This window comes from Balaenoptera ricei, chromosome 8 (genome assembly GCF_028023285.1).
Source record: "Balaenoptera ricei isolate mBalRic1 chromosome 8, mBalRic1.hap2, whole genome shotgun sequence".
NCBI lineage: Eukaryota > Metazoa > Chordata > Mammalia > Artiodactyla > Balaenopteridae > Balaenoptera > Balaenoptera ricei.
Window position 1 is genome coordinate 31,186,866 of NC_082646.1, and position 72,089 is coordinate 31,258,954.

Sequence of the window (72,089 nt, forward strand, 5' to 3'; positions counted from 1 at the left end):
AAAAACAAATGCAACATTGTAAAACAACTATACCCCTATTAAAAAAAAAAAAAAAGCTGGTCTAGCATGACCTTGGCTGAGACAACTGGGCTTTCCTCTACTCGATGTCTCTTATTCTCTAGTAAACTAGGCCAGGCTTATTCACATGGAGTTTCAGGTGTCCAAGAGGGTGAAGTGCACAATGCTTCTGAAGATCTGTGCTCAGAACTACACAATGTCCCTCTACTGTATCATGTTGGCCAAAACCAAGTTACAAGGTCAGTCTGTAGTCAGAGCAAAGGGCATGGATACAAGTAGGCCAATGATTGTGGCCATCAATAAAATCAGTATTGTATTATGCATTTTTTATAAGCATAGAAAAAGATTCACAAAGATGCAAGCTAAATATATAATTGCATTATATATGTGTTGTATGTTTGTAATGTGAAATTAAAGAAGCTGGATGATCTTACTCTGTTTCACAAAATTTTCTATTGTTTCATTTTCATGGAAAACATCTATGTATTATTTTAAGAAATCTTTAAGAGTTCCTTGTGCATTTAACAGATAAAAATATACACATGAATCTCATGGATAAACAATACCCAGAATTGACAAAGTAGCAGATGAGGAGAGAAATAAAGAGATCATTTATCTGGGGTTTTAAAACTGTTTGGCAGTTCTCAGTCAATTTCTCGCTCCCCTTCCCCCAAGGCTTCTAAGTTCACACTTCATTTCCGGGGTTGAGGAGACATCAGTCAAGTGAGGCACCCCTACTATTTAGTGGCTAAGGGGTGGCACAGAGACAAATAAGGGTCAATTTGACTTATTAACTGTGTTAAAAATAGTCTGGAAAACAACATAGAAACTTACGTTTGTGACCCTGTGTGTGTGTGTGTGTGTGTGTGTGTGTGTGTGTATGTATTTCATTCTGGTGACTTTGTTACAGTAAGGAGAAAAGTCAGTATTCACTTCCTGTGTTCTAAAAGAGAGAAGCTACATATCAGAGGAGGAGTCAAATTCTATCCTGTCAAAGAATGAGAGAATTTGAGAAGCTGCAGTTTCCCTTTTAGGTAATGCTGGTCCACTGAGAGCAAAGAAAGAAAGCTGCTTTCATTTTCACCGCTTTTCCTGCCCAGGGAGCTGGAGCAGCAATGGCTGGTGAGTCGCTCCAGGTTTTCTGTTGTTTATGGTTATGTTTTGTGGGGAGAAACAGCTCAGGAGGAAGGAACGGGTGAGAGGAGAAGGAGCAATGAAGGGGGCACACACGAGACACAACTATTTTACTCTGAGACTGTAAGGGATGGAAGCTTGGGGCACAGTAATGAGTATGCTAACAAAGTGTTTTAGACAATACATTACAACTTCTTGGAAAAACGGAAAATTTAGAAAATCTGGACCTATGTTCTTAAAACTTTCTTGTTGATTTTAGGCTTTTCTTTGGACTTCTGGACTTGACCCAGAGCTCTCACCCAAGTGTTACCTTGTCACAGTGAAAGGCCATGCAGTAAAAATGCAGAGTAACTTGAGTTTCCTACATATTTCTGCTCTCTGTGTGAATTTTAGTTTATAACAGTGAGCAAACCAGATACAGTTTGTGCTCTCAATCTCTGCACAGAGAGTCACCCTGTCAGCCCTGCCCATGGAAACAAAAATGCATTCTTTTACAGGTGTAATATGTTTTACTGCTATACATATTGAATATAATGTGTTTTTAAATTAGGTATTGATAAAAATGACAGGAAGTGAAGGCATCATGGGTGATACAAAGACTAAACTGAGTCAGTCAACTCTCACTGACTTACACTGAAGTTGCTTCACTTCTCTGGACCTCAGTTTCCCCATCCAAAAAAAAAAAAAATTAGAGAATTGAACATCCATAAGTATTAGTCTAAGTGTGGTCCTCAGGCTAGCAGCTTTGGCACCACCTCAGAAATTGTTAGAAATGTAAATTCATGGGCTCCACCCTGATCTATCAAAAAAGAATTTCTGGGAATGGAATACAAAAAGCTCTGCTTATCAAGCTTTTTCAGGAGATTATTTAAAATCGAGAACCACTGGCCTAGAATCAGATATCTAAGCTCCTCTCCGTGTCTAAAATACTATCATTCTCACAGAGAAAAGACCACCAAAAGAAGATCCGGTCAACATGGTGAAGTTAATGGCCAGGAACGTGCTTGATGGCATTTTTGATGATTTGATGGAAAATAAAGTGTTAACTAGGGGTGAGTTACAAAGATTAGGGGAAGAAGTGGACCACATTGTGAACAGGACTGGAGACCTGGTTGATGATCTCACTGAGAAAACGCAAATGGCAGGCAAAATATTTAAGGACCGTTTCTTCAACCCCAAGAAACAACTGAGTTTAAGTGAGTATCTCAGTAAAGGGCTAGTAACTTGTTCTTTATCTACTATCCTTATGCAGTTTTTGTCTTCTTATTTCTTTTTGCAAGTGGATAATATACTATTCATATTTCTAGCACCTTCTTTGCCTATCTTATTTAATGCCACAAAATGCCCTGATCTACCCAGTCCCTGTTCCATCATCCCCAGTCTGACACAGATTAAGTGTTGAGTAAATATTTGTTAAAGGAATAAATGGTGTTGGTGCTGTATTAAATTAAATGATAGTCTTTAACTAATCTGTGCTACTCTGGCCATACACTGTGGCCTTTAGAGTCATTCCCAGATATAGAATGATCAGTAGAACAAAATCCACCATCTTCTTCTTAGCTGTGGATTACCCAAGTAACAAATCTCTGAGAACCTGTATTTCTCCTTGCTAAAGGAAGACATAGGGAAATTGAAAGTTTGAGGAACATAGATGTGTCCTTCTCTCTAGAGCATGTGTTGGCACACTTTTTTTTTAATGAGCCAGAGAGTAAATATTTCAAGCTTTTCGGACCATATGGTTTCTATAATAATTACTCACATCTGCTGTTGTAGTATAGAATCAGCGATAGAAAGTAAGTACAAAATAAGTGTGGATGTGTTCCAATAAAACTTTATTTACAAAAACAAGTGTCAGGCTGAATTTGGACAGTGGGCCATAGTTTGCTGACCCCTAGTTCAGAGTAAAATTATACATGAGTATATCCTCAATTCTTGGAACACCCTCTGGGACTATTTTGTTATTGTTGAAAGACTAACTTTTGTACAACAATGTATTTTTCTTCCTCATAATGAAAAGTGCTATTTCAGAAAACCTTGATTAATGAATTTGAATATTCCTTGAATTACAGAAGAGGAAAATAATGAGTTCTTCTTTGTTTCAGAGAAAATCTGCCTCCTCTTTCACTTGGCACAAAGTTACAGTTTTCTAAAACAAACCTGGAACTTAGAGAATGGGGCAAATCTCCATGCTTCATAGAGTAGTCAGTCCCATGCTGAGCATAGTCATTTCCTAGTCAGTGCAAGGGAAAGAGTTTGAAGTGTATAGGTTCTATAAACTTAGTTCTGCTAACAAATTTTATTTTACTATTAGTTCAGGATCTCATCTGGAAAATGAGAATGATGAATCTGAGAGCACTGAGTCATCTTCTTCTTTGACAGGTAACTACCTCCAAATCACACATCCCAAGTGAATACTCTTAGACCCCTAGTGCTGTTAGAAGGTATTTCCTTAAAAACCTAGAAATTCTATGTTCTCAGTCAGTTCTCATCTTTGGAAATAACCTTCAGAATAGAACATTGATCCTTAAATTTTTTCATTCCACCTCAGAATCTGAAGATGAAAGTGAAAAAAGTAGAGATGAGGAAAGAGTTGAATCAGCCCAGGCATTGGCTCTCCCTCCAACAGGTAACTGCCCCAAACCCAGTGGCTCATGGGAACCCTCATTCATTACTTGGGGTAAGGCAGCTGTACAACGTCCCTACATTATAGTGGAAAGACCACTGAACTGAGGCTCAGAAAGTCTGGCTTATTTCTCTCCTCTGCACCTAACAAAGTCCCTTAAAGGTAAGGTTAGCATTTACATCCCTGATATTCAATTCTCCTAAGAATGTAGAAGTTGAAAGTGAAGATTATGAAACTGAGAAGAATGCTAGATTGTCCCAGGTATCTGTTCTAACTATGATAGGTAATATCATGGACACATAATGACATTATTAAAGCAAAGACAGATAAAGAAACTCCTTATGGTGTAGTGGAAAGAGAACTGAAGTAAAACCCAAGAAATCTGTAAGACTGAGCCCATCACTGTCTCTGATTAACCATATTTGCTGGTATAACCAACATTTCTGAGACTCACATTTTTAAACGGAGTTGATAACATCTCTGAAAGGATTCATAAAACATCAAAGATATAGGCAACTACCTACTGCACAAAACAGAATAAGGATGTGATTAAGAAAAACACATTAAAAAAAACAGCATGAGTCACACATACTATGTGGTCACCAAAGAATCTGATGAATTATTGGGCCACATTAAAGAACCATAGCATCCAGAAAAAGGGTAATGATAGTATTGTCTTCTGAGTACTATATTTTCAAAAGTACAGAAAAACTTACAAAAGGAATAAAAACTTTGTCATCTTTATTCATTGTTATATCCATTCATACATTATATATTCATATACTAATTGAAAATCTACAGTATGCTATTTTAATTACTGTGTTTATAGCAGTGAGCAAGATAAAGTTACTGCTTTCATACAGTGTAGTGAGGGCAGATATATAGTAAACTCCCAAAAAATAAACAGTATAATTTCAGGGGATGTACACAAGAAAGAGGATTAGGCCATAGAAAGCGATATTGTTGTTGAGGGGAGGGGTACACATGAGTCAGGGTGAACAGTTATGAGAACTCTTTTGAGATTATATTTCAGTATATAACTGAACAATAGGGAGGGAATTGTGCCAAAATTTAAGGCAAAAACATTCCATGGAAAGAGGAAACAAGAACAAGGGCTGTGAGTCAGGAATGGTCTTGTCATGTAAAAGGGTAATAGAGAAGGCTGGTCTGGCTGGGGAGTAGGAAATGAGGGGGATATGGGTGCAGGAGCTGTCAGACAGACTGGGATGGCCATAGCATGTGGGGCCTCTGAGAGAATGCAAAACAATTCGGATTTTATTTGCAATACAAAGCCTTTGGAAGTTTTTGAGCAGAGGAGTGATAAACATAGAATAGAAAATTTACTTGTAAGCTATTTAAGTGTTTCAGTTAAGAGATAATAGCTTTTAGGCCTGGGTTACAGTAATAGAGATGATAACAAGTGGTTATATTTGGGATCTGTTTTGGAGATAGAGTCAACAGAAACTACAGATGGATTGGATATGGGCTAATGAAAGAGACAAAGGATTTGTAGAGACATGAATAGAACTAGAGGCTGTCATACAGAGTGAAGTAAGTCAGAAAGAGAAAAGCAAATATGGTATATTAACGCATATATGTGGAATCTAGAAAAATGGTACAGATGAACCTGTTTGCAAAGCAGAAATAAGACACAGATGTAGAGAAAAAATGTATGGACACCAAGTGGGGAAAGAGGGAGGTGGGATGAATTGGGAAATTGGGATTGACATATATACACTAATCTGTATGTATTTTATACTAATATGTATAAAGTAGATAACTAATGAAAACCTGCTGTATAGCATAGGGAACTCTACTCAATGCTCTGTGGTGACCTAAATGGGAAGGAAATCCAAAAAAGAGGAGATATATATATATACATATAGCTGATTCACTTCACTGTACAGCAGAAACCAGCACAACATTGTAAAGCAACTATACCCCAATTAAAACAATAGAAAAAACAAATGATTCTAAGTTTTGGGCTCAGCAACTGGGTGAAAGATATCAATTCCTGAGAGAGAGAAAACTTGTGGTTGAGAGAAAACTTGGGAGAAACCTATCTGTAGAAGAAGATGGTATCAGAAGTTCTTCTTTGTAAGTTTAGTTTAAAACATGTTACATCCAAGAGAAAATGTTGAATAAACAGGTGATGTACAACTGAGGAATTCACAGAGATGTTGGTACCACCTAGAAGAGGCCACCTAGGGAGAGATGTTGATAGAGAATAACAGAGACTCTAATATAGAATAATCCCACTTTTGGAGTTTGGCAGATGAGGAAAATTTAGCAATGAACACAGACAGATTTCGAAAGAGTAGCTGGAAAATGCAGGATCACAGAAGCCTAGAGAGCATTTTTCAAGAAAGATGTGTTCAACCATGCTAAATGCTAAGCAAGCAACAAATAGTCAGTGGTAACCTTGATAACAGGTATTTTGCTTAAGTTGTGAGGATAATAGCCATTTTATGCATACAAGAAAAAAAAATCAGAGTTGAAAACATGAAAATAGTGAAAATAGACAATGCCTTTAACGACTGTGCTGAGAAGTGGAGCAGAGAAATGGGACAATAGATGGAGGGGAAACAGAGTCAAGGAAATGTGTTTTTAAAAGATAAATTAAGATTCTAATATGCCAACGGGGATAGCATAGAAGGGAGAGAGGTAGAAATTGATGCTATAGAAGATATGGCTGAATAAATGCTTGAGTAAACTTCCTGTGTGTGAGAGGGAAAGGGACTCATAAGGAGTGGTATCACGCTTAGATCAGAGGAAGAACATATCTTTCTTTTTAGTAGGAGGGAAAGAACAGAAGGTGGGTAGAGATATAGGTAATTTGATGAACTTGTTGATTAAAAGGATGTAATTGTTCCTTTTTTTGATGCAATAATGTTATTTATTTATTTTAAAATATATATCTATTATTTTTCAAATTCTTTTCTTATTTATGTTGTTAAATAATACTGAGCAGAGTTCCCTGTGCTATACAGTAGGTCCTTGTTGGTTATCCATTTTAAATATAGCAGTGTGTACATGTCAGTCCCAAACTCCTAACTATCCCTCTCCCCCACCCTTCCCCCAGTAACCAAAATATTTTTCTATTATTTATTTATTTATTTATTTATTTATTTATTCTTACTTTTCTTATTGGAGTATAGTTGATTTAAAATGTTGTGTTAGTTTTACTGTCAGAAACTAACAAAGTGAGTCAGTTATACATACACATATACCCACTCTTTTTTAGTTTCTATTCCCATATAAGTCATTACAGACTATTGAGTACAGTTCCCTGTGCTATACAGTAGGTTCTTATTAGTTATCTAGTCTATATATAGTAGTGTGTACATGTCAATCCCAAACTCTCAATTTATCACTCCCCACTCCTTTCTACCCTGGTAACCACAAGTTTGTTTTCTACATCTGTGACTCAAGTTCTGCTTTGTAAATAGGTTCATTTGTACCATTTCTTTAGATTCCACATATAAGCAATATCATATGATATTTGTCTTTCTCTGTCTGACTTATTTCACTCAGTATAACAATCTCTAGGTCCATCCATGTTGCTCAAAATGGCATTAATTCATTATTTTTTATGTGTGAGTAAAACAGTGCAACAATGAACACTGGGGTGCATGTATCCTTTCCAGTTATGGTTTTCTCCAGATATATGCCCAGGAGTGGGATTGCTGGATCATATGGTAGCTCTCTTTTCAGTTTTTTAAGGAATCTCCAGACTGTTCTCCATAGTGGCTGTACCAATTTACATTCCCGCCAAGCATGTAGGAGGGTTCCTTTTTCTCCACAATCTCTCTAGCATTTATTGTTTGTAGATTCTTTAATGATGGCCATTCTAACTGGTGTGAGGTGATACCTCATTATAGTTTTGATTTGCATTTCTCTAATAATTAGTGATGTTGACCATCTTTTCATGTATCTCTTGGCCATCTGTATGTCTTCTTGGGAGAAATATCTATTTAGATTTTCTGCCCATTTTTTTATTGTGTTTTTTTGTTTTTTGATATTGAGCTGCATGATCTGTTTGTATATTTTGGAGATAATCCCTTGTCAGTTGCTTCATTTGCAAATATTTTCTCCCATTCTGTGGGTTTTCTTTTCCTTCTGTTGATGGTTTCCTTTGATATACAAAAGATTTTAAATTTTATTAGATCCCATTTGTTTATTTTTGTTTTTATCTTCATTACTCTAGGAGGTGGATCAAAAAATATCTTGCTGCAATTTATGTCAGAAACTGTTCTGCCTATGTTTTCCTCTAAGAGTTTTATAGTGTCTGGTGTTACATTTAGGTCTTTAATCCATTTTGAGTGTATTTTTGTGTATGGTGTTAGAGAATGTTCTAATTTCTTTCTTTTACATGTAGCTGTCCAGTTTTTGAAGCACCACTTATTGAAGAGACTGTCTTTTCTCCATTGTATATTCTTGCCTCCTTTGTCATAGATTAGGTGACCATAGATGCCTGGGTTTACCTCTGGACTTTCTATACTCATCCATTGATCTATATTTCTGTTTTTGTGCCAGTAACATACTGTTTTGTTGACTGTAGCTTTGTAGTATTATCTGAAGTCAGGCACCTGATTCCTCCTGCTCGTTTTTTTTTTTTTCTCAAGATTGCCTTGGCTATTCGGAATCTTTCATGTTTCCCTACCAACTGTAAATTTTTTTGTTCTAATTCTGTGAAAAATGCTATTGGTAATTTGATAGGGATTACATCGAATCAGTGGATTACTTTGGGTAGTACAGTCATTTTCACAACAGTGATTCTTTCAATCTAAGAACATGGTATATCTCTCCATCTGTTTGTGTCATCTTTGATTTCTTTCATCAGTATCTTATAGTTTTCTGAGTACAGTTCTCTTGTTTCCTTAAGTATGTTTATTCTTAGGTATTTTATTATTTTTGATTCAATGGTAAATGGGATAGTTTCCTTAATTTCCTTTTCTGATCTTTCGTTGTTAGTGTATAGGAATGCAAGTGATTTCTGTGTATTAATTTTGTATCCTGAAACTTTACCAAATTCATTGATGAGCTCTAGTAGTTTTCTGGTAGTATCTTTAGGATTTTCTATGTATAGTATCATGTCATTTGCAAACAGTGACAGTTTTACTTCCTCTTTTCCAATTTGGATTCCTTTTATTCCTTTTTCTTTTCTGATTGCTGTGGCTAGGACTTCCAAAAATATGTTGAATAGTAATGGCAAGAGTGGACATCCTTGTCTTGTTCTTGATCTTAAAGGAAATGCTTTCAGTTTTTTACCATTGAGAATGATGTTTGCTGTGGGTTTCTGGTATACGGCCTTTATTATGTTGAGTTAGGTTCCCTCTATGCCCACTTTCTGGAGAGTTTTTATCATAAGTGGGTGTTGAATATTGTCAAAAGCTTTTCCTGCATCTATTGAGATGATCTTATGGTTTTTATTCTTCAGTTTGTTAATGTGGTGTATCACATTGATTGATTTACATATGTTGAAGACTCCTTGCATCCCTGCGATAAATTCCACTCGAACATGGTGTATGATTCTTTTAATGTGTTGTTGGATTCAGTTTGCTAGTGTTTCTTTGGGGATTTTTGCATCTATGTTCATGAGTGATATTGGCCTATAATTTTCTTTTTTTGTGATATGTTTGGCTGGTTTTGGAATCACGATGATGGTGGCCTTGGAGAATGAGCTTGAGAATGTTCCTTCCTCTGTGATATTTTTTGGAATAGTTTAAAGAGGATAGGTGTTAACTCTTCTCTAAATGTTTGATACAATTCACCTGTGAAGCCATCTAGTCCTGGACATTTGTTTGTTGGAAGTTCTTTAATCACAGTTTCAATTTCAATACTTGTGATTGGTCTGTTCATATTTTCTATTTTTTTCTGGTTCAGTCTTGTATCTTTCTAAGAATTTGCCCATTTCTTCGAGGCTATCCGTTTATTGGTATAAGGTTGCTTTGAGTAGTCTCATATGATCCTTTGTATTTCTCTGGTGTCCATTGTAACTTCTTTTTCATTTCTACTTTTATTGATTTGAGTTCTCTCCATTTTTTTCTTGATGAGTCAGGCTAAAAGTCTATCAGTTTTGTTAAAAATTGAAACAGATTTTAGTTTCATTGATCTTTGCTATTGTATTCTTCATCTCTATTTCATTTATTTCTGCTCTGATATTTATGATTTATTTCCTACTAACTTTAGGTTTCGTTTGTTCTTCTTTCTCTAGTTGCTTTCGGCGTAGGGTTGAGTTGTTTACTTAAGATTTTTCTTGTTTCCACAGGTAAGATTGTATTGCTATAATTTTCTCTCTTAAAACTGCTTTTCTGTGTCCAATAGGTTTTGGATCATCATTTTTGTTGTTGTTGTCATTTGCCTCTAGTTATTTTTTAATTCCCTCTTTGATTTCTTCAGTGATTCATTGGTTGTTTAGTAACATACTGTTTAGGCTCTATGTGTTTGGGTTTTTTACAGTTTTTTTTTAATGTAATTGATTTCTGTTGTGTTCAGAAAAGATGCTTGATATGATTTCAATTTTCTTAAATTTACTGAGGCTTGATTTGTGGGCCAAGATGTGATCTATCGTGGGGAATGCTCCATGTGCACTTGAGACAAAAGTGTATTCTGCTGCTTTCAGATGGAATTACCTATAGATATCAGTTAAGTTTATCTGGTCTAATGTGTCATTTAAGTCTGTGTTTCCTTACTAATTTTCTGTCTGGAAGATCTGTCCTTTGGTATAACTGGGGTATTAAAGTCACCCACTATTATTGTATTACTGTCATTTTCCCCTTTCATGGCTGTTAGCATTTACCTTACATACTGAAGTGCTCCTCTGTTGGGTGCATATATATTTGCAATTGTTATAATTTCTTCATGGATTGATCCCTTTATCATTATGTAGTGTCCTCTTTGTATTTTGTAAGAGTCTTTATTTTAAAGTCTATTTTGTCTGATATACATATTGCTACCCCAACTTTTTTTTTAATTTCCATTTGCGTGGAATGCCTTTTTCCATACCCTTACTTTCAATCTGTACGTGTCACTAGGTGTGAAGTGGAGTGTCTTGTAGACAGTGTGTATATATATATACACTGGGTCTTGTTATATGGGTCTCTTATATGGGTCTTGTTTTTATATTCATTCAGCCAGTCTATGTCTTTCAGATGGAACATTTAATCCATTTACATTTAAGGTAATTATTGATATATATGTTCCTATTGCCATTTTCTTAATTGTTTTGGGTTTGTTTTTGTAGGTCTTTTTTTTTTCCTTCCTCTTATGTTCTCTTCTCTTGTGGTTTGATGACCATCTTTAGTGTTGTGTTTGTGTTGATTTTTCTTTTTTATGTGTATATCTATTGTAGTTTTGAAGTTTGTTGTTCCCTTGAGGTTTTGATTTAGTAGTCTATATATGTACAAGATTGTTCTAAGTTGCTGGTCTCTTTCTTGCCCAGAGAAGTTCCTTTAGCATCTGTTTTAAAGCTCCCTTCATAGTGCTGAATTCTTTTAGCTTTTGCTTGTCTGTAAAGCTTTTGATTTCTCCAATGAATCTGAATGAGGGACCCACTGGTTAGAATATTCTTGGTTGTAGGTTTTTCCCTTTCATTGATTGAAATATATCATGTCACTCCTTTCTGGCCTGCAGAGTTTCTGCTGAAAAATCAGCTGATAACCTTATGGAGATTCCCTTGTATATTATTTGTTGCTTTTAATATTTTTTGTTTGTCTTTAATTTTTATCAGTTTGATTAATATATGTCTTGCTGTGTTCCTCCTTGGGTTTATCCTGTATGGGATTCTCTGCACTTCCTGGACTTCGGTGAGTGTTTCCTTTCTCATGTTAGGGAAGTTTTCGTCTATAATCTCTTCAAATATTTTCTCAGACCCTTTCTCTTTTTCTTCTCCTTTGAGACCCCTATAATGCAAATGTTGGTGAATTTAATATTGTCCCAGAGGTCTCTGAGACTGTCCTCATTTCTTTTCATTCTGTTTTCTTTATTCTGTTCTTGGCAGTGATTTCCACCACTCTGTCTTCCAGCTCACTTATTCATTCTTCTGCCTAAGTTATTCCGCTCTTTGTTCCTTCTAACGTATTTTTCATTTCATGTATTGTATTGTTCATCTCTGTTCTTTAAATCTACTAGTTCTTTGTTAAATATTTCTTGTATCTTCTCAATCTATGCCTCAACTCTTTTTCTGAGATTTTGGATCATCTTTACTATCATTACTCTGAATTCTTTTTCAGGTAGATTGCCTATCTTCTTTTCATTTAGTTGTTCTTGTGGGGTTTTATCTTGTTTCTTTATCTGGGACATACTTCTCTGTCATCTCATTTAGTCTAACTTTCTGTGTTTACAGTCTCCTTTCTACAAGCTGCAGGATCTTAGTTCCTCTTGTTTCTGGAGTCTGCTCCCTAGTGGGTGAGGTTGGTCCAGGGGCTTGTGTAGGCCTCCTTGTGGAAGGGACTGGTGCCTGCCCTCTCACAGATGGACCTGTGTCTTGTCCCTCTGATGGGCAGGGCCATGTCTAAGGGTGTGTTTTGAGGCAGTTGTGAGTTCAGTACAACTTTAGGCAGCGTGTCTTCTGATGGGTGGGGCTGTGTTCCTACCTTGGTTGTTGTTTGGCATGAGACTTTCCAGCTCTGGGCCTAAAGTTTGTTGGATGGGACCAGGTCTTGCTGCTGAAATGTGGACCTCTGGGAGTTCGCACTCCATTCAATATTCCCTGGGGCTTCTGCTACCAGTTTCCTTGCCCTCACAGTGAAGGATAGTTGACATCTGCCTTCCCAGGAGACCCTCTAAGACCCCTAGGTAGTTGTAGCCTGCATTCCTATGGAGGTACTGCTTTCTGTGTCTCTCCAAGAGTGGAGTCTCTTTTTCCCCCAGTGCTGTGGAGCTCTTGCACTCAAGCCTGCTGGCTTTCAAGACTAAAATGTTCTGGGGCTTCTTCCACCCAATGCCAGACCCTCAGACTGTATTGGAGGGCTATTTTATGTGGAACCTCTCTGTGTAACCTGCATGGGTTTAATATTTTTTGGTGCAAGGGCTGTTTTTAGTATAGATGTCTGCCATCTCTTTCCTCACTGTATAATGGCTGTTATTCCCTTTATAGGAGTTGTGACTTATGTTGTAGTGTCCAGAGCCTGCAATGGATATTGAGCAGGGTCTCCCCTTTGCCCTGTGATTGTTACTTCCTTGCCAGAGGTGGGGTCTGCTCCCTAGTTGTTGGAAGAGAGGGCCCCAGATCTGTTTCTTAGCTGTGTTTCTGATCTGTGGTTTGAGGTAGGCAGGACTGCAGTACTCCTACTGGGAAGGAAGCCACTGAGTATTCCTCCTCTGGAGCTGTTCACCTATGGGTGTGCTCTGTTGTGTCACCTTTCACCTATTGTGAGAGCTCTCAGGTTACACTTTTGATGGCACTGCTTTCAGCCCCACCTTAACTGTGGGTATGCCAGCAACTGGCCTTGGTATCTCTCAGAAGATTTTTTCACCAGACCTCCAGCATAGATCCACTGAATTCAGGTCCCAGGATTGCAAGTAGTCATGGATCTGGACCTACTGTGGGTGCTATGGAGGCAGCTCTGACTCTAGCCTGGCCCAACCCCTATGTATATGTGCCCACAAAGTCTACAGATGCTAAAGCTAGGTCCGTCTTGACTGTGGGAGCACTTGTTGCCCATTCAGACATTCTGTAGGTGCTGAGATTACAAGGCTGGTCACGGGGGTGTCAATTGAATCTTCACACAGCTGTGAGGAGAGATTTGAGTTTTTCTTCCTTAGTTGCATGTTCCCTGGGGCTCAGCTGTGGTTTCAGCCCCACCTCTGCATGTGGGCCACCCACAGAGGTCTGCTCCTGAGTCTTCCCTGGAGCACACGAGTCTGCCCCGGTGGGGAGGGAGCTTGGATGCAGCACTGAGGCCAGGGTCACAAGAGACCTGGTGGTGATGGGCATGCAGTAAGCCAGTGGTCCTGGGCATGAGGGAGCTGGCCTGGGGAGGCAGCAGCCAACATGTGGGGAGAAAGGCTGCAATGGCTTCTCCACCCCTTAAGTGTCACTTAATCTTGGCGCTTTGCTTCTACGGTAGTCCAGGTTTCCTCCACAAGCATTCCTGGTTGTGGATTTCCTCACTCCTGTCCCCTCAAGCAGCCAACAGCAGTCCTTTCCCCGGGTTTGCTCTCCAAACCCCATGTTCCAACACCCAGGCCCTGTGTGCACCAGTGGACACGCATCTCAGGCAGGGGCATGCAGGGCTGTGGCACAGACTGTCTGTGTAGGTCTCACTCTGTCCTGCCCGCCACAGACCAGTTGCTGCACTCTCTTCCAACAGCCTCAGAAGCTCCCCTTTTGTCGCAACTGATCTTCCCACAGGTGAGTGTGCTTCCTTGGATGCAGGAACCTCTCCTCTCCTTCAGCTACCCCACCCAGAGGTGCCGTTCCCATCCTGCTTCCTCTCCTCTTCTTTTTCCCTTCTCCTTTCCTTCATCCTACCCAGTTATGCAGGGATCTTTCTTGTCCTTTTAGGTGCCTGAGGTCCTCTGCTAGTGTTCAGCCAGTGATCTGTGAGAATTTTTCCATTTGTAGATGTATTCTTGATGTATTTATGGGGAGAGATGAGCTCCACATCCTCCTACTTCTCAGCCATCTTGATCTCCATCAATGATATTCTTATGCAAAAATATTAGAAGGAATAAAAGGTTTGTTGCCTAAGGGAAAATGTGAACCAGGGGATACTTGGTAGCTATTTTCAAGTATGAGAAGATAACTATTCATTAACAAGCAGTCATAAACTTTTAATCTGTGCTAGGTATCATTCTAGATACTGGGAATACAGAGATTAGAGATTAAAGACATCTTCCCTGTCTTAATTATGCTTACAGTACAGTAAACACAATTAAGATAAAAATAATTATTTATATGGGGCATTTACATAAAATAATAGAAACATAGGGAAAGGTATATTGAAGTCATGGGAGAATTCATGGGCTTTACAGGAAGAGGAATTAGATTTTTTTTCTCTATGTTCCCAATGTGGAAAATATATACCAGTGTTTGGAAAGTTCACACTTTATGATGCTCAGAACTGTTTAAAAATGCCTTAGAATGTTGTAAGTACCCTGTTAGTGGAGATATTTCAGAGAGTGATAATAATAAAGTAGGCATATAGTCAGCAGAGTTCAAATATCTGAATAATGACCTTATTAGGCAAGATGAACATTAGGCTTCCTTCCCAATCTTAGATATCATGTTTACGTGAGTCTAGTGTGTTGGGTCTGAGAAAGCAATCAAAGTTGTGACCACTAACAAAAACAGAAATTTATGGTGAGTTCAGTAAGAAGCAGAAAGCAAAATGGGGAGTATTCAAGATTTGTGTTTTAGTCATTTTAAATATGAAATGATTTTCTTATTATATTAAACTTTGTGGTGGGCTGGCAGTAAGCATTTCTGGAGAATGAAAGCCCAGTCAAAAGATCTGCATGACTTAATGGCAGTGGATGTTACTGTTTAATGAGCCATTTTTTCTCTTTTAGCTCCTCAGGAAACACAGGCTTCCCAACCTGGGAAGTTAAAACTTTGTCCTCCTGATCATTTCCATACACTGAAGACAACGAAGGAAGATGAGATGATATGTTTTGGAAGATTTTCCATTTAAACAAGATACTGGGACTCACTCAATTTTAGTTCTTGTTACAAACGTCCTAAGATCAGACCAAAAGCACAGGATGTTATTTAATCATGTTATCTAATTATCTGGTTCTTACATCTGATTTCCTGTCTCTTCCATCACATTCTGAACTCCTATCCACCACCCAACCGAAGCCAAGTTCCTAGAGTGTATACTCAGACCTAGTATATGTTTTCAATTTCAGGTATTGTCTCTTTCCTCAAGAGAACATATTTCCATTCCCAAGCTCTCCAGCCATCCACTGTTTAATTGTAAGGGCCTGTTTTGTATGAACTTTGGAGGCAAAATTAGGAGGTCTGAAGCAACTCATTTTGTGTCTGTTAATTGCAGATATATCCAGTGATGGAGAATGAAGGCTGGACACGCCTGGCCCTCATCATCTGCAACAAAGAATTTGACTATCTTTCTAATCAATATGGTTCTGAGGTTGACCTTTTGGGAATGCAAGATTTGCTTGAAAACCTTGGATACTCAGTGGTTGTAAAAGAGGATCTCACAGTTCTGGTAATGGACCAGGAGAGTGGGACAAGCTTCCTTCCCTCCTAAACAGTTTTGAACCTCTTCCTTAGCATCTGTAAGAATAAAATTCATGTTATAGAAATTATATTTGCTCCAGAATAGGATTCCCTTAATTTCAGCATCCTCCCATGCACAATCTCATAGAAAATATTTAGAGCAGCTCTATGTAGCAGTATTTCCCCCAAATGTTGGATCTTAACTAAAGTTCTCAACCTGGGAGGAATCTATTACTTGATAGCCTGGGTGAGACATAAGCTCTGGGCCCTGAAAGTTACTGATATCTACAGAAAGAGCTTATGAGACTTTTACAGTTTCAATATCATGTGTGTAAATGTAAAACCAGGTGTGTAGAAAAAAATTGCACATACACACATAAAGAAAATGTTGTGATTCTGGCCGTGCCAAAAATAATCCCAGAGGGCTTTAGACAAACCATTTTAAACCTAACTTTCTGCTGTTCCAAGATGAAGGAATTTGTTGTGTTTCTAATTTTTGCCAATAGAAAATTCTCTCTGTCTCTGCCTCTGTCTCTGTCACTCTCTTTTTAATAAAAACTTACAGAAACTCCAACATGTAAAACAGATGAAAGCAAAGCTCTCGTATTGGAGACATATCATCTCACTTGCCCCTCATTATACTCCATCTCCCAGTATCTTCTTAAGTGTAAGGTTCTATTGAAAACCATTGGGCTAGATGATATGTAAAATCTCTACTAACTTTAATATTTTACACATCTAATTTCCTGGTTTTATGTCAGAATATAATTTATCTTACAATTCCATTCAGTCCAAATCACCTGATTCTTTAATGCCTGCTCCTTTTTGTGAACTCGACCTATTATTTGAGTATAAACTATATAAGGAGAATTCCTCAATAGTAATTCTGGAGTGTTTTTTCAGGAAATGGAAACAGCGCTAAGACAGTTTGCTGCCCGCCAAGAGCACCAGTCCTCAGACAGCACATTCCTTGTATTTATGTCACATGGCATCATGGATGGAATCTATGGGACAAAATTCACAGAAAAAGACCCAGATATTCTTCGTGATGATACCATCTTCCAAATTTTCAACAGCCGTAACTGCCAGAGTCTAAAAGACAAACCCAAGGTCATCATTATGCAGGCCTGCTGAGGCAGTGAGGCTGAGTTCAGGAAACCCAGGGAGTGGCCATGTACTTCTTTCTATTAGTCTAGAGTCTAGCTTTCATTTTCCCAGGGATGGGGAGAGAAACAATATTTCAGTATAACTCTTAGGTACAGTCCAGAAAGAAATTGTAATAAGGCTGTACTATTTTTCTTTTTTTTTAAGAAATAATAAATAGCCTAGAATAATGAGGAATATACTGATTATTTGGGACTAGGTTGTCAACATGATCATTCTAAACTTAAGTGAGCTTTATGTGGTTCCCAGTCAGTGAGGCAGTTTTTCTAGTAGCAAGACATTTGCATTTTTAATAAATGCCATATTGAAAGGAATAATTGTAAAAGAGACTTTCTGTGTGTATGTGTGTGTGTTAATATAACATCTTTTATAAGACATGGATGTCTCAGAAGGTGCTGGAGTTGTTTGGGTGACTGACATGGGAGAAGCCTCTGCATATAGGTATGACCAGTTCTTGCAGTGTTCCATCTGGAATGATGCCATTACAAAGAGCCATGTGGAGAAAGACTTCATTGCTTTCAAATCTTCGACTCCACATAAGTGACTTCAGAGAGAACAATTTCTAGATCTCCTATTAATTTCTTGATCACAGGCTTGGTTTTGATCATATCTTATCACTAATATAAGAACATTTCTTCCCTAACTAATGAGATATTTAGGTGGGGAAGATATTTAAGTACTGAGATTTTCATGACTGGAAACCTGTATGTATTGATACTGGAGGAAATTTTCAAAATAAACAGGACTTCGGTGAAGACCCAGATTTAAAATAGTCTAAAATAGTCTATACATAAATCAAGAGGTTTTTTAGATGTAGCAATGGCACAGAAATGTATCATCTTCTCAGATTTGGTCCAACTGATGATCTACTAACAACTAAATGAGCCAACCAGTGAAACTGTAAAGCTTGCTCAACACCTATCGGCCTGTTATTTGAATCTAGTCTTAGGTTATTAGTTAACATTCAAATGCCTGACTTCATGAGAGTGCAGTCAGTGACTGAAAATCCTTCTTTGGCAGGAAAGTCACAGTAGAGGTAGAAATAAAAGATATTCTTGGTTACTCATGGTCATACCTGTAGAAAATCTATTTAACAGTCATTCATGATATTGTTTTATCAATGATTTAGATAACAAGGGCAGTTTTAAAAACCTAGTTTATACAAGTTCTAAGTGTTTTAGTGTAGTAATTTCAAATTTTAATGTGCATGGGAATCGTTGAGACTCTCATTAAAACATAGATTTCTCATTCAGTATGTCTGGGGCAGGGCCTGAGATTCTTCATTTTTTAAAAGCTCCATGGTGATGCAGTGCTGTTGGTTCATGGCTGCTTGTGACTAGGAAGGGATTAGAGGACCCTCTGAGTCTACCTGGGGAAATAGGCAAAAGACCATGCAGGAAACACCCATTCCACAACTGGAATAGTTCTACTTCTCTTTGTTTTACATATTGGAGTTTTAATAATATTTTATTTGAAAGAAGAGTTCTGTGCTTTTAGCTCTTAAAGGAAGTTTAAAAAGTATATGCAGTCTGATACATACTCTAAGAGATTGTTTAATTTAATTGAGGAAATAAAGTCTAATATGTGAAATTCTTGCATTAATATTTTTATATACATAACTATGTGCAGATAATGTACTAGGTGCAAGGCATGTGATACACAGCTAAAGCAGGCATGGTCACTAAACATTACAGAGTGTATGGTCAGACCAGGAAGACAGAAATTAATTGGGGGAAAATATCTGTTATGTTTAACAGAAATAAATAATGATTGCCAAATGTGATAAGTGTTTTAAAGAAAAAATGTGTGCTCACATTTGAAAGATGAAGGAGTTAACCATATCAAGGGCATGAAAGACAAAATCAAACAGACTCACTTATGTCACGTGGTTTTAAAATGGAGCCGAGAGGCCATTAACGAAGTGAGCTTTATGCACATCCTCACCAGCTGAAACATGAACTTTTGAGCTGGACTAAACTACAAATATGCCAAATATTCCAATAACTCTGTAAGAATACCTGCTACTTGCTCCAGTAATGGACTTTTGCTGAGTGATAGCCTTGGCAACCAATCATGTTCAGTCAAGTCTAGCTTTCTGCCTTGCAACACCGATCAAAATTCTTTGTAAGCAAATTATGTAGACATTCCCTTTTTTGTCTTAAAAACCTCTGATTTTGATCCTTAGTGGGACACTATTTGGATTGCTACCCAAATCTGTGTGCCTTGAATAGCAATTCTTTGATCCCAAATAAATGCTTTTGCTTGATTATTGCCTCTTAACATTTTTAGGCTGACAAGGGTAAGAGAGGAATATTCCAGACAGAAAAAAAAAAAAAAAAACTGTACGAGGAGGGCGTGAGAAAGAAAGAAAGGAGCTTAGAAAAGAGAACCAGAGAACCAGTGTGGCTAAAACACAGAGCCAGGGGACAGTAACCAGAAGGAGTTTGGAGAAGTACACAAGAGCCACATAATTTGAGGCCTCATATGTTAAGGAAGGATTTGGTCTTTTGCACTAATATATTTTAATACTAATTTTACTTTATACTACTACTAATTTTACTTTATACTATTTCATTGCTTAGGTGACTTTTAAGCAATGAAATGATAAGATTTTCTTGCTGTTTTTTCTTTTTAAAAAATTTTATTGAAATATAGTTGATTTACAATGTTATGTTAGTTTCAGGTGTACAGGAAAGTGATTCATTTTTTACATTCTCTTTCATTATAGGTTATTACAAGATATTGAGTATAGCTTCCTGTGCTATACAGTAGGTCCTTGTTGGTTATCTATTTTATATATCATAGTGTGTATATTTTAATCCCAAACTCCTAATTTATCTATCCCCCCTTTCCCCTTTGGAAGCCATAAGTTTGTTTTCTATGTCTCTGATTCTATTTCTATTTTATGAATAAGTTTATTTTTATCATTTTTTTAGAGTCCACATATAATTGATATCATATATTTGTCTTTGTCTGGCTTACTTCACATAGTATGATAATCTCTAGGTCCATCCATGTTGCTGCAAATGACATTATTTCATTCTTTTTAATGGCTGAATAGTATTCCATTGTGAGATATATATATATACATATATATATATGTATATATATATATATATCTCACATTTTCTTTATCCATTCATCTGTCTATAGACACTTAGGTTTCTTCCATGTCTTGGCTATTGTAAATAGTGCTGCTATGAACATTGGGGTGCATGTATATTTTTGAATTATGGTTTTCTCCAGATATATGCCCAGGAGTGGGATTGCAGGATTATATGGTAGCTCTATTTTTAGTTTCTTAAGGAAACTCCACTGTTTTCCATAGTGGCTACACCAATTTACATTCCCACCAATAATTTAGGAGGGTTCCTTTTTCTCCACACCCTCTCCAGCATTTATTATTTGTAGACTTTTTGATGTTGGCCATTCTGATCAGTGTGAAGTGATACCTCACTGTAGTTTTGATTTGCATTTCTCTAATAATTAGTTATGTTGAGCATCTTGTCATGTCCCTTTTGGCCATCTGTATGTCTCTTTTAAGATGATCACTGTGAGGATTCTGTGGAGAATGAATTACAGTACAACAATATTAGATGTAGGGAGATAGGTTAAAATGCTATTGCAGTATTACAAGCCATAGGTGATAATGATAGTCTTGGGATGAGGTAAATATTTGGATCCAGGAAATAATTAGTATATAAAATTTATATGGCCTAGTAGTTTAGTGAGTATGTCTGATGAACATGAAGACATGATTGAGGTGACTCAAGTTTTCAAGTGGAGAACTCTGGTTCATTCATTAAAATGGGAACCCTGAAAGAAAATTTGAGATGCCTTTGGCATATTTCAAGATGAAATGAAGAGTGGAGCGTTACATAGCTGTATATTCCAGAAGAGAGAGCATTTGAATTTTGGGAGATGCTTGCCTAAGAATGATATCTAATATTCTAAAAATGGATCAATTTATCTAGCAACAGAGAATAGAAGGAGAATAGATCCTAAAGCTAAGGTTTGAAGAACTCTAGAGTTCAGGATCCGAGACAGAAATATTAGTCAGCAAATTATACTAAGAAAGTATGGTCAGGGAATAAGAAAACTAGGAAGATATGTTGTCAGAGTTATGAAGAAAGAATTTGTTGGAGTTACCAATATTTTCTGATGTGAATGGGAGGCCAGGTAAATGTGAGGCCTGATAAAGGACCATTAGACTTAATGAATTAGAGGTCATGGATGACCTTGGGGAAAGTCATTTGGTAAAGTTGTTGTGGGAAGGAGAAGACAGACAGAAGTGAACAAGCTAGGAGGAAATGAAGATGTTGAGTAGAGATAAATTGGAGAAATTTAACTATAAAAAGGAAGGAGATATAGGAAGGTAGCTGCAGATAAAGTGACAATTAAGAGAATATTAGCTTTTTCTGATAAGAGAAATTTGATCACATTGCAATGGTAAAGAGAGGTAGTAATTCAAAAGATGTTCACTCAATAAAACAGTAAGTGCAAAAAATTAAAGTATTAAAACAGTATGGATGAAGAGGAGGCCCAGAGTCAAGGACTGTCAAGACCTGGCTTCTTTTATTCTATCATGTAGTAAATGCTCAAAAGATTTATGTTCTTTTCTACTACTTGCAGTCCTAGAGGCCATAATGTTGGCCCTGCCTACTAAGAAAGTCAAAGGAATTTATAATTGAGGGTCTATGATGGCTTCTCTGGGCCTGTTATGGAAACATCTCAGCATTATCCATATTTGGCCTCCCTCCTTCCTACGAAGCACCAAAATCAAACTTTGTTCAAAAACTATGGCTCTAAGAGTCTTGTACACTTATATGGTGGCTGAATTCCCCCATTATTTTAAAACCGTTTATTTTCAGGTAATGTTTCTTGGATACTTTACACAAATGGCTCACTCTTCATTTCCCAACTTATCTACTACTTCAACGAATATTCTTGGTGTTATCATTTGGAGGAGATTTTTCGAAAGGTAGGAATCTCCATGTCTTTTCAATTTATGTCCCAGAAAACTTTGTAGAACTGTTTGCAAAGCTTTTCTGTGAATCCTGAAGCTCTTAAGTCATCTTGATACTCCTTCCTGTACTCTAAGTTTAATTAAAGAGGAAGTTTTTGGAAGCACACTACGTAGAACCAGAGTGAGTTTTTCTGATTCCGATAGCCTTGCTTATTTAACGAGTGCTTTTGAGAGTACTATTTCATTTGCATAGGTACTATATCCAAGGAAAAGCTAAAAAGTTCTTCTGTTTATATTGTATTATCTGACCACAGCCTTAATACAAACTATATACTATATACTCACTTCTGAGAAGAAGTCCAGAATTCCCTTTAAATTTTTTTTAAAAAGATTTCTTCACTATTTGAGGTTCAACATTCATTTGAGACCCCAAATGTACTGACCCAGATGCCCACGATTGAAAGAGTATCCATGATACGATATTTCTACCTCTTCCCAGGGAATTAAAATCATGCAAAGCATTCAGGTAAATGTATCCAAGAAGTGGATTTGGGTTTTCCCTGCTCAGAGTCTATACAAAAAGTCTGGACAGAATGGAGAACAATGACAGAGTGCTGCAGCACTGTAGTCACTGAAGCTCGTCTTATCTGCCTTTTCTTACTGGTCGCTGGTGAAACCGTAGTTTTATTTGACTTTGGCCATTGTATAATGACTGCACGTGAAATGATAAAAGTCCAACGGTAGCTTGCTAGAAAACATTTCAGTCCTCATTTCTCTCAAGGATCTACTCAGTGAATATAAAATACTTAGTTTTGATGCATGTACAAACATGCTATGTAGAGCAGGTGTTTAGCTTCCTGACTTCCGAGAAGTCAGTTTTGCTGAGTCACAACCCTTCTCTGTTTGTGATGAGGGCTGCCTGGACCACAGTGTCAACTGTTATCGCTGGATCTATGCTGAGACCATGAGACCCTAGTGTAGATCTTCCCATTTGGGGATGACAGGTCCATAGCCCTTTTGTGAAGATACATCTCACAGGAGAGATGAGTTCTATTTATATCTTATCTCTAGGAGCCCAATTACTCATGTTCTCTTCTCTTTATTTTTTCCAGGAGAATTAAGGCATTATGGATCCTATGAATCTACTATTTTAAAAGGTCAACTTAATTAAGAATATTTTTATATAAACTTCCCAACTGCCCATCCTCCAAAAATAACAGGGTAAAATCATTCCTATACTACTGCTGCATTAATGCTTCATAAATTCTTTTAAAATTATGCTTGCTTTCTCATTTTACCATAAATATGTCATGCTCATTACAAAACAAATTTTAAGTATAGAAAACCAAAAATTTTAATGAAGAAATAATACTTGTTAACCTTTTTGGTATTTCTAGATGCAAGTCTAAATACTTCTACATTTTTTTATTGTCAAGATTTGTTATATGCACACAAGAAATAAAGCCGATAATGATTGGCAAAGAAATGAAGATAAATGCCTCTTTTTAATACTGTTACTAATTTAATAGATAAAAATAGTCAATTTCATTGGAACATATTTTAAGTATCTTTATTAGCTAGATCTTAATATGAATTATTAATTCATATTATTTTCCTATTTTGTTTCAAGTTTTTTGTGTTTTTCTTATCAACTTGTGTAAATCCTCCCTGTATTAGAAGGAAGGATTAGCTCATGTTCTTATGTTATTAGATCATGGTCATGTTAACATGTATTTCTTAGTTTGATATTATTTTGTGTATGCTATTATGTGACATGTAGAACATTGAAATTTTCAGTAATGACATCCATTTATATTTTTCTGCATTTACTTTTACTTTTTTAAATGAAATATTGTACTACTTCATCAATAATTTTTTAGAATTGCTTTTAAGATTTTTTTATCAATCTCTAAATTATATATGTTGTTTCCTATGAATTATGGGATACTATTATTAAGGATATTATTGATATTTTTTCAATGAATTACAAACTGTGAAAGAAATACTTGTTGATTCATACTTCATTTTCTTACTAATTGTCTTTAATATTAATTTAGAATGTGCTTGGGCTAGTTGTTTTTGGAGAATATATAATACAGATACTAGACTTTGGTTTTTACATTAGGGAATCTTTGACTACAAGGGATTGGAATCCACTCAAGCTAGCTTCAAAAAAAAATAAAAAACAAAATAACAGTCCTAAAGTAAGCAATCAACAGGTAATCTAATATTCCTACAAGTGGAAAACAAAAAAATAGCCATGTCTCTGGAAATCTGGTCTAGAAAATTGAAAGTCAGGAAATTATTCTCTCTGATTAGCTCCTACAATGTAGCATGAGTCTTTCTTTTAAATCTTGCACCTATAAAAATCCATAATTTGTAATAAATTAGCTAACTTCTCTGACACAATTTTCCAAGTATGAAGTGGGTACACTAACACTTGACTCATATAGAGCAGGTACAATATTATGTGTATGAAGTGCCTCCCTGTTACACTGCCTGTCACATAGTGGGCAATTTTGACAGTAGAAGTCATTACTGTTACATGCACTGATTTATCTTTCAGGGCTATGCCACATCACACTGTTAATTACTGTTGTTTTATACTCTTCTTTAGTTCTCCCTGTTCACAATCTTCTTATTCTTGTATTGTACATGTTTTCAGATGAATTTTAGAAAGATGTTGTAAGTTTTCTGACAACTAAAAGGGGGTTTTAATGGAATTTAAATAAGTACATCCTTAGGACTATGTTTTATGTAATCATTAAGCCACATATTATATTTTTATCTTTAAGCAAAAGTTTAGATTTTCCTTCACATAACTTCCTCAAATTTTTGGATAAAGATATTCCTGAATAGATTGTATTTTCTTACTGTTTTGAATGAAAATACTTTCCTCCATAGTTTCCAACTGGTTATTGCTGTGAGTGTTAAGAGAAGAAAATGACAGGCACTGTTGATTCTTAATTATATATAAATTTAATTCAGCAGCCATATTGAACATTCATTGTTGTAGAGAATCTTTCACTTAGTTTTTCTTTTGAAAATTCTACATATAAAATTTTGTTATCTGCAAATCATAAACTTGTCTTTCCCTTGCCACTATTCACAGCTTTTATTTCATATTTATGAAATTTTATATTTATCACATACCTCTAGATAAAATAAACATTAAAATAGTGAAAATGGGCATTCTTAATTATTATTTTAGTGGAAATGCCTCCAGTGTTTCATCAGTAAGGAGAGTTTATCTTCTGTTGATTTAAGCAAGATTTTTTTATAATAAAGTGTCTATTTACATTGTTATTTGCATATGGTTTTTCTCCCTCTAAGAGATGAATGTTATTTGGGTCCTTATGTAGACTAGAGCAAAGAGAAAGAAAATATGATCTTTCTATTTGAACTACTGATAGAGTATATTAATAGGTGTTCTATTAAACAAGATGGACTTAATTGATATTTATAGGACATTCCACCCCAAAACAACAGAATGCACATTTTTCTCAAGTGCTCATGGAACATTCTCCAGGATAGATCATATCTTGGGTCACAAATCAAACCTTGGTAAATTTAAGAAAATTGAAATCGTATCAAGTATCTTTTCCGACCACAACGCTATGAGACTAGATATCAATTACAGGAAAAGATCTGTAAAAAATACAAACACATGGAGGCTACACAATACACTACTTAATAACAAAGTGATCACTGAAGAAATCAAAGGTGAAATCAAAAAATACCTGGAAACAAATGACAATGGAGACACGATGACCCAAAACCTATGGGATGCAGCAAAAGCAGTTGTAAGAGGGAAGTTTATAGCAATACAAGCCTACCTCAAGAAACAGGAAACATCTCGAATAAACAAACTAACCTTGAACCTGAAGCAATTAGAGAAAGAAGAACAAAAAAACCCCAAAGCTAGCAGGAGGAAAGAAATCATAAAGATCAGATCAGGAATAAACAAAAAAGAAATGAAGGAAACAATAGCAAAAATCAATGAAACTAAAAGCTGGTTCTTTGAGAAGATAAACAAAATTGATAAACCGTTAGCCAGACTCATCAAGAGAAAAAGGGAGAAGACTCAAATCAATAGAATTAGAAATGAAAAAGGAGAAGTAACCACTGACACTGCAGAAATACAAAAGATCATGAGAGATTACTACAAGCAACTCTATGCCAATAAAATGGACAACCTGGAAGAAATGGACAGATTCTTAGAAATGCACAACCTGCAGAGACTGAACCAGGAAGAAATAGAAAATATGAACAGACCAATCACAGGCACTGAAATTGAAACTGTGATTAAAAACCTTCCAACAAACAAAAGCCCAGGACCAGATGGCTTCACAGGTGAATTCTATCAAACATTAAGAGAAAAGCTAACACCTATCCTTCTCAAACTCTTCCAAAATATTGCAGAGGGAGGAATACTCCCAAACTCATTCTACAAGGCCACCATCAGCCTGATACCAAAACCAGACAAAGATGTTACAAAGAAAGACAACTACAGGCCATATCACTGATGAACATAGATGCAAAAATCCTCAACAAAATACTAGCAAACAGAATCCAACAGCACAATAAAAGGATCATACACCATGATCAAGTGGGGTTTATCCCAGGAATGCAAGGATTCTTCAGTATACGCAAATCAATCAACGTGATACACCATATTAACAAACTGAAAGAGAAAAACCGTATGATCATCTCAATAGATGCAGAGAAAGCTTTCGACAAAATTCAACACCCATTTATGATAAAAGCCCTGCAGAAAGTAGGCATAGAGGGAACTTTCCTCAACATAATAAAGGCCATATATGACAAATGCACAGCCAACATTGTCCTCAATGGTGAAAAACTGAAACCATTTCCACTAAGATCAGGAACAAGACAAGGTTGCCCACTCTCACCACTATTATTCAACATAGTTCTGGAAGTCCTAGCCACAGCAATCAGAGAAGACAAAGAAATAAAAGGAATCCAAATTGGAAAAGAAGAAGTAAAGCTGTCACTGTTTGCAGATGACATGATACTATACATAGAGAATCCTAAACCTGCCACCAGAGAACTGCTGGAGCTAATCAATGAATTTGGTAAAGTAGCAGGATACAAAATTAATGCACAGAAATCTCTTGCATTCCTATATACTAATGATGAAAAATCTGAAAGTGAAATTAAGAAAACACTCCCGTTTAGCATTGCAACAAAAAGAATAAAATATCTAGGAATAAACCTACCTGAGGAGACAAAAGACCTGTATGCAGAAAATTATAGGACACTGATGAAAGAAATTAAAGATGATACAAATAGATGGAGAGGCATACCATGTTCTTGGATTGGAAGAATCAACATTGTGAAAATGACTCTACTACCCAAAGCAATCTACAGATTCAATGCAATCCCTATCAAACTACCACTGGCATTTTTCACAGAACTACAACCAAAAATTTCACAATTTGTATGGAAACACAAAAGACCCCGAATAGCCAAAGTAATCTTGAGAACGAAAAATGGAGCTGGGGGAATCAGGCTCCCTGACTTCAGACTATATTACAAAGCTACAGTAATCAAGACAGTTTGGTAAAGGCACAGAAACAGAAATATAGATCAATGGAACAGGATAGAAAGCCCAGAGATAAACCCATGCACATATGGTCACCTTATCCTTGATAAAGGAGGCAAGCATATACAGTGGAGAAAAGACAGCCTCTTCAATAAGTGGTGCTGGGAAAATTGGATAGGTACATGTAAAAGTATGAAATTAGAACACTCCCTGACACCATGCACAAAAATAAACTCAAAATGGATTAAAGACCTAAGTGTAAGGGCAGACACTATCAAACTCTTAGAGGAAAACATAGGCAGAACACTCTATGACATACATCACAGCAAGATTCTTTTTGACCCAGCTCCTAGAGAAACGGAAATAAGAACACAAATAAACAAATGGGACTTAATGAAACTTAAAAGCTTTTGCACAGCAAAGGAAACCATAAACAAGACCAAAAGACAACCATCAGAATGGGAGAAAATATTTGCAAATGAAGCAACTGACAAAGGATTAATCTCCAAGATTTACAAGCAGCTCATGCAGCTCAATAACAAAAAAACGAACAACCCAATCCAAAAAGGGACAGAAGACCTAAATAGACATTTCTCCAAAGAAGATATACAGATTGCCAACAGACACATGAAAGAATGCTCAACATCATTAATCATTAGAGAAATGCAAATCAAAATTACAATGAGATATCATCTCACACCGGTCAGAATGGCCATCATGAAAAAATCTAGAAACAATAAACGCTGGAGAGGGTGTGGAGGAAAGGGAACCCTCTTGCACTGTTGGTGGGAATGTAAATTGATACAGACACTATGGAGAACAGTATGCAGGTTCCTTAAATAACTAAAAATAGAACTACCATACGACCCAGCAATCCCACTACTGGGCATATACCCTGAGAAAACCATAGTTCAAAAAGAGTCATGTACCAAAATGTTCATTGCAGTTCTATTTACAATATCCAGGACATGGAAGCGTCCTAAGTGTCCATCATCGGATGAATGGATAAAGAAGATGTGGCACATATATACAATGGAATATTACTCAGCCATAAAAAGAAATGAAATGGAGGTATTTGTAATGAGGTGGATGGAGTTAGAGTCTGTCATACAGAGTGAAGTAAGTCAGAAAGAGAAAAACAAATACAGTATGCTAACACATATATATGGAATCTAAGGAAAAAAAAAAAAAAAGGCCATGAAGAACCTAGTGGCAAGACAGGAATAAAGACACAGACCTACTAGAGAATGGACTTGAGGATATGGGGAGGGGGAGGGGTGAGATGTGACAGGGTGAGAGATTGTCATGGACATATATACACTACCAAATGTAAAATAGATAGCTAGTGGGAAGCAGCCGCATAGCACAGGGAGATCAGCTCGGTGCTTTGTGACCACCTAGAGGGGTGAGATGGGGAGGCTGGGAGGGAGAGAGATGCAAGAGAGAAGAGATATGGGAACATATGTATATGTATAACTGATTCACTTTGTTATAAAGCAGAAACTAACACACCATTGTGAAGCAATTATACTTCAATAAAGATGTTTAAAAAAAAATAGGTGTTCTGATATCAAGCAATGATTATATTACTGAGATGAAATCTTTGTCAAGAAAAAAGAAGAGATGAAAAGCACATGCCCAATCCCTTTCAGAGGACCTTTTCTTCCAATAAGCAATTAACCGTAACTTAGTCAAAAAGCAAATCATAACTCCAATGGAAGCTGAGAAATTAAGTGTTTATTGCATGTTGCCACATGCCTAACCAAAAAATTGGAGTTTCTACTAGGAAAGGAAAAAGAAAACATATTTGGTCTCAACAGTGTCTCTACCATACATTGTTTCCATAGTCAATGGCTACCTAATATCCCATTTAATGGATATATTAGAATGTATATTACTAATTTAGGTAATTTCCAAATTTGTTATCTTAAGCAATTTTAAAATTTAAAAAATCCTTATAAATATATCTTTAAGTTTCTCTCTGATAATATTATTGGCATAAATTCTCAAAACTTAAATGACAGGGTCAAAAGCATTAAAATTTAAAAATTCTATGTAAGGTATTATTCAAAGCATTGTCCACATGTGCCCTCCCCATGAGCCAAAAGTGATATAGTCTCTTTTTCTATATTTTCATCAACATCATGCATGATCAATCTCCTTAATTTGTCAGGTTAAAAACAAAATCATTTTAATTTTTATGTATTTGATTTATAAATTGATTAAGCATCCTTTCCCACACTTACTGGTCATTGTATACTATTTAAATGTTAGCCTGTGCCTCCTCTTGCCCACAAGTTCTATATAGGGTTGTCTTAAACTCATAGGAACTGGCACCTAGGCTACCTCAGTGGCTTCAAACCCTTCCAGGGCTTGTCCTTCTAACTAAAAGCACATTCTTACTTCAGAATTTGCTAAAATCCCTGGCTGGAACAATAACCCCTCCCTTCCCCATATCTATAGGACTTGCTACAGCCCTTCTTTGGATGCCTGCTAAATTACCTAAAATTACCTAACTTTATCCGTGAAGCTTTCTCTCACCACTCTAAATAACACAGCATGCCCTTTTCTGCCTCTGATACTCCCTACATCCTTACCCTGCTTCATTATTTGTTCCACAGTACTGATTACCTTATGACACACCACATAATTATGTTTTGATTATTTAATATGTTCATCTCATTTCATGAGACTATAACCTCCATGAGGGCAGTGACTTTGTTACTGTATTCAGAGTGTAGAATAGTGTCTGGCACAGAGAAGACACCAATTTTTGACTAGGTGAATGAATACATCTAGAAAACATTTTGCCGTGGAGCTAGAGAGTTAAAATATGTAATACACTTTGCAAATAGCTTTGCAATACAAACTTTTTTTCAATGCAAAACTTAGGTTTTGTTTTATTTGAGGATTTTTATTTCTTATTTTATTAAACCTAAGCCATTTTTTCTAGATTCTTCTTAAGAACATCTACTATTTATGTGCTAGAAATTCATAATACATTCTTTTCTTCACAACCAAACATTTTTTCATTCTATAAATACTGTTTGTGTGATTGTACTCTCCAATAGTGGCCATTGGAGATACAACAATGAAAAAGATAGACAAGTTTGCTACTTATATAGAGTTTATTTAACATAAATATCTAAAACACACACTCTTATCAAATGAATGTTTGTGTCCCCCCCAAAATTCATATGTTGAAATCCTAATGCTCAATGTGATGGTATTAGAAAGTGAGGGCTTTGGGAGAGGCTTAGGTCATGAGGGTGGAACCCTCGTGAATGAGATTAGTGTCCGTATAAAAGTGGCTCCAGAGAGATTCCTAGCTCCTTTCCTCTTGTGAACATATGAGGGGAAATCTGTGACCAGAAGAGGGACTTCACCTGACCTTGCTGGCACCCTGATCTCAGACTTGGAGCCTCCGGAACTGTATGCAGTACCTTTCTTCTGTTTATAGGTCATTATTCTGTGGTATTTTGTTACATCAGCCCAAATGTTAAAATGAATATCGTGTTCTGAAAACTGAACTAAGAATCTCAGTCCAATTCTGTTCTTTCCAAAATCGTTATGTTGATGGCTGGCATTTCCATCCCCACACTTGCCCTTGCCAGAATCCTAGCTTTGTAAGTTAGCTCCTTCTTTTTCCTCCTTTGACATAAAATCAATCACCAAATCTGCCAGCTTTACTTTGGCATTTCCAAATCTGCTTTGTTCTCCCCATAATCACTCTCACCTGTTCAGGTCAAACCCCCTTTATTTCTCAACTGAAGTAGTACATAGACTCATCACTGGTCAACATAAATTCACATTTGTCTTCCTCTAATACACTAGACTATCATTGGTGAGATTGCTCTGAAATGAATGTCATTCATCATTCACCAATTTATTAGTTCCCTATTCTTTTCAGAGTAAGATACAAACATATTCTCGTAACTCACAAACTCTATTGTGTCCTTACTTCCTGCAACTTTTCCTCTTCTATTTTGAATCCCAGCTATGCTGAAATACTTGCAAGTCTCCATGTTTTATGTGCCTCTGCATGCTCTATATGCCTTTCTGTGTACTAATCTTGCTTCCCTGGAACAACCACATACTCCAATCCTAGAACCTTTTATCTGCTAATCTCTGATTATTCCTCATGATAGTAGTAACAGTAATAACAACAAAAATAGCGACAAAAACAGTGGCAACATGAGTAAACATGAGAAAAGTATTCATTTTAAATGTTTTTATTTATACTACGAGCTTCACAAAACATTTTATAAATATTTTCTTATTGAAGGTTCCGTTCCTCAGGGTAATTTTCTTTGATACTTTTCTCTAGCTATTGGGTACTCCTCCAACATGTTTTCACATGTTCTTGAGCAGCAGTATTTATCAGGCACAGTCCACAAAGGACAACAAAATATAATACTGTATATAGATAAAGAGATGAAACTTAATACATGGATTTATTAATTTGGTATTCAAACACTGAAAAAGAAAAAAGGAAATATTGAGGAAACACTAAGGTGATATCTGCAGGAAGCACTTACCAATCAATCCTAGGGTAGAGGAAATTCAAAAGAAGTAATTGGGGTTATCAAAACCTAACTTATTGAGAGGGGAGGACCTTCAAAATTAGTACTCAGACCTCTGAGGAAGGGCACAATGGAGTAGCTTTGGGTTTTTAAAGCCTGATCATGGATATTTCATGAAGTAGACTCTAGACCTCTGAGGAAAAGACTACCCACTTTTGATGTGAGTTCTCTCAAGGGGATGGGATGAAGCTGCTTCTAGGAGTGTTGCAATAAGCCCAGATCTGAAACTAATTACCACTTCAGGAGTAAAGGGTCATTGCTTTGCCAATGCTGACAGGAATGGATAAACAAGTAATTTCTTCTCTTATCCTTATGTTTTCTTATCTCTGTCTTTACCCCTTATTGGTAGAGCCTAACTGGAGGCTAGCTGACCAAAGAAAAATTGTTTGCAGAATCCCAGCCACAACATCATGAAGGAGAATATGGAAGGGTGAATTTGAAATTAATAAAGAATAATTTAATGACTGGTACAGTGCTGGGCATTGTGTTCTGTAGGTTGTCTAGGTCATTCTGCTCTTCTTTTCTTAGTGCTACATTAGTATTACCACAAAATTCAGGTAGTTCATAACTGTATCATTCAGGATTCAGTCAGAGAAGCAGAACTACCTGGAAGCTGGTAAAATGGTCTGCATAAAGATGATGCCTGTGTCTATGACTGGGGCCTAAAGTTCACTGGGAAACAAAGAGGTGCGCGAAGATAGACTTGAAGTGAAGGAAGCAACTCAGCTGAAACCTATGAGGATTACATAGAAACCAAGATAAAAGTCATCATTCTCTCACTATCTCCAAGCCTCCAACTTCAGAGATGGTTGTGTCCTTCAGGACTCACATCTGTAATTAAACATTTATCAGACCCAAGAGATGAGAAAGCTGAAGGAGGAAATCAGACTGGACCTGGAGGAGTTGTGGGCCTGGCTGTTTTTCCAAGCTAAGCATGTAGGTGGTAATGCTGCAAATTGTCTCATGTCCTTCACTGACCTTCCATATTTAAATAAAACATGGCTGCTGCTTCACTGACATTCCAAATCTCATGAAAATATCTCTTGTGGCTGAATCTAACTTTGAATTTGCAGGGAAGGAAATTCTGAGAAACCTAGTTCCAGCTTAGTAAGTTGACACAATACAAAACTAAAAAGTAACCTGTATTTGGTACCCTATAAACGTGTATGTGTATATGCTCATAATATTGATTCACTGAGTCTCTCTTCCCTTCTACATTCTCTTCCTAGATGATATTTTTCAATTTCATGGTATTTAACACTATTTATCAATATATTTTAAAATATTCTCACTGTATATAATTGATAGTTTTGTCTTCTAAATTTCACGTTAGTATTTAACTAATTACAAACTAGATATCACCCTTGGAGCATAATTCCAAAATTGAATTTGTGTCAATTACTCACCTGTACAGTCCCCAACTTACTTCTTTTCCACTCTTCTCACGTTTTTTATCTAGTGATACACGTATAGATACAGAAACTTGGGAGTTTCTTTGATATCATTCTCTTCTGAAAACCCCACTTAAATTTGGTCACCTAGATATATAGATTCCCTCTCTGTTTCATCCATTTCTCAACATCCTATACTTTCAGTCCAGGCTGAGACACCATCATCTCTCACCTGAACTACTGTAAGTGTGTCTTAGTGCCATTAAAACACACAAATTCTCTTTTTTGTTGGGGATATATTGGGGAATAGAAAGAATAGGTTTTGTGATTATGATACTCATCAAATTAAATGGCTCAGCCAATGGCATTCTGTAATGAGCATTTTCTGTACTGCTGAGAATATTCAATTCTACTCTGGAAAACAAGAAAACAACAAGGTGGATGGAATTCATAAGAAATGTTAAGCATAAATAGTAATATGCTACAAAGTAAGTATATGAGATATAAGCAAAACTCAAAGGATAGGTTTATAGATAATGGAATGTAGGCATGAATTCATATGATTTTGTAAGTATAGATAGTAAGTTAGTAAGACTGACAAAGAAAGAATAAATATAAAATGTAATGAAACAAAAATATGCTGCTTAAAGATACAAAGTGATGAAAGACCAACTTTGTGATCATGCAACCTCTAGACTAGGACTTGATCATATTTGAATTTAACACCATTTGTTTACAATCCAATAGAGTCCCATTCTGGTCATACAAGTGCTCTACCCAAGGAATGCAAAGTAAGACCAAAGGCTGCTAAACAAGCTAATTGGCAGCTACTCTTGCATCAAGTACAATTCCCCTGCAACTCTGACAGAGCAGGTATGTGTCATTGGCTCAAGATATCTCCCTCTGTTACTCTTCCTTGATCCAACCTCAACTCTGGTCGTCATCACCAAAACTTCAGCTGCGAAGGTTGATATAGCAAGAGAGAAGCAGGATGTATGAACATTGGGAACATCGGGACTCAGGGAGAGTGGTCCTTTTACCCTGTTTGCACCTATCTAAATGTTTTAGTTTAACCTATTTCATTCTCCTTCCTTCTTGCTCGGTGTTTTAATTGACTTGATAAGCCACGTTTTCATTTTTATTTAGTCTGAAACACTTTCTGTTTCAAATTCTGGGATAGTTTCTCGGTTAGTATATTGAAGACTACTACTTCATTAACATAATTTCCTACATAATACTTCTCAGCTAATGCTGTGGGCTTTTGTGTTGAAAGAAGACTTGCGAAGGAGGCAAATGCTTCTGAGAACAATAATGCCAAGGCTATTACTTTTCAAGTCAGATCAAAATCAAGTTAATAGGATAAATTTACATTCTTTAGTGAGAATAAACCATGTACTCTTTAGAGGATATTTAATATGCTTAAAACTCATGTGTTTTTCCTTGAGTAATTTGGGAAAAATTTATCTTTAACATTTACTGGTGGAGAGAATGAAGAAGATTATCTATCTCAAGGGAATGGAGCCCTTGGCTTTTATCAGAGTTAGCCAACCTTAGGCTGAAGAAGCCGCCATTAGCATCAGTCCAATATATGAGGCTCCAGACTTTGAAAGATCCAAAAAGGAAAAGGGAGTCTAAGATCCTTTGAGAGTTTAAGGAAGGCAAATAGGAGAAATGTTCTCATTAAAGTTGGCTTTTAAAAGAAGATATGGATTGTGAAGATAAGGGAAATTATATAAGTGAAACTTACAGAGAATACACATAGTTTCCCTAAACTAGTGTGCACATACATACATACACACACACACACACACTCTGAGATATGAGAGAAGGAAGACACACCTCTCTCACCTCCCACTCTGTCTTGCTTTGGCATGCTTCTGTAGCCCTTCAGTCTCAGAAATGTTCAATCCTCTACTGGATTTGAGTGTATCTTTGTTCTGACATGACAATTCTCAGGAAGAATCACTCACATTTTCTAAAAACTTTAGAACTGGAAAAGGAGAGTGTTGACTTTCTTCTTTATCTAAAGAAAACTATAGAGAGAGAAGATGGTGATGTGATACCTTATTGTAGTTTTGATCTGCATTTCTCTAATAGTTAGTGATGTTGAGCATCTTTACATATGCTTTTTGGCCATCTGTATGTCTTCTCTGGAGAAACATCTATTTAGGTCTTCCACCCATTTTTTTATTGGGTTGTTTGTTTTTATGATATTGAGCTTATGAGCTGTTTGTATATTTTGGAGATTAATCCCTTGTTGGTTGCTTCATTTGCAAATATTTTCTCCCATTATGTGGGTTGTCTTTTTGTTTTGTTTATGGTTTCCTTCACTGTGCAAACACTTTTAAGTTTAATTAGATCCCATTTGTTTATTTTTGTTTTTATTTTCAGTACTCTAAGAAGTAGGTCAAAAAATATCTTGCTGCGATTTATGTCAAAGAGTGTTCTGCCTATGTTTTCCTCTAAGAGTTTTTATAGTATTCCACCTTACATTTAGGTCTTTAATCCATTTTTAGTTTATTTTTGTGTATGGTGTTAAGGAGTGTTCTAATTTTATTCTTTTACATGTAGCTGTCCAGTTTTCCCAGCATCACTTATTGAAGAGACTGTCTTTTCTCCATTCTCTGAACCACACTTAACTAAGAAATTTCTCGCCTTAGTTACTCCACACACTCTGTTTACTTGCTGTTTACTGGCATAAAAATTATTGTTTTTTCTCCTTCAGTGCATTTATCACAATTTGTAATTATATATTTTCCAGTGTGTGTGTGTGTGTGTGTGTGTGTGTGTGTTTTATTATTTTTTTTAATGTTTCTCTTCCCTTAGTACTAAAAGCTCCATTAGGATTAGGAACATGCCTATTTTATTCCTGTATACACAGCACCTACCAGAGCATATGAAACAGAATTGGTCCTCAGAAATATTTATGATATGGGAAAAGTTCCCAACTAAGATATATTTTCCCCAAAAGTATGTGAATTCACCAATGCTGGATATACTGGAGGTTAAGCTAGATGGAAAGGAAATAAAATCACTTATAGATAAGAATTTAAATACCATTTATGACTCAAATTCAAAGTGTTTTATCTTCATGCCAAGATGCTAGAAGTCCATTGATCCATGGGCTTCTAGCATCTTGGCATGAAGATAAAACATGATCATCCATGGTCTCCATGAGTCTTTTTTTTTTTTTTTTGGTAGAAAGACCAAGGCTTGGATCAACCTCCCTGGACTCAGAGACTTTCTCTGACACCAGCTTTGGTCTTGAGCAAATCATTGTGCCTTGCTAAAGCTTAAGTTCTCTTTTTTTTTTTTTTTAATTTAATTATTTATTTATTTATTTTTGGGTGTGTTGGGTCTTCGTTTCTGTGCGAGGGCTTTCTCTAGATGTGGCAAGCGGGGGCCACTCTTCATCGCGGTGCGCAGGCCTCTCACTGTCGTGGCCTCTCATTGCGGAGCACAGGCTCCAGACGTGCAGGCTCAGCAGTTGTGGCTCATGGGCCCAGTCGCTCCGCGGCATGTGGGATCTTCCCAGACCAGGGCTCGAACCCGTGTCCCCTGCACTGGCAGGCAGACTCTCAACCACTGTGCCACCAAGGAAGCCCCGAGTCTTTTAAGAGTGTTAGATATTGATAAGGACTCATAGAATAATAAAAAGAGTTGCAACTTGATAGATTTATTCCTCCTTACTTCAATTCTATTTGACCACAAGAAAATATTCTTCACAATGATATTTGCACCCTCCAGAATGGATTTCCAAAAACAAAACTTGAAACCTTCACTTCCATTCAAATCACTATATCAACCTTGTTTCATGTTCTTTAGATTCCACATGTAAGTGATATCATATGATATTTGTCTTTCTCTGCCTGACTTACTTCACTTAGTATGATAATCTCTGAGTCCATCCATGTTGCCCCAAATGGCATTATTTGAATCTTTTTAATGGCTGAGTAATATTCCATTGACCAAATGTACCACATCTTCTTTATCTTTTCATCTGTTGATGGACATTTAGATTTCTTCTCTGTCTTGGTTATTGTAAACAGTGCTGCAATGGACATGAACTTATTTATAAAACAGAAACAAACTCACAGTCTTAGAGAATGAACTTATGGTTTCCAGGGGGGAAGGGTGGGAGAGAGGGATAGACTGGGTGTATGGGATTGACATGTACACGCTGCCATATTTAAAATAGATAACCAAAAAGGACCTACAGTATAGCACAGAGGACTCTGCTCAATATTCTGTAATAACCTAAATGGGAAAATAATTTGAAAAAGAATAGATACATATATATGTATAAGTGAATCACTTTGCTATACACCTGACACGAACACAACATTGTTAATCAACTATACTCCAATATAAAATAAACTATATTGGAGTAAAAGTTGATGTAGTGATTTTATTGGAAGTTAGAGATACAAAGAGAGATGAAATATGGTCCTTGACTTTAAGGCACAGACTGTTTGATGGGGAGTCTTCTCACAAACAGCTATTTAATGTTCAAGGTAAGCATCTGGGACAAAGGGTACACAGAGTACAGAAAGGAGGAGCAAATAACCTAGAAATAGACTGGAAGAAAGGGTCTAATATTTGAGTCTTAAACATTGGGTAAATGATAGATAAGAAAGGGCAGAGAAGATAATTTCAGACAAAAAATCCCAACATAAGTATAATATAAGCATAGATGAATGATGACAAGTTTCATTAATGGGATTATATCTCTTTTGAGGTACTGGTTCTTAAAATGCAAGCTGTAAACATTTGTTTGTCTGGGACTGACTCAGTAAATTCCCTGGAAAGGAAGAATAGTTTTTATGGCTAGGGTCCTATGCCATATGCCAAATACAGTCTCTTTCTGAGACTTGCTCTTTTATGTAAACATACTATATGCTTGGATCTTTTGCTCTTTGCTTCCCTCTACCACTCTCACACCCACTCTCAATCTATTAACTGGTGCTTGTGCTGCTAAAATTCCTCACTCTGTCGATGTCTTTTCTGCAGAGCAGTGTCCACTCCTCCTCTACTTTGATTTACCTGGTCTCGAGGTACACAAGTCCCTTCCTGAGTTGTCATATTGTTTCTATCTGACAATTCTACCTTTATTAATCTCCATTAACTTAAACACTAACATGTTTACATGCCAATCTTCTGGTCCATACCCTTCCTTCACTCTCAACTTTTGACTATCCACACTACTAAGAATGAAAGTGTTAAGCAACTTTAAGAAATGCTGGATTGCAATTTAAATGTATAACCTAATCAGAATATTGTTTCAGGAAATGTAAAAGAAAATTTTCACCGGACCAGTAAAATAGGCAAAAAACAATTTATTGCAATAGGGGAGAAAGTTTGAAGTCAACTCCATTGAGAAAAATAGGGGAAGAATTTTTAAGCACTGGGGTGAGTTAGTGGAGAGGTACTGAGAGACATTAGTGGAGAGATTGGTCAATGCATTAGGCCAATGTGTTTGCTGATTGGTGTTTATGGAATTTAGGCTCCTGCCTTCTCACCGAGACTGGAAGATAGGGGCACTATATTTCTTGAGAAAGACATTCTTGGTTAGTAATACTGGCAAGAGACTAGAAGAAGATTTACATCTCAAGGAACAGAGAGAAAATCTACAATTGTAAGTTTTCTAAAGTAAATGTTCTAAGAAAAGGGAGGTCAGAGTCCTATAGTGAGGTAACAGCTTGTCTAAAATTTAGTAATGCCAAGGAAAATGTTAGGCTGTCTTGGTCAGAAAGCAAGGCCATTAAATGCAGTCCCTAGCCCACAGTTCTAAGCATTATAAGCCTATTTCTTTTTTTTACATCAAAAAGTTCATGGTAGGGTCAGAATCATATTCACTATTGCCTCTACAGTTTGGAAAGTAAGACAAGCTTCTAAAACAGAGCTCCCCAATAGACTAATTAACGACTGTTGAATCTTAAAGTCTTACCATGTAATCTGTCTTCAAACAGGTTTACGGATCCAATTCCATCTCCTTACATCATGATTACACTCATCCAGGAGGGTAAGAAGGCTCTTTTAAAAGTTGCCATCTTCCCCAACTCAGACATTTTTTTTTTCACTATGTTCCTATTTTACGGACAATCTATGTAGACTTTAGGCTTTGGAGCACAGACTATCCCAAACAAGAGCCTTGTTAATAACTTCCATGGATGACAGTTTATTGATAACTTCCATGGATGACAATATATTGTTTCTGTATCATGATCTTTGAAGTCACAACACTATCTAATTGAAGAAACATTTAAGGAATTCCTCTAATCAAAAAAAGTACAATATCCCAGTAGTTGTTAGATTACCCACCCTTTACCCTAGAGAGTTGCACTAATTGCCCACTCTTCAATTAGATTTTGATTTTCAGGAAACTTTGGCAATGCTTGTCCTACATATATCTTTAAACTTGATGTGGTAGGATCTAATAGTTATTACATTTTCTGTGAAATATTAGCCACCTATATATCAATGGCCACCATGCAAACATTTCAGATTTTAAGTTTAACTTAATTTGTTGGTGATAATGGCAGAGAAGGCAGGGCTTTGTAATCACTGACCTAGTAAATTCTCCCAGAACATATACAGAAAAACAAAAATAACATCTAATATTCAAAGTTGGCTCATTTCACTTCAGTTTTCAGTAAAAATTTTACCTCTTCTCAGAATCTTGCACTGACTACTGTATCTAAAGTACATTCCTACCCTACTCACCCACCATTGCATCCCAGCTTATTTCTTTCACAGCATTTATCATGATCTGCATTACTTTTAAAATTTATTTATTTACTTTATTGCCTGTCTTCCTACTAAAATACTTTTCTTTTTCATTCAATTAAACTTTTTCTTTAATATTCTGTTAGTTTTCAAATGCATAGAATAATGTCCATCAAAATCTGGACCTTCTTGGACATTTTTCCCAGAGAAATGAATATTTATGTTTACACAAAAACTGGACCTTCTTGGACATTTTTCCCAGAGAAATGAATATTTATGTTTACACAAAAACTTGTTTATGAGTGTTTATAGCAACTTTATTCATAATAGCCCCAAACGGGAAATAATGCAAGTATTCTTCAATGAACAAATGATTAAATAAAAAGTAGTACCTCTACACGATGGAATACTATGCAGTAGTATAAAGGGATGGATCATTAACACAGCAACTTGGGTGGATCTCAAGAAAATTGTTCTGAGTAAAAAAGTCAGTCTCAAAGATTATGTACTGTTTGATTCCATAGTTAAAACATCCTTGAAATAAGAAGAAAATATAGAGATGAAGAGCAGACCAGTTTTGTCAGAGGGTAGAGATGGGGAAATGGGAGTTTGATGTGGCTACAAAAGTATATCGGTTCATCAACATAACAGTGGTGGTGGTTACAGAAATCACATATATTAAAACTGTGTGTATTTTGGAGATTAATCCTTTGTCAGTTGCTTCGTTTGCAAATATTTTCTCCTATCCTGAGGGCTGTTTTATTATCTTGTTTATGGTTTCCTTTGCTGTGCAAAAGCTTTTAAGTTTCATTAGGTCCCACTTGTTTATTTTTGTTTTTATCTTCTTTACTCTAGGAGGTGAGTCAAAAAAGATCTTGCTGCACTTTATGGCAAAGTGTGTTCTGCCTATGTTTTCCTCTAAGAGATTTATTGTGTCTGGCCTTACATTCAGCTCTTTAATCTGTTTTGAGTTTATTTTTGTGTATGGTGTTAGGGAGTGTTCTAATGTCATTATTTTACATGTAGCTGTCCAGTTTTCGCAGCATCACTTATTGAGGAAGCTGTCTTTTCTCCATTGTATATTCTTGCCTTCTTTGTCATAGATAATGTGACCATATGTGCATAGGTTTATCTTTGGAATTTCTATCCTGTTCCATTGGTCTATATTTCTGTTTTTGTGCCAGCACCATACTGTCTTGATTACTGCAGGTTTGTATTATAGTCTGAAGTCAGGGAGCCTGATTCCCCCAGCTCCGTTTTTCCTTCTCAAGATTTCTTTGGCTATTCGGGGTCATTTGTGTTTCCATACAAAGTAAAATTTTTTGTTCTCATTCTGTGAAAAATGCCACTGGTAATTTCATAGGGATTTCACTGAATCTGTAGATTGCTTTGAGTAGTATAGTGATTTTCACAATATTGATTCTTCCAATCCAAGAACATGGTATATCTCCTCATCTGTCTGTGTCGTCTTTGATTTCTTTCATCAGCATCTTATAGTTTTCTGCATAGAGGTCTTTTGCCTCTTTAGGTAGGTTTATTCCTAGGTATTTTATTGTTTTTGTTGCCATGGTAAATGACGTTGTTTTCTTAATTTCTCTTTCTGATCTTTCGTTGCTAGTGTATAGGAATGCAAGAGATTTCTGTGCATTAATTTTGTATCCTACAACTTTACTAAATTCTTTGATTAGCTCTAGTAGTTTTCTGGTGACATCTTTAAGATTTTCTATGTAGAGCATCATGTCATCTGAAAACAGTGACAGTTTTACTTCTTCTTTTCCAATTTGGTTTCCTTTTACTTATTTTTTTTCTCTGACTGCTATGTCTAGGACTTCCAAGACAATGTTGAATAATAGTGGTGAGAGTGGACACCCTGGTCTTGTTCCTGATCTTAGAGGAAATGCTTTCGTTATTTCACCATTGAGAATAATTTTTGCTGTGGCTTTGTCATATATGGCAGCTCAATATCAAAAAAACAAACAACCCGATCAAACAATGGGCAGAAAACCTAAATAGACATTTCTCCAAAGAAGATATACAAATAGCTAGCAAACACACAAAAAGGTGTTTAACATCACTAATTATTAGAGAAATGCAGAACAAAACTACAATGAGGTATCACCTCACACCAGTCAGAGTGACCATCATCAAGAAATCTGCAAACAATAAATGCTGGAGAGGGTGTGAAGAAAAGGGAACCCTTTTGCACTGTTGGTAGGAATGTAAATTGATATAACCACTATGGAGAATAGTATGGAGATTCCTTAAAAAATTAAAAATAGTACTATCATATGACCCAGCAATCCCACTACTGGGCATAGAAAACCATAATTCAAAAAGACATATGCATGCAATATTCATTGCAGCACTATTTACAAGAGCTAGGACATGGAAGCAACCTAAATGTCCATCAACGGAAGAATGGATAAAGATGTGGTACATATATTCAATGGTATATTACTCAGCCATAAAAAGGAATGAAATTGGGTCATTTGTAGAGATGTGGATGGACCTAGAGACTGCCATACAGAGTGAAGTAAGTCAGAAAGAGAAAAACAAATTTCATATATTAATGCATATATGTGGAATCTAGAAAAATGGTATAAGTGATCTTATTTGCAAAACAGAAATAGAGACACAGACATAGAGAACAAACATATGGACACCAAGGGGGAAAGGGGGTATGTGAGATGAATTGGAGATTGGGATTGACATATATACCCTATTGATACTATGTATAAAATAAATAACTAATGAGAACCTACTGTACAGCTCAGGGAACTTTACTCAGCTTTCTGTGGTGACTTAAGTGGGAAGGAAATCCAAAAATGAGGGCATATATGTATATGTATAGCTGATTCACTTTGCTGTACAGTAGAAATTGACACAACATTGTAAAGTTGACACAACATTTTATTGGAGTATTGTAAACTATACTCCAATAAAAATTAAGAAAAATAAATAAATAAAATTGTGTAGAACTATAGACATAAAATGAGTGCATGTAAGGTTAGTGAAATCTGAATAAGATCAATGGATTTTATCAATGTTAATTTTCTCATTTTGATATTGTACTACAGTTACACAAGATCTTACCACTGGGGGAAACAGGATAAAGTGTACACATGATCTCTTTGTACATTTTCCCCTCCTATTTTATATTCCTTTATTCAGTGAATATTTGTTCAGATATTGATGTGAGAACTCAGTGTCAAATAGCTTGGATGAGATTCTGTATGGTGGATAAAAACAGAAATGAAATAACCACATTTATCAATGCTGAACTGCACACTATAATAAAAGCAAAAAGGACAATTTATGGGGAAGGGGCTTTGCGTACTGACACAGACTTAGGGAAAGATCTATGGTATTGGTATCCCAGTGTCCCTATCACCCTGGAATACAGCAGGGAAGTCAGAGCTGAACATCCCAGAGTCACTTTTGGGTGTATGGGTGAACATGTGTATGAGATAAAATTCACATTAAAAAACCTATTCTTTTAACCATTTTAAAGTGTACAATTCAGTGGCTTTTAGTATATTCACAGAATTGGGCAACCATAACCACTATCTAAATTCAGAATATTTTTATCACCCTAAAAGGAAATTCCTTGCCCATTAAGCAGTTACTCCCCATTTCCCCTTCCTCAGCCTATGGCAACTAATCTTTCTATCTCTAAAGAGTTGCCAATTGCATACACTTCATATAAGTGGAATCATACCATATGTGGACTATCATGTCTGGATTCTTTCACTCAGGAAAAGGTTTTCAAGGTTCATCCGTGTTATGGCATGCATCATTCTTTTTCTATGACCAAATAATATTTCATTGTATGGATATATCACTTTTTTAATGTATTTGTCATATGATGGATAGGTTGTTGCCACTTTTCTGGTTATTATTAATAATGCTACTATAAATATTCTTGTACAAGTGTTTGTTTCATTTAACATATGTTTTCAAATATTTTGGAAATACCTAGGAGTGGAAATGTTGGGTATTTCTTTGTTCAAATTTTTGATTAGTCGATTACCTTTTCCAACAGTTATCCCTTGCTCCAAGCAGCAGCAACTATTACATTTGCCTTTAAATACTTTTGACAAATGCTACTAGGTAGCCTTCTCAGACCTAGAAGAGTTCTGAGTTAGGCAAAATAGAAACAAGCCATTTGGGCTATGCCCTCAGGGAGCCATCAGACAGGTCAAAATGAGTAACCACAATTCTTGATAGTAAGGTCCGCTCTACTCTCTCTAGTATTAGACACTTGTACTGGGAATGCAGGCCAGTATTTTCAAGACCACTGCAAAGTTGGGGATCAAGGGATGGGGTCTTGGTAACCTAAAATGTTACCAAGCTCTCCTGAGATTCAGCTGTTTTTTTTTTCTTATTTAAACATTCCTCAGTTTACTGTAAGTTTTTGAGTAGTATCCAAAATTCCAAAAAAGTTGATTCTGACAGTTTTTGCCAGTTGTATAATATCCATTGCTTTTATTGGTGAGATGGAATTTTGGAGTTCCCTAATACTCCATTTTCACTGATGTCTACACTGTGTTCATATTTTTATTACTTCCTACGAATCTATAATTATTTTAAAATAAAAAAAAAAACCAAAAATCTGTATCTTCCATATATATTTGATGAATTCTTGAATGAACAAAGTGTAATAAAAAATAAAATACTGGGCTTCCCTGGTGGCGCAGTGGTTGACAATCTGCCTGCCAATGCAGGGGACATGGGTTCAAGCCCTGGTCTGGGAAGATCCCGCATGCCGCAGAGCAACTGGGCCCGTGTGCCACAATTACTGAGCCTGCACGTCTGGAGCCTGTGCTCCGCAACAAGAGAGACCACGATAGTGAGAGGCCCGCGCACCACGATGAAGAGTGGCCCCCGCTTGCCGCAACTGGAGAAAGCCCTCGCACAGAAACGAAGACCCAACACAGCCATAAATAATTAAATAAATAAATAAACACATTAAAAAAAAAAAGAGGAAAAAAAAGAAATAAAATACTAATGGCTGAGAAATAAAGTACTATTTAAAATGTATCTGTTTTTGCATCTTTACAACAGACAAAATGTTAAACTACAAATATTTTGTCTTTTTTCCTAAAAATTTTGGTAGAGAATATGGTAGCACAAATACATTACTTATGTTACAAGCTATTGCTAATGTGGATTTATTCTACTCTTTCCCATTATGAGACTTTAAGTATACATTAGTATCGTCAAGGTATGTGAGCATGGCTTCACTCTAAAATGCAATATGTATACACACACACACACACACACACACACACACACACACACACACGTATATATATATTCCATCTCTGGAGATGGGAATAAGAAAGTAGGGCATATGTTTTTTAATGAAAAAATGGACAAGATAACTTGAACACAGCAATTACTTCAGCTGTCTTTCATTATGTTTTTATTTTATTTATTTTCTATTGAGACAGTGTTGTTTTCTATATTTTTATGAGAAATATTAAATTTCAGTTTCCTTAAAGAGGCATTTATTTGAAGTGTATAGTAAGTTCTATACTTGCTATACAGAATCTGCAATCATTGTTAATTGGCGAATTTCCAACTTGCCTGCTGTGTTGAGAGCCTCATTATTTTGTTATTATTCCTTTTTCCTTTGTACTTCAAATTTGTGTAACAAAAATATACTAAACTAAAATTACACTTTCAAATACATAATACTATAACTAAACTACTTTCTATGCTTTACAGATGGTGCAAACTCGACAGTGACAGATTTTGCATATCAATGACTCCTTTATGCCAGTTAGTCAGAACCATGTAAAAGTTATTTGTGGTGCTGGATTTCACTATACTAAAATAATTTTAAAATTTACTTTTCATTTTACGTATGAACTTACAACATAGATTTGAAAATAAAATCACAATACATTTTTATTCATTTTTTATTTTTAAAAAATTGTATGTATTTAAGGTATGCAACATGATATTTTAATATACATATAAATGGTGAAATAATTACTACATTCAAACCAATTAACATATCCATCTTGTCACATATGTACAATTTTTTGCGTGTGTGGTGAGAGCACTTGAAATCTACTCTTAGCAATTTTCAATATGTGATACAGTATTATTAACTACAGTCATCATGCTGTGCATTAGATCTCTAGACTTCTACATAACTGCAATTTTGTACTCTTTAACCAACATTTCCCCACCCTTGGTAACTACTGTTCTACTCTCTGCTTCTACACATTCAACATTTTTAAGATTCCACGTATAAATGAAATCATGCAGTATTTCTCTTTGTGTGTTGCTTATTTCACTCAGCATAATGTCCTCCAGTTTCATCCCTGTTGCTGCAAATGTAAAGATCTTCTATTTTAAGGTTGAATTTATTCAATAATTTCTTTATTTATCCATCTGTGGACAATTAGATTGTTGTTTCCATGTGCTGGCTATTGTGAATAAGGCTGAAATGAACATGAGAGTGCAGATACCTCTTCCAGGTACTGATTTCATTTCCTTTGGGTATATACCCAGAAGAGTAATTGTTATATCACATAACAGTTCTATTTAATTTTTTGAAGAACCTCTACACTATGTTCCATAATGGCTGTACTAATTTTCATTCCCACCAACACTGTACAAGCATTCTTTTTTCTCCACACCCTCAAAAACATGTTATCTTTAATCTTTTTTGATAATAGCTATCCTGATATGTATGAGGTGATATGTCCTTATTGTTGTGATTTGCATTTCCCTGAAGATGAGTAATATTGAATACCTTTTAAAACATCTGTTGGCCATTTGTATCTTCTTTGGAAAAACATCTATTCAAGTCATCTGCTCATTTTTTTATTAGATTGTCTTTGCTATTGAGTTACATGAGAACAACACATTTTTATTAGTGAGAAGATATTTACTTTAGGTAGTACTTTCATTTTTATTTTCAGAGATCCAATTACCTTTACATTGTTGTTTTCTGTTAAAGTAACTTTGAAAGGAAATGGTAATAATTATTATTATCTTTTCTCTAATTTGATGGAGAATTAAATGAGAAATGAAACAGATGAAGGTCAACTTATAAGCTGACATGATAAAGTCATGTTACATGATAAAGAGTTCACCTTGAAATTTCCAAGAATAGTCTAAATACTTTTAAGACCAAAATAGTTGAAGCAAACTTGTTAAAGTTAGGGCATTGATAAAGATTACTGTGCTCTCCCTTAGAAAATTTCTGGGTTTCTCCCTTTATTATATCAAGTTGGGCCAACCTCATGTACATAACACACAGCCAGGCAATATGGCTACTTCAAATTCAAGAGCAATTCAATATCTCATACTAGTAAATATCTTTAATCATTTAGTCACCAATATTTTTGCAGAAGAAAATTTTGTAGTAATTAAATGGGTGATTTTAATATTAATTTCATTTATTCAGAGAACTATTAGATAATGTATTAGACATGGAGGGAAGAGGGAAAGAACAAGAAATGATATACCTCATCACTTACCTTGGAATTTAACAGAATTTATCTATAAAATACATTTGAAACTACATTAACTTTAATATAAAAATGAATTATAAGTAAGGGCTCTATGTTAGTAATATGAGGCAGGTTTTTGTTTTTGTTTTTGTTATATTATTTATTTTATTTTTAATTTCAGGTTTATTGAAGTACAATTGACAAATAAAATTATCAGATATTTAAAATGTACATCATGATAAATTGATATACATATGCATTGTGAAATGGTTCCCCCATCCAGTTAATAAACACATCCTTCACCTCAAATGTTTATCTTCTTCTTTATATTTAAGTTCTACTCTCTTAGCCAATTTCAATTATACAATACAGTGTTATCAACTATAGTCACCATATTTTACATTAGTTCCTCAGAACTTCTTATAGCTAAAGTTTGTACACTTTTACCATTTTCTCCTTGTTTCTCCCACACTCCAGCTTCTAGAAACTACTTTTCAAAATTCTGTTTATATGAGTTTTATTTTTTTTTAGGATTCCACATATAAAAAATAGAAAACTAAAGCTCTACATTTTTACTCTCCTCCCCCCATTTTATGTTTTTGATGTCACAATTTACATATTTTTACCTTCTGAATCCATTAACAAATTATTATAGTTATAGTTATTTTTAATACTTTTATCTTTTTAATTATTTATGGCCATTTCTTTAAGATCTGTTTCTGGAGTTTTATCATGTTCTTTTGTTTGAAACATATTTATCTGTTTCTTCAATTTCCTAAACTCTCTATGTTGGTTCTATACATTGGATATAAAATCACCTCTCCCAGTCTTGAAAGTGTGGTCTCATGGAGGAGATGAACCTTATCGTTCAGCCCAGCCCAAGCTCTTGATTCTCTCTCAATCCTTTGTGATTGTCCAAGCTACCATCTTTGTTTAGCAGCTCCTAGTAGTTGAGGTTGTGTCCAGACCAGTCAGTGCTCCAAGGGTGATGATCTCAGTCAGCACCTAGAATGGAAGACAGATGCTCAGGAAGTGGATTTTATAGTATGCAAATAGGCCTATTTCAGGGAAAGACTATCTGCACTGAACTCTGAAGGATAACTGGTAAATAACTATTTTTTTCCTTGCTACAGTTCTGCAGGTCCAGGGAATGGAAGCCCATCTGGCTAATGGAGCCAGTCAATCAAGGTGTGCATCCCCTTGGTGGCTGCTACAAAAGCTGGAGAACAAGATCTGTGAACAAGCTCCTTCCAGGGAGACTCTAGGTACTTGGAGTGGGTCAGAGGGAGAACACAGAGATTGCACCCATAGGACTCCTGGGTCTAAGGAAAGGATCACAGTCATACTCTAGATGCACACTAAATTAAAAGCTTGACTCTCAGGCTGCAGCTTTTAAAGTATGCAAATAGGCCTCTTTCAGAGAAAGACTGAGAGATTAGTGCTTCTGTCAGCTCTCCCTGTGTTGAGCCCTAGGGAGATAGCTTGTTAAGAATTGCTTCTTTGTTCTCAACAGTAAAAAATGGAAAGCATTTCCTCTGAGATCAGGAACAAGAAGAAGGTGTCCACCCTTGCCACTTTCATTCAACATAGTTTTAGAAGTCTTAGACATGGCAATCAGAGAAGAAAAAGAAATAAAAAGAATCCAAATTGGAAAAGAAGTAAAACTGTCACTGTTTGCAGATAATATGATACTATACAGAGAAAATTCTAAAGATGTTACCAGAAAACTACTAGAGCTCATCAGTAATTTTGGTAAAGTTGCAGGATACAAAATTAATACACAGAAATCTCTTGCATTCCTATACACTAACAACAAAAGATGAGAAAAAGAAATCAAGGAAACAATCCCATTTACCATAGCATCAAAAAGAATAAAATACCTAAGAATAAACATACTGAAGGGGGCAAAAGAACTGTACTCAGAAAATTATAAGATACTGATGAAAGAAATAAAAGATGATGTAAACAGATAGAGAGATATAGCATGCTCTTGGATTGGAAGAATCAATATTTTCAAAATGACTATACCACCCAAAGTAATCTACACATTCAATTCAATCCCTATCAAATTACCAATAGCACTTTTTACAGAATTAGAACAAAAACATTAACAATGTGTATGGAAACACAAAAGACCCCAAATAGCCAAAGTAATCTTGAGACAGAAAAATGGAGCTGGAGGAATCAGGTTCCCTGACTTCAGACTATACTACAAACCTGCAATAATCAAAACAGTAAGGTACTGGAACAAAATTAGAAGTATAGATCAATGGAATAGGATAGAAAGTCCAGAGATAAGCCCATGCACCTATGGTCACATTATCTATGACAAAGGAGACAAGAATATACAATTGAGAAAAGACAGTCTCTTCAATAAATGGTGCTGGGAAAACTGGACAGCTACATGTAAAAGAATGAAATTAGAACACTCCCTAACACCATACACAAAAATAAACTCAAAATGGATTAAAGAGCTGAATGTAAGGCCAGACAAAATCTCTTAGAGGAAAACATTGGCAGAACACTCTGACATAAATCACAGCAGGATCTTTTTGAACCATCTCCTAGAGTAATGAAAATAAAAGCAAAAATTAACAAACGGGACCTAATTAAACTTAAAAGATTTTGCACATAAACAAAACAAAAAGACAACATACCGAATGGGAGAAAATATTTACAAATGAAACAACAAACAAGGGATTAATTTCCAAAGTATACAAACAGTTCATGCAGCTAAATATCAAAAAAACAAAAACAAAAAAACAAGCAACCCATTAAAAAATGGGCAGAAGACCTAAACAGACATTTCTCCAAAGAAGACATACAGATGGCTAAAAAGCACATGAAAGGTGCCCAACATCACTAATTGTCAGAGAAATGCAAATCAAAATACAATGAGGTATCACCTCACACCAGTCAGATTGATCATCATCAAAAAAATCGACAAAGAATAAATGCTGGAGAGCATGTGGAGAAAAGGTTATCCTCCTACACTGTTGATGGGAATGTAAATAGGTGCAGCCACTATGGAGAACAGTGTGGAGGTACATTAAAAAACTAAAAATAGAGCTACCATATGATCTCACATTCCCATTCCTGTGCATATATCAGGAGAAAACCATAATTCAAAAAGATACACATACCCCAATGTTCATTGCAACACTATTTACAATAACCAGGACATGGGCACAACCTAAATGTTCATCAGCAGATGAATGGATAAAGCAAATGTGTACATATATGCAATGGAATATTACTCAGCCATAAAAAAGAACTAAATAATGCCATTTGCAGCAACATGGATGGACCTACAGATTGTCATACTGAGTGAAATATGTAGACAGAGAAAAACAAATATCATATGATATTGCTTATATGTGGAATCTAAAATAGGGTACAAATGAATTTATTTACAAAATGAAATAGAGTCACAGCTGTAGAAAAAAACTTATGGTTACCAAGGGGGAAAGAAGGGGGAGTGATAAATTGGGAGATTGGGATTGACATGTACACACTACTATTAATATATATAAAATAGATAACTAATAAGAACCTACTGTATAGCACAGGGAACTCCACTCAATACTGACCTATATGGGAATAGAAACTAAAAAAGAGTGGAGATATATATATATGTATAACTGATTCACTTTACTGCAGGGCAGAAACTTACACAACATTATAAATCAACAATGCTCCAGTAAAAATTATTTAAAAGAAAAAGAATTGTTTCTTTGTCTGCTACAGTCTTGTGCATCTCATGGATGCAAGCCCCACTGACTTTCAGAAATAGGTGTTCTGTGGGCTGTGCCTCACGTGGACGTCTTATAAGTTGGGGTGCTATATATTGGATCCAAACTCTTTGAACCTCAGGAAGAAGCTGGAAGCTGTGAGTTCCCTCCAGATTGTATTTCACTGTGCCAGGGGTGGTGTTTATGGCAAGAGTTTGTCTCAGCCTGTCCTACCCATTTTGATGTGGGTACTGTGGGTTTTTTGGTTAGTTTCTGGACTTCTTTCAGAAAGAGTTGGTCTGTGTGTAGCTGTGAATTCAGTGTTTAGGAGGAAGTGAGTTCCTGACCCTCCTATATCACCCTCTTGGAATGGAACCTCTTTTTTTGTTCTTAAAAATATTACATTCCTTTCTATATCTCCAGTGTTTCACACTTAATGGACACTCAGTTCATGTTTGTTTAATGAATGAAATGCCATTGTGGGAACAGTTAATTGTATTTTTATTCTTAAAAGACTGTTAGATAAATGTGTAATTTCTTCATTGTTTTATATGATAAGATTTTATTTCTCTCCAAAATGTGATGGCTGGTCAATAATAAGGGAATAATAAGAATAATACTCCTACAGTCATAAATAAAAACAAAAAGAATGAGAGAGGATGAATGATTTGACTTGTTTTGGAGATGAAGGAAAGTAATAGGAGTTTTTGAACATAGAATGCTAGCCTTCCACTTATCCTTATCTTCTATTTAGAGCCACATAGCCCCTGTATAACTCTTGTGTAGATATCATGTGTAACCACAGCTTCTTTTCTGCTGATATCTTCTGACTCTGGTCATATTTCTTCCAGCTTAAACATCTCAAACTCCTTTATAATAGCATCATTCAATTGCTTGTTTCAATTTATATTCTTAATTTTCTAATGTCCCCTCATTTGTAAAGCTACTGAAATCTGACTCCTGTCACAACTACCTCACAGAAAATGCATTTGCCAGGGTCACTAATTACTCTTAAATCCAAAGGAAAAATTTAATTACTTGACTTCTCTCCAACAAAAGTCATGGTTGATTTTTAACCTCCTATATTCTTTGGATTCAGTGGCACTTCTCTCATTAATTTTCCCAAAGACAGGCTCCACTTTTACAACTCACTTTATATTTGGTATTCGTGATTCCTTATTTATAGACTTACTTGTCCTGTTTTACATGTAGAATATCTTATTTGTTTCTATGGATTCAGTGACCATGTATACAGACATGGCTCTAAAATCTGTATTTCCTGAGGTCTAGACCCATAAATCCAACCCTTTATTCAAACTTTCCAGTGGATGTATTGCAAGTTCAAATGTGATGTCATCTTATCTCTGATTACCCAGTATATGGTCAGGCCACCCAAAATAGCTGTTCTCTTGCTCTCTGTACATCCCCTGCTCGACCAGTGCCTGCTTCACTTACACAGTATTCACATGACTGACCTTCTTACATATTTGCCCCCACCTCAGCTAGTGATTGTCCTAATCTTTAGATCAGAACATCTCTACCATGAGAGCTTATCAAAGGAGTTGTGAGGGCCATGTCCCTCTGCTAGTTTCCCTAGTAACTGATGAGCCAAACTGACATCAGTTCCCCCTATAACTGGTAACCTGCCCCTCCCCCTCTGTGCAAAGACTGCCACCATGTCCTGCCCACACAGTGGTGTGTCGCTCCAGGACATTGCTTCAGACATGTAAGATCCTCCTATCCATTAAACTATTGATGTCTCTGCTGCGGATATGGGCTCTTTCTTCAGTCTTGAAGCTGAGTAAGTACAGGGCTTTCAGGCCTGCAGGGTGCAGTTCAACACCCAACCTACTATACATCTAAATTTCTCTGTTGAAGTTAATGGTACCAGCAGCAAAGCCAGAAACAAAGAGCCCTCCTTGCCTTCTCCCTTTTTTTCTACGTCCACACCAAATCGACCTCTAAATCCTATGTCTCTCAAAGCTACCCATTATCTCCATTTCTATTGCCAAAATTTTCATTAAGTCCAATATTGCCTTTCACAAGAAAAATTTTTCAAATCTCCTTACTGGACTCCTCACCCTATGAAATTTTTCCTGCTTTAAATTCTGCAATATTTTCCCACTGTCCTTAGGATAAAATCTACCAGACCTGATCTATCATAGTCAAGCCTTGCCTTTCATAATCTCTAGGTACTCTATCTTGTACTCTAAAATACAGTAACAACCAATCCCATTATCCCTTCATTGTACTTGTTTTCCCTTAGACATGCACCACACCTCTTCAGGAGACCACTTGGTGTGTATCTCTGCTTCCTCTTTTTTTTGATAGAAAACTTTTAATCATCATTTTGGTCTTAATATCAATCTATTACTTATTTTTTGATTTTCCTAATTTACCTATTAGAAATGTTGGGTACCAACATCTGTTTATCCCCTTTCGTAGCATTTATCATTCTTTATTTTAATTGTTGCTAATGGTATATCTCTCTGTTAGATAAAATACAAGGAAAACATTGTCTGCCCCTGGTTACTAGTATAATGCTTAAAACATAATATAGATAAAATATATATTTGTTGAACAGATAAATGCATTAGTAACAACTGAATGAAGTATATTTTATTTTCTCTAACTCATACACAATGAAATAAAATATTCATATGTATATATATGTGCAAATAGACAGTGTAAAAAGTACAAATATATTGATTTATTCACTAAAATTTAAGTGGAAACCTTACATATTTGAGGTATTCTGGTATGTACTGCAGATGAAATAACCAAGAGGAAGAAGTTGTACCTCCTTTTTCAGCATATAAAGTTCAGTTATTAAATGCTGCTCAACAATGTGCTTATGAGATAGTGTCTTTCACTGTTTTATATATAAGTATAGGAGAGAGGAGAAGGTGGCAGAAGAGTAAGACGTGGAGATCACCTTCCTCCCCACGGATACATCAGAAATACATCTACACGTGGAACTGCTCCTATAGAACACCCACTGAACGCTGGCAGAAGACGTCAGACCTCCCAAAAGGCAAGAAACTACCCACGTACCTGGGTAGGGCAAAAGAAAAAAGAAACAACAGAGACAAAAGAATAGGGATGGGACCTGCACCAGTGAGAGGGAGCTGTGAAAGAGGAAAGGTTTCCACACACTAGGAAGCCCCTTCGCGGGTGGAGACTGCAAGTGGCAGAGGGGGGAAGCTTCGGAAACATGGAGGAGAGCGCAACCTCAGGGGTGCGGAGGGCAAAGCGGAGGGATTTCCGCACAGAGGACCCGTGCAGACCAGCACTCACCAGCCCAAGAGGCTTGTCTGCTCACACGCCAGGGCCGGGGGGGGCTGGGAGCTGAGGCTCAGGCTTCAGTCGGATCCCAGGGAGAGGACTGGGGTTGGCGGCATGCACACAGCCTGAAGGGGTTAGTGCACCAAAGCTAGCTGGGAGGGAGTCCAGGAAAAGGTCTGGAGCTGCCGAACAGGCAAGAGACTTTATCTTGCCTCTTTGTCTCCTGGTGCGCGAGGAGAGGGGATTCAGATCACCGCCTAAATGAGCTCCAGAGACGGGCATGAGCTGCAGCTATCAGCACGGACCCCAGAGGTGGGCAGGAGACGCTAAGGCTGTTGCTGCCACCACCAAGAAGCCTGTGTGCAAGCACAGGTCACTATCCACACTGCCCCTCCCGGAAGCCTGTGCAGCCTGCCACTGCCAGGGTCCCGTGATCCAGGGACAAATTCCCTGGGAGAACGCAAGGCATGCCTCAGGCTGCTGCAATGTCACGCCAGCCTCTGCCACCATAGGCTCGCCCCACATCCGTACCCTTCTCTCCCCTTGGCCTGAGTGAGCCAGAGCCCTCGAAGCAGCTGCTCCTTTAACCCCGTCCTGTCTGAGCAAAGAATACACGCCCTCAGGCAACCTACATGCAGAGGCGGGTCCAAATCCAAAGCTGAACCCCTGGAGCTGTGCGAACAAAGAAGAGAAAGGGAAATTTCTCCCAGCAGCCTCAGAAGCAGTGGATTAAATCTCCACAAACAACTTGATGTACCTGCATCTGTGGAATACATGAATAGAAAACAAATCATCCCAAATTGAGGAGGTAGACTTTGGGAGCTAGATATATTATTTTTTCACCTTTTCCTCTTTTCGTGAGTGTGTATGTGTATGCTTCTGTGTGAGATTTTGCCTGTATAGCTTTGATTTCCCCATTTGTCCTAGGTTTCTGTCTGTCCGTTTTTTGTTTTTTTTTTTAACTTTAAAAAAATTTTTTCTCTTTCTCTGAATTATTTTTTATTTTAATAACTTTATTTTATTTTATCTTTATTTTATTTGACTTTAATTTTATCCTCTTTCTTTTTTTATTTCTATATTTTCTCCCTTTTTTTCTGAGCCTTGTGGACAAAAGGCTCTTGGTGCTCCAGCCAAGCATCAGGGCTGTGCCTCTGAGGTGGGAGAGCCAACTTCAGGACACTGGTCCACAAGAGACCTCCCAGCTCCATGTAATACCAAATGGTGAAAATCTCCCGGAGATCTCCATCACAACACCAGGACCCAGCTTCACTCAACGACCAGCAAGCTACAGTGCTGGACACCCTCTGCCAAACAACTAGCAAGAGAGGAACACAGCCCCATCCATTAGCAGAGAGGCTGTCTAAAATCATAATAAGGCCAGAGACACCCCAAAACACACCACCAGACGTGGACGTGCCCACCAGAAAGACAAGATCCAGCCTCATCCACCAAAACACAGGCACTAGTCCCCTCCACCAGGAAGCCTACACAACCCACTGAACCAACCTTAGCCACTCGGGACAGATACCAAAAACAACAGGAGCTACGAACCTGCAGCCTGCAAAAAGGAGACACCAAACACAGTAAGATAAGCAAGATGAGAAGAGAGAAAAACACACAACAGATGAAGGAGCAAGGTAAAAACACACCAGACCGAACAAATGAAGAGGAAATAGGCAGTCTACCTGAAAAAGAATTCAGAATAATGATAGTAAAGATGATCCAAAATCTTGGAAATAGAATGGAGAAAATATAAGAAACATTTAACAAGGACGTAGAAGAACTAAAGAAGAACCAAGCAACAATGAAAAACACAATAAATGAAATTAAAAATACTCTAGAAGGGAACAATAGCAGAATAACTGAGGTAGAAAATGGATAAGTGACATGGAAGATAAAATAGTGGAAATAACTACTGCAGAGCAGAATAAAGAAAAAGAAAGAAAAGAACTGAGGACAGTCTCAGAGACCTCTGGGACAACATTAAATGCACCAATATTCGAATTATAGGGGTCCCAGAAGAAGAAGAGAAAAAGAAAGGGACTGAGAAAATATTTGAAGAGATTATAGTTGAAAACTTCCGTAATATGGGAAACGAAATAGTTAATCAAGTCCTGGAAGAACAGAGAGTCCCATACAGGATAAATCCAATGAGAAACACGCCAAGGCACATATTAATCAAACTATCAAAAATTAAATATAAAGAAAACATATTAAAAGCAGCAAGGGAAAAACAACAAACAACACACAAGGGAATCCCCATAAGGTTAACAGCTGATCTTCCAGCAGAAACTCTGCAAGCCAGAAAGGAGAGGCAGGACATATTTAATGTGATGAAGGAGAAAAACCTACAACCAAGATTACTCTACCCAGCAAGGATCTCATTCAGATGTGATGGAGAAATTAAAACCTTTACAGACAAGCAAAAGCTGAGAGAGTTCAGCACCACCAAACCAGCTTTACAACAAATGCTAAAGGAACTTCTCTAGGCAAGAAACACAAGAGAAGGAAAACACCTACAATAACAAACCCAAAACATTTAAGAAAATGGGAATAGGAACATACATATCGATAATTACCTTAAATGTAAATGGATTAAATGCTCCCACCAAAAGACACAGACTGGCTGAATGGATACAAAAACAAGACCCATATATATGCTGTCTACCAGAGACCCATTTCAGACCTAGAGACACATACAGACTGAAAGTGAGGGGATGGAAAAAGATATTCCATGCAAATGGAAATCAAAAGAAAGCTGGAGTAGCAATTCTCATATCAGACAAAATAGACTTTAAAATAAAGACTATTACAAGAGACAAAGACGGACACTATATAATGATCAACGGATCAATCCAAGAAGAAGATATAACAATTGTAAATATTTATGCACCCAACATAGGAGCACCTCAATACATAAGGAAAATACTAATAGCCATAAAAGGGGAAATTGACAGTAACATAATCATAGTAGGGGACTTTAACATCCCACTTACACCAATGGAAAGATCATCTAAAATGAAAATAAATAAGGAAACACAAGCTTTAAATGATACATTAAACAAGATGGACTTACTTGATATTTATAGGACATTCCACCCAAAAACAACAGAATACACATTTTTCTCAAGTGCTCATGGAACATTCTCCAGAATAGATCATATCTTGTGTCACAAAACATGCCTTGATAAATTAAACAAAATTGAAATCGTATCAAGTATCTTTTCCGACCACAATGCTATGAGACTAGATATCAATTACAGGAAAAGATCTGTAAAAAATACAAACACATGCAGGCTAAACAATACACTACTTAATAACAAAGTGATCACTGAAGGAATCAAAGGGGAAATCAAAAAATACCTAGAAACAAATGACAATGGAGACATGATGACCCAAAACCTATGGGATGCAGCAAAAGCAGTTGTAAGAGGGAAGTTTATAGCAATACAAGCCTACCTCAAGAAACAGGAAACATCTTGAATAAACAACCTAACCTTGCACCTGAAGCAATTAGAGAAAGAAGAACAAAAAAAACCCCAAAGTTAGCAGAAGGAAAGAAATCATAAAGATCAGATCAGAAATAAACGAAAAAGAAATGAAGGAAACAATAGCAAAGATCAATAAAACTAAAAGATGGTTCTTTGAGAAGATAAACAAAATTGATAAACCATTAGCCAGACTCATCAAGAGAAAAAGGGAGAAGACTCAAATCAATAGAATTAGAAATGAAAAAGGAGAAGTAACAACTGACACTGCAGAAATACAAATGATCCTGAGAGATTACTACAAGCAACTCTATGCTAATAAAATGGATGACCTGGAAGAAATGGAAAAATTCTTAGAAATGCACAACCTTCCGAGACTGAACCAGGAAGAAATAGAAAATATGAACAGACCAATCACAAGCACTGAAATTGAAAGTGTGATTAAAAATCTTCCAACAAGCAAAAGCCCAGGACCAGATAGCTCCACAGGTGAATTCTATCAAACATTTAGAGAAGAGCTAACACCTATCCTTCTCAAACTCTTCCAAAATATTGCAGAGGGAGGAACACACCCCAACTCATTCTACAAGGCCACCATCACCCTGATACCCAAACCAGACAAAGATGTCACAGAGAAAGAAAACTACAGGCCGATATCACTGATGAACATAGATGCAAAAATCCTTAACAAAATACTGACAAACAGAATCCAACAGCATATTAAAAGGATCATACATCATGATCAAGTGGGGTTTATTCCAGGAATGCAAGGATGCTTCAATATACGTAAATCAATGAACATGATACACCATATTAACAACTTGAAGGAGAAAAACCATATGATCATCTCAATAGATGCAGAGAAAGCTTTTGACAAAATTCAACACCAATTTATGATAAAAGCCCTGCAGAAAGTAGGCATAGAGGGAACTTTCCTCAACATAATAAAGGCCATATATGACAAACCCACAGCCCACATTGTCCTCAATGGTGAAAAACTGAAACCATTTCCACTAAGATCAGGAACAAGACAAGGTTGCCCACTCTCCACTATTTTTCAACATAGTTTTGGAAGTTTTAGCCACAGCAATCAGAGAAGACAAAGAAATAAAAGGAATCCAAATCGGAAAAGAAGAAGTAAAGCTATCACTCTTTGCAGATGACATGATACTATATATAGAGAATCCTAAAGATGCTACCAGAAAACTACTAGAGCTAATCAGTGAATTTGGTAAAGTAGCAGGATACAAAATTAATGCAGAGAAATCTCTTGCATTTTTATACACTAATGATGAAAAATCTGAAAGTGAAATTAAGAAAACATTCCCATTTACCATTGCAACAAAAAGAATAAAATATCTAAGAATAAACCTACCTAAGGAGACAAAAGACCTGTATGCAGAAAATTATAAGACACTGATGAAAGAAATTAAAGATGATACAAATAGATGGAGAGGCATACCATGTTCTTGGATTGAAAGAATCAACATTGTGAAAATGACTCTACAACCCAAAGCAATCTACAGATTCATGCAATCCCTATCAAACTACCACTGGCATTTTTCACAGAACTAGAACAAAAAATTTCACAATTTGTATGGAAACACAAAAGACTCCGAATAGCCAAAGCAATCTTGAGAACGAAAAATGGAGCTGGAGGAATCAGGCTCCCTGAATTCAGACTATACCACAAAGCTACAGTAATCAAGACAGTATGGTACTGGCGCAAAAACAGAAACAGATCAATGGAACAGGATAGAAAGCCCAGAGGTAAACCCATGCACATATGGTCAACTTATCTTTGACAAAGGAGGCAAGCATAAACAGTGGAGAAATGACAGCCTTTTCAATAAGTGGTGCTGGGAAAACTGGACAGGTACATGTAAAAGTATGAGATTAGAACACTCCCTAACACCATTCCCAAAAGTAAACTCAAAATGGCTTAAAGACCTAAATGTAGGGGCAGACACTATCAAATTCTTAGAGGAAAACATAGGCAGAACACTCTATGACATAAATCCCAGCAAGATCCTTTTTGACCCAGCTCCTAGAGAAATGGAAATAAAAACACAAATAAACAAATGGGACCTAATGAAACTTAAAAGCTTTTGCACAACAAAGGAAACCATAAACAAGACCAAAAGACAACCCTCAGAATGGGAGAAAATATTTGCAAATGAAGCAACTGACAAAGGATTAATCTCCAAGATTTACAAGCAGCTCATGCAGCTCAATATCAAAAAAGCAAACCACCCAATCCAAAAATGGACAGAAGACCTAAATAGACATTTCTCCAAAGAAGATATACAGATTGCCAACAAACACATGAAAGAATGCTCAACATCATTAATCATTAGAGAAATGCAAATCAAAACTACAATGAGATATCATCTCACACCGGTCAGAATGGCCATCATGAAAAAATCTAGAAACAATAAATGCTGGAGAGGGTGTGGAGAAAAGGGAGCACTCTTGCACTGTTGGTGGGAATATAAATTGATACAGCCACTATGGAGAACAGTATGGAGATTCCTTAAATAACTACAAATAGAACTACCATACGACCCAGCAATCCCACTACGGGGCATATACCCTGAGAAAACCATAATTCAAAAAGAGTCATGTACCAAAATGTTCATTGCAGTTCTATTTACAATAGCCAGGACATGGAAACAACCTAAGTGTCCATCATTGGATGAATGGATAAAGAAGATATGGCACATATATACAATGGAATATTACTCAGCCATAAAAAGAAATGAAATGGAGTTATTTGTAGTGAGGTGGATGGTGTTAGAGTCTGTCATACAGAGTGAAGTAAGTCAGAAAGAGAAAAACAAATGCAATATGCTAACACATATATATGGAATCTAAGGGAAAAAAAAAGGTCATGAAGAAATTAGTGGCACGACGGGAATAAAGACACAGACCTACTAGAGAATGGACTTGAGGATATGGGGAGGGGGAAGTGTAAGTTGTGACAAAGTGAGAGAGTGGCATGGACATATATACACTACTAAACGTAAAATAGATAGCTAGTGGGAAGCAACCACATAGCACAGGGAGATCAGCTCTGTGCTTTGTGACCATCTAGAGGGGTGGGATAGGGAGGGTGGGAGGGAGGGAGATGCAAGTGGGAAGATATATGGGAACATATGTATATGTATAACTGATTCACTTTGTTATAAAGCAGAAACTAACACACCATTGTAAAGCAATTATACTCCAATAAAGATGTTTAAAAACACAATCTTATTAAAAAAAAATAGGTATTTTTAAAAATAAATAAATAAATAAACAATAAAATCTGTGGGCTATGTTAATGTATAGTCTACAGTATATAAGTTTAAGACTTTAAAAGGAGAACATAAATGCAATAGGGCTAATGAGAAAGATAATACCTATATTTAATTTTTAAAATGAAATATTTCTCTCTCATGAAAAAAAAAAAATATGAAAACAATTCTTTCAAATAACCATAGAAATTACTTAGGGACTTCAGCCTAACCTAGATATACTAGGCTATGTTATAATTAATTGACATTACTAGAAACGAATTATTATGTAAATGATGCAATACATTGATAGTCCTTTATTAAGGATTAGTATTTTATTATTTTAAGGAATAAAATTAAAAAAATTTTTTTGGAAAACTTGTCATTTAAGGCTCAAGGCTTCACTAAGCAGTATGGAAGAATTGACATCATTTTAAAAGCACTAACAATCTTTAATTTTCAGAATTCTTTAGTTCAGCTCTAAAGAAAATGTCTATGCATTGTAGACTCAACTTTGGGGAAATGAAAAAATAAAAGCAAAATACTAAATATCATCCTCCCTGACATATGTTATTCTAAGTAAGCTGGTCATAAATAAAGCATTATTGTCAACTTAAGTGGGAAAAAAGGTGGGACTTTTAAAATTTACAATCGCTGTATTTTTTCTACTGCTTTCTTCCAATGGGTACTTATTTATTCATTTATTTATAATTAAAATACAGTTGATTTACAATATGTATGTTTTGTGCACACACACATACATATTTTGTTTTGTTTTTCAGCAACATACAAATACACTCTATTCAATATTTAAAACAATAATAACATTCCCCATTCCCATTTCCTAGGCATATAGTGCCACAATGTCTATCTCTTTTCTAAGATAGTGGAGTCAGAAGGTGATATCTTCCTTCTGAGCAGCCATGGAAGCCTAAAAGTGCAAGAGTATAGTTTTGAAAACCCTCACAGCCCTGGATAGCCTCTTGTTCTGTCGTCTAAAATATGACAGTGTGCTGCCTGTTTACCTCAGGCCAAAATTGCCATTTGCACTATCTGGGCCACCACATTTCCTCTGGCTAGCTGTCTGCCTTATGTGTACTAGGGGCTTCTGTGAATGCTGGAATGTGCAGTTACTCTATGCTAAATTGGATTTGTGTCATCTATCAGGAAATTAAATGCATTATGTCAAGTTACTGTTATATTTGTCATCATGTAATTCTAAATCTGAACTGAAAAACCTCAGTATTGTCATGTGTGACAAAATCTTAGAGGAAAACATAGGCAGAACACTCTATGACATAAATCACAGCAAGATCTTTTTTGACCCACCTCCTAGAGAAATGGAAATAATAACCAAAATAAACCAATCAGACCTAATGAAACTTAAAAGCTTTTGCACAGCAAAGGAAACCATAAACAAGACAAAAAGACAACCCTCAGAATGGGAGAAAATATTTGCAAATGAAGCAACTGAGAAAGGATTAATCTCCAAAATTTACAAGTAGCTCATGCAGCTCAATATCAAAACAACAAAAAACCCAATCCAAAAATTGGCAGAAGACCTAAGTAGACAGTTATCCAAAAAAGATATACAGATTGCCAACAAACACAGGAAAGAATGCTCAAAATCACTAATCATTAGAGAAATGCAAATCAGATCTGCAAAAAGGTATCACCTCACACCAGTCAGAATGGGTATCACCAAAATATCTAGAAACAATAAATGCTGGAGAGGGTGTGGAGAAAAGGGAACCCTCTTGTGCTCTTGGTGGGAATGTAAATTGACACAGTCACTATGGAGAACAGTATGGAGGGCCTTAAAAAACTAAAAATAGAACTACCATATGACCCAGCAATCCCACTACTGGGTATATACCCTAAGAAAACCATAATTGAAAAAGAGACATGTACCATAATGTTCATTGCAGCTCTATTTACAATAGCCAGGACATGGAAGCAACCTAAGTGTCCATCGACAGATGGATGTATAAAGAAGAAGTGGCACATATATATAATGGAATACCAGTCAGCCAAAAAAGAAACGAAATTGAGTTTTTTCTAGTGATGTGATGAACCTAGAGTCTGGCATACAAAGTGAAGTAAGTCAGAAAGAGAAAAGCAAATACCGTATGCTAACACATATATACGGAATCTGAGAAAAAAAAAAAAAAAAGGTTATGAAGGACCTAAGGGCAGGACAGGAATAAAGATGCAGACATAGAGAATGGACTTGAGGACACAGGGATGGGGAATGGTAAGCTGGGATGAAGTTAGAGTGTGGCATGGACATATATACTACCAAATGTAAAATAGATAGCTAGTGTGAAGCAGCCGCATAACACAGGGAGATCACTTCAGTGCATTGTGGCAACCTAGAGAGGTGGGATAGGTAGGCTGGGAGGGAGACCCAAGAGCGAGGGGATATGGGTATATATGTAAATGTATGGCTGGTTCACTATGTTATAAAGCAGAAACTAACACACCATTGTAAATCAAGTATACTCCCATAAATTTGTTAAAAAAAAGAAAAAAAAAATGTACCCGTTGTGGACAGTGACAACAGCAACTACAACAACACAGCAGTAACTTTTAAATATTTATTGTTTACTATAGGCTAGGTATTATTTTAAATACTTTGCAAAGTTTATCTTAATGAATCTTCATAATGGCCTAATAAAGAAGTTGTATTACCTTTATTTTATAAATGAAGAAACTTGGAATGACAAAGGTTGGATAATTTGGCAAGATCACAAAGCCCAAACTCCTAACCCTAAGGAAAACAATGACAAGGACAAGAGAGGGGGAGAGCTTTCCTTAACCTTATAATAACTTAGAAACCAAGATTAAGTTCTTAAATAAGGTAGTTCTTACACTGGCAATTACAAGGAACTTGTGTCGAGAGATAAAGATGCAGCATAACCATGTTTTATTGGCTAAGTAAAGGATTTCTTGAGCCTTGAGTATCATGACAAGAGTAAACTCCAGAGTACAATGAAGAGTAGTGTGCAAAGGCAAATGCAATGAACATCCTTATCAGTTTTCTGGACAATCTGTGGCATCTTAAGGGCAATTGACAGGGATATTTTTTCCTTCATACACCTAAAAATTTAGCTTGTTTGTGATACCTTATGTCATGAGTATTTGCATGGAAAGACTTCTTGGGATTACTTTTAAATTTTAGGTAGTAAAATAAATCACAATTTATAGTAAACTGCCCTATGATATTAACTTTTTGATTTCACATTTTCCTGTGACTTTGCTTTCTTCAGGACACTCCCATCTGGCTGCTTTTGAGTTTGATGGTTGGATCCATAGTTGTGTCACCCATCCGTTCTTACACGCTGCAAAGGAAAAAAAAAAGTTCAGTGTTGCTAAGCAGTATTTTTATTTTGGATACATTTATCTTCTTATGCAGGATAAAGGTGGGTTTGCATTCATCATTTATATAGGGAATCACTTGTGGAAATTAGAGATAAATGGCACCATAGCCTTGACTTCTCCCCCGTGGCAGTCTGAAAAATTGCCTAATCTATGTCTGTACTCAGCTCCTTGCTCTGTGGTTTCTTAACGAACACTGAAGCTTCATTTTATAGAAGTTTCATGTGCTCATCTTTGTACAACATACATGGAAATTGTTGCTTGTTCACTCTTCAGGCAAGTTATTAATTTTGAATAGATGAAATTAAGAAAGTAACATGTCAATCATATGAAAATAGTCATGTGATTTAATAGAAAGTCAAGGAGTCATGTTGACTTACTGCATCATATTTTAAGATATTTTATTGACTTTAGTAAAATGGTTCCCATTCTTTAACTGTAATACTGTTAAAAACCTGGAATCTCTTAAGAAACAAATTAAAAAAGGTACATACATTTAACTACCATTTTATGTCACCTGTGACTCACAATTTCTCAAATTTCTCAGTATTCATTGGAAATGTGACAATGGAAGCAAAGCAAATTTAATAGATGAAACATTTTATTAGTTAAAAGTGTTTTCTAGAATCCAAGGCAGATGTAATTTTAGGAGTGAAATCAGGATGATGCTGCAGACAGCATTCTACCTTCTTAACTTTCTTCTGAAAACAGATTGCTTCAGGGGTTTTGAAAAAGAAAATGTGAAAGGAAAAGTGATGTGTCAATTTCCATAAGAGAAGCAAGAATATTAAATGTAGCCTGATTTGAGTGATAAGTCATTTTTATGCTCTTATCAACATGTATCTTGCTTATTATAATTCTTAGTTTTCCTAGCCATTTCTTAAACCCACTTTTTATAATGTATGAATTGAGAATATTGCAATCTCCAAATAGACCATTGAAAAACATACATTTAAAATAAATAACTTTAAAATATTTGTATAATATGGTAAATTAAACTATTCCTTACATCTGCAAATTACTTTCAATAAAAGAAGATAGTATAATAGAATTTGATTATGGTGTATTGTTTCAACTCAGACATTGGAAAAATACACAAAAAGCAGTGAGATAAAGAATTAACCTAACCCATATTTGCATGTTTGTACAAACACACTTTAATTTGCTAAATCATGGATATTAACTCAAATTGAGTCAGAAACAAATATAGTCTAAGAATGATACTATGATGCACAGAAAAATACCTTTAAAAACTCTGTCAAGAATAAAGTTTTTAAATTTTGTTATTTACACTGTTTCCTGTGAACCAAGATTCAAAGTGATATTGTTTCCAAATCTTACTCGCTTTTCCTTCAGATAACAATATACAGGATTTGGGGAAAATACATTAAAATATTAAAAATTCTTGGAAATTTCTGAAATCATATTATTCTTAAAATAATCCCAACATTCCTCATACCCTTTACTAATTATTATGGACAGCTCTAAAAAATTTGTTCAATAAAAATGAAATTTTAAGTATAGTTGTATTTACAAGGAACTGTAGTGTGCAGTGAATAATCAAATATTGTAAATCACTAGTAATATCCTTACTGGACTGTATTTGAATAATGTGACATAAGGATCACCTAGCAAGGTTAACAGCACTACAAAGAATCACATGTTGAAGTTGACATTTTAAGGATTTATTTTGTTTCCTAAACTTGATATTTTTTGCACACCTTACTTACAAGAATGACTCATCATTAGCCAAAGATAGGACTATAAATACATGTTTATGATATGGCCACAGCTATAGATAAGACTAACCACCGAGTTCATGATTGCTCCTCTCCTTCTTGTGAAATGGTAACCTTAACCTTGGACTTTTCAAGTCAGCTTTTCTTCTTTCAAACCAGTAATACTTCTATGTTGAGTTTTAAGCTTTAATTCTTGCAAAATAATCACTTTCCTGGTTTCTCAACTAATTTTTCCTTCCAATCCAAGATTCAGAAAAAATATGAATTTCCTAAAAAATACTAGCAAGGAAGTCTACAAGGAAACAGTATAAGTTAATATAAATGTACATTCTGTATATTAATATAATAGTTTTATATAATATAAATAATTTAATATACTAGTTAAAGGCATTTAGTTAATTTTATCCATTTAGTGTTTGTTACATTGGAGGGACTAAGTGATTCATGGAGGGAGTTTTATGATTATATGCCCACAGTATCAGTGAAACAATATTTTTTTCCTTTGATATATTTATTATCTGCCTTAAAACCATGGAATCTGGCTTAAGCTAAAGCAAAGTATATTTTCCTTTTTAACAATAAAGACCTTTAATTATATTTCTTCATATTACTTTGTTGAAACACATAATGTGTATGTCTCCTGAGGTGAGCATGAAAAAGAAACCCAGCAGGACTGAATTCTGCCATAATTAAAGGAAAACCAAAAGGGTCAGAAGATATAGATAGATAGATAGATAGATAGATAGATAGATAGATAGATAGATAATAGATAGATAGATAGATAGATAACTATAATGTAGTGAGCTCATGGGTTTTGTTATTATTTAATTTTAATTTGGTATTCCATCATCCAATAGTAAAGATATCATTTTATTGAGACACTCTTAAAGACTACTAAAAAACTACCAGTAATGCTATGTATTTAAATAGTGAATTATAAATGTCAATATATACTACATGAAGTAAGGTTCAGAGCAAAATTTAAGTGAATGATTACAGTATTTCAAGTATAGCTTGAGCTTTTTCACATTAAATATCTAGCTGATCAATCCTTCTAGCTTCTCTTGTCCTATAAAAATATAACCTTTCCTTTAGGAACTAGCTTAAAGTCCACATTTGTGAAGCCTTTATTTACTGCCCCAACCTGAAGTGATTTGTCTGTCCTGAATCCTATATCCCTTTGGGAATTATATCCTTAAACATTTAAAAAATCTTGTATTGTGCCAACCAAGATTTTACAAAATGGCAGGGACCTAAATTAATTTCTGGTATGTTTGCATCATTTACCATAAAACCTAATATAAGTTTAGAATAATAGCTCAAGAAGGATTAGTTGATAGAATTAGATCCTTCTTAATAGGCTATAGTTTCTTTGTAATTTGCATAAAGTCCTTTTAAGGCTTTTATATAATTTTGACAAAATCTTAGCAAAAAATATAGGCTCTAGCTATCAAATTAGAAAGAATTTCAATTCAATTGGCTGCCTATCCTCCTACTCTTCCTTTTTCTTTTTCTAATATAGAAACCATACCAACATTTTCTTGAATATGCTTTCATTCCCTAAAATTTGTATGCCTCCATCTTTACTTTGGATACTTCAAAAATGTCCTCCACTCTCCATCCTTATAATTTTGTAAAAATTGCAGAGTATCTGAGTTGCCTTTATATTAAAGTAAAATATAAATTTCATGATATAGGGCCATTCAAAATGACAGCCATTTATTTGTTCATAAGCTGTCAGCTTACAAGGAATTGGCTCCCACTGTATCTCAATGAGTTATGTAGGCTTCACTTTTATTATGTATGATTGACTGTGGCATTTAGCATTGAATAAAATAGCTGCCACAGCTGCTCAAAATTGGTATAAATCAAGAGTTTTCACTCTCAGTAACATGTAGCACTATGAGAAACTACTTTACTCTGGAAGACAGTATGTCCTTGCAGAGAAAGATTCACCTCAGGTAAAAAGTGGGAATATAACACAAATGGATCTATAACACAGATCTATCCATAAGCATTTCTCTCTCTTTTATGGCATCAGTGTTTAAAAATAAGTGAGTTGTCAATTTATGTTTTCTAAACCAATGTCTTACTCCTTCCAAAACACATATTCACTTAAAAAAATACCCAAAGGACATAATGACCAAGGTTTTTAAAAAATAGCTTTATTGATATATACTTTACATATATAAAATTCACCATTGTAAGTGCACAACATAATTTTACAAAGAATGTTGGAAGACCATTTTGGTGGAAAAGTGATCTTGGAGCAAAAATTCAAGATAATGCTCCTCAAATGGCACCTCCAAGCATCTATCTACCTGACTTACACACAGAAGATTTTTATTGCATGCTTTGCTCAACTTTATACATTCACATAGATTTTTTAAAACCTTTCTGTAAATGAACAGACACTACATTATTTATTTCACATTATTGTTAGAATTAAAATCACTTAATAAATATGGAGGTGCTTTAAGAATAAATAGTGTTATCCAAATGTATTATTATAGCAAATATTGCTTTTACATGCTTTCTCCAAGACAGTAATAAATTAAAAACCTTTGCAAACACAGAAAATATAGTATCTCATATAAAACTTTCAGGACTAATAAAAGATAAAATGTGATGTGAATGAAACAGAGCTAAACAAAAACAATTTCAAAATATAGGCTCAAATACACAAAATCTCTATGAAACCACTTCAAAACCTGCTATGTGTTTTCCATCCAAAAACAGCTAAATAAAGGAACTGTCACCAAATCTGTGATTATTTTGGAGCCATAAAATTATTCGCTCTTTGCACATAGTATTAAATTGCTTCCCTGACTCACTAAAATTGAAACAGAAGTTAAGAAAAGCAGAACTTATGATTCAATAATTTGAACTTCCCCTTTGACACCATCTCTTCATCAGCATTATGGTAATGATTCAAAGGGTGCTGTTCTCAAGAATTTTCAACATACAAATACCTTAAGTCCTCAAAGTCCTCAAAAAAATCATGGTATTATTTAAGCTAGCACCATAACTTTTTTATGAATCATTGTATGCACCCCAGGAATACTTCAAAAAAGGAAGAACATGTGAAGATCTGTGGGTAAGGACCAAACAACTGAAGTTTGAGAAAACTGATTTACTTAGCACAAAAGATTCTCATTTGCTGATAATATGGCAAACAGAGCTTAGAAATTTTGATGTTCTCATCATCTGGGAATTTACTCCCACATAATAAGTGGAAGACAAACACACATGAAAGGAAGTTTCACTTTCTTTGAGTTACCTATGAGATGTTATATTCTGAAAACATGGATCATTAATACTGGTACCATTATAACTTTTACAGTATTTTGAGAAAGTTGACATTTAGTAAAGATATTAAGCAAGTTATGAAGAAGAGTAAAATGTTTGTTTCTTTATCCTAAACAATAAAATGATTGATATAGAAATTAACTGGCAAGATAGTGGAGTAGAAGGAAGTGAGCTCACCCAGTCTTATAAAAACACCAAAATCACAACTAACTGCTGAACAACCATCATCAACAACAACAAAAGTGATGGAAACTATCAAAAAAGATACCCTACATTCAAATACACAAAAGAAGCCACAACAAGAATGTAGCAGGGGTGCAATTGTGATCAAATCCCATACCCACCAGGTGGGCAACTCACAAACTGGAAAATAATTATATAGCAGAAGTTTTCCCACAGGAGTGAAAGTCTTGGGCCCCACATTAGGCTTCCCAGCCTAGGGGTCTGGCAACAGGAGGAGGGGCCCCCAGAGAAGCTGGCTTTGAAGGCCAGCAGGGTTTGGTCTCAGGAATTCCACAGGACTGGGGGAAACAGCAACTGCAATCTTGGAGAGCTCATGCAAGGTCCGGTGTGAACCAGGACCCAGGGATAAAAGCAGTGACCTCATAAGAGACTGGGACAGACCTACCTCCTAATATTGGAGGGTCTCCTGTGGAGACTGGAGGTGGCTGTGGCTCACTATGGGGACAAAGACACTGACAGCAGCAGTTCTGGTGAGTACTCGTTGGCATGGGCCTTCTTGGAGGCCACCATTTCCTCCCCAAAACCTAGCCCCATGCAACAGCCAGTAGGATCCAGGCTGGGCCATCTCAGGCCAAACAACCAACAGAGTGGGAAGACAGACCCACCCATTAAGAGACAGGCTGCTTAAAGTCTTCCTGAGCACGGCCCTACCCACCAGAAGGACAAGACCCAGCTCCACACACCAGAGGGCAAGAACAATTCCCTCCCACCAGGAAGCCTGCACAATCCTCTTAGACAGTCTCATCCACCAGAGGGCAGACAGCAGAAGCAAGAATAACTACAATCCTGGAGCCTACAGAATGGATACCATAATCACAGAAAATTAGACAAAATGAGATGGCAGAGAAATGTGCCCCAGATGAAAGAAAAAGATAAAACCCCCGAAGAACAACTAAGTGAAGTGGAATAGGCAATCTACTGGAAAAAGAAATCAGAGTAAGGATAGTGAAGATGATCCAAGATCTCGGAAAAAGAATGGAGGCACAGATTGAGAAGATGCAAGAATTGTTTAAAAAAGACCTAGAAGAACTAAAGAACAAACTAACAGAGATGATCAATACAATAACTGAAATAAAAAATAGACTAGAAAGAATCAATAACAGAGTAACTGAGACAGAAGAACAGATAAGTGAGCTGAAAGACAGTATAGTGGAAACCATTGCCATGAGCAGAATAAAGAAAAAAGAATGAAAAGAAATGAAGAGAGTCTGAGAGATCTCTGGGACAACATGAAATGCACCAACATTTGCATTATAAGGGTCCCAGAAGGAGAAGTGAAAGAGAAATGACCTAAGAAAATATTTGAAGAGATAATAACTGAAAACTTCACTAACATGGGAAAGGAGTCACTCAAGTCCAGGAGATGTAGGGAGTCCCAGGGAGTATAAACCAAAGGAGGAACATGCTGAGACACATAGTAATAAAAATGACAAAGATTAAAGACACACAAAAAAATTACAAGCAACAAGGGAAAAGCAACAAATAACATACAAAGGAACTCCCATAAGGTTATCAGCTGATTTCTCAGTAGTAACTCTGCAGGCCAGAATGGAGTGGCACAATATAGTTAAAGTGATGAAAGGGAAGAAACTACAACCAAGAATACTCTACTTAGCAAGGCTTTCATGTAGATTCAACAGAGAAATCAAAAGCTTTACAGAGAAGCAAAAGCTAAGAGAATTCAGCACCACCAGACTAACATTGTAACAAATGCTAAAGGAACTTCTCTAAGCAGAAAAGAAAAGACCACTACAGTAAGTTCTCTATATATGAACGAGTTCTATTCCAAGTGTGCATTCTTAAGTCCAATT

The 72,089-nt window shown here is 36.0% G+C and overlaps 1 protein-coding gene across 1 annotated transcript; it reads left to right on the forward strand.

Moving 5' to 3' along the window:
* The first annotated feature begins 1,121 nt into the window (after window positions 1–1,121).
* Window positions 1,122–22,674, forward strand: LOC132369681 (inactive caspase-12-like). Its single transcript, XM_059929358.1, is given in 8 exon segments — window positions 1,122–1,140; window positions 2,097–2,348; window positions 15,778–15,818; window positions 15,820–15,951; window positions 16,866–17,100; window positions 17,516–17,663; window positions 21,999–22,107; window positions 22,501–22,674. Coding segments are annotated over 8 exon segments (1,023 nt in total). The 5' UTR covers window positions 1,122–1,133; the 3' UTR covers window positions 22,600–22,674.
* Window positions 22,675–72,089: the final 49,415 nt, after the last annotated feature.